We start from the raw sequence: 72089 nt of genomic DNA, 5'->3' as shown, positions 1-72089 counted from the left end.
CCTGGATCAATTTAACAAAATATATTCTGTCTGCTCACCGTTATATCTGAAATTTTTACCATGATATTACACTTTTTTTGGATTTTTTTCAGTTTAGTTGAGATAAAATTGACACACAACACTGTATAAGTTTAAGCTGTATAGTATAATGACTTGACTTACATATATTGTGAAATGATCACCACAATAAGTATAGTTAACATCTTATCACCTCACATAGATACCAAAAATAAAAAAGAAAACATGTTTTATCCTTGTGATGAGAACTTTTAGTATCTACTCTCTTAGCAACTTTCAAATCTACCATAGAGCAGTGTTAATATAGTCATCACGTCATTACACTTTCTGAAAGAATTGTTTTTAGTGGCTGCATAATAGTTTGTTCTTTGGATAGATAATTTACTTATCAATAAATGGTATGAATAGAAAATATGTGCAGTTGTGATTTACAGGTGATATAATATTCCCAGGTGATATAATATTCCCAGATATTTGTTCTAATCTGATCAGGGCCAAGTCTGGTAGTTGTGTTATTAGGAGGTTGGAAGTTTATGCTTTGCTGTAAATATTTATCTGATGGTAAACTTGTAGCTTGGTTTGGAGCTTGTTTCCAAGCTTTTACAATGAATACAGTTTTGTTTTTAATTCAGTATTCTCTTTCCTTGTCTAGTAGTGAGCTGTTCTTTAAGACACAAACAGGGCCTGATGATACTACAAAAAACAGCGCAAAACACTTTTAACTCAGTTCTCTTATATTCATGGTTACTTTCTGGGATAAATGCTGAGAATTATCCACCTCATTCCATAAAGTAGTTCTTGTGATTTAAAAGGATCATAGAATAAAAGAAGAAAATACAAAGATATATGAATATGGAATCATGAAAAGTAAATCCTAAGATAAAGGTTTAAACCAAAGGGGAAGTTCTAGAACACAGAAATATAGCCCAAAGGGCTCCAACAGTTACCAGTGTTGAGCTTGAATTAGGTCCTTAATTGCCAAATCAAAGTGGGAACTGTATTCTCTCACATAATTCACAACAACCTCAGACTGGAAACATATCATGCATTAGGGCGTGAAGCACCTTGTGGGGCACAGAAGTAGTTTTATCTTATTCAGTCTACTTTGTAAATTCTATTAAAGGCGTCCTAGAATATTTCATTATCGTTCTTAAGAAATATCTTTCCATTGAGGCATACTGCATGAAAAACAGAAAAGTATTGAAAAACCACCCCAGTGGTGGCTCCTGTATACATTCAAAACACATGTGGCTTGTTCAGCTGGGTTTGATTTGGGACTCTAAACCTGTTTAAATTTATTCATTTTGACTAGATAATACATTCATATCACATAGTTTGAAATACATAAGGTACAAAAAGACATACAGTCTTCTTTTAGGGTTCTGAGGATTAGGTGAAACTATCAAATGAGATAAAGAAAAAACAAATACAGTTCATCTGACGATTTTAGTACTGGGCTTGGAGAAAGAGGAATGCCAGTAAGTGTACTTTCAAAATATTGATTCAGTTTGGCTTCTGTGATACCTGTGGCTAAGGCTGACTTCATAGGCATGCAGCTTGTAACGTCTCACAGAGTTCCCTACACTTGGTTTAATGCTGTACTCTCACTGTCTTGAAATTCTTAATGATTTTTGAACAAGGGGCTCTGTATTTTCATTTTGCACTGGGTCCCGCAAATTTTGTAGCCAGTCCTGTTGGTGATACTTTCCTGAATAATTTATGACTTGAGTGGTCCAAGACTGACATGGGGCAATCACTTGCTCTGAATAAAATTCAGATTCTCACCAGTACCTGAGGTCCACAATGTTGAAACATTTGGTGAAAATGTGAGAAGCTCCTGGTAGAATAACATTTCTAAAAGAATGGGAAAATACCAAACTGAACAGTAATGAGCTGCTTTTGAATACTAAATTCCAGATAGATTCATTACATTTATGTGATTAAATGTTTACATTTACCTTATTCTTAAAGACCTACAGGTGTGGTTTTGGCAGTTGATGTTTTAACCATACCTAATGACTGAGGTTATAGTCAACAATGGCCATTTGGAATATATTTTTGCACTCACACATTATTTTTGCATATGTTTGTGGTTTTTGTATAAACCACAGATATTGGTATTAAGTTCTCCCCAGTTGTTGCTGGGGAAGGGAGGTAGATATTACCCAAAAAGGATCTACACAAATGGAGTTGTTCTACCCCCAACAGGAATACATTTTCCAAATAAAAGAGATTAATCTACCTCGTCTATTGCCATGGTGCAGACAAATGCTGATTCCTTGGGAAACAGCTTCTCTTTAGAAAACAAACACATAGGCATGGACAACCGAGAAGTAGAAGAACTGCAGGACTCCAGGCGCGAGGCCATCATTTCGTAGAGCATATTGGAATGGATTAATGGTAGAAATCTGTTAATAAATATGCAATACCCCGTGGGTGGGCTTTAAACATGGACATTTACTAAGGCTTCATAATAAGGGCCTTCTGTGGCACCAGAAAGAGGACTTCCAACCTAGTCCAGACCTCATGCGTTGCCAGATGCCCAGCTAAATTTGAATTTTAGATAAACAACAAAACATTTTTTTAGTATAAGCATGTCCCAAATGTTACATAATTTTTAAATGTAAGTATGACCTATGGAACATTTGGGACATACTTATACTAAGAAAAATATCTTTAGTTGTTTGTCTGAAATTAAAATGTAATTGGGTTTCCTATATATTTAGCTGTTAAATCTGGTCATTCTACTTTGGGGCAAGATAAGCATGGGATTCTCAGAAGAGGATGCAGACTGGATTAGAACTATTTCTCTAGCCACTGTTTTGGCTAGATCAATCACCAGATCATTGTGGGGGAAAATCTGGAGGTTAGATGAGAACCCACTGCATATTTCTTACATAGTTCATTGTATTTTAACTATGAATGGTGAGTTGAATCAAGTTCTCATTAATAATTAACATTAATTTGGCACTTGTTAATTTGGTCACTGTGTTAATGTGCATTACTTACATTATTTTATTTAATTGTTACAACAATCCTATGAGAGGGAAACTATTATTAATCTACTTTAACAGATGGGAACAGAGGTTTCCCCTCCAAATTGCAAAATAATTCACACCATAAAATTTACTTGTTTAAAGTATATAATTCAGTGATTTTTGGTATATTCACAAGGCTGTGCACAATCTAATTTCAGAACATTTTTATTACCCCTAAAGCAGTCACTCTCATTTGTCCTCTTTCACTGGCTCCTGGGAACCATTAATCTGCTTTGTATCTCTGTGGATTTACTTATTATGGACTTTTCATATAAATGGAATCATACATATAAATGGAAGTGACTGACTTCTTTCACTTAACATAATATCTTCAAGGCTCATCTACTTTGTAGCATGTATCAATGCTGCATTCCTTTTAATGGATGAATAGTATTCCATTGTATGGATACAGCACATTTTGCTTATCCATTCATCAGTTCATGAACGTTTGCATTCATGAACACTTTTTGGTTGTTATGAATAATGCTTCTATGAAGGTAGAGACTTGATACTTAAATTACTTGAGTAAGTAATTTGCTCAGTGTCATGCAATTAAGAGATGAAAGATCTAATACGTGAAGATTTAAGATGATAAAGATCTAAGATGATTCAGAGGCTGAACTTGTAACAACTTTTTCATGTTACTTTTGACATTCTCACAAATCCAGCCTTCATGAAATATCACATTTTTATGCAACTTCTTGGGTCCAGATTAACTTGTTGGGCTCTTACTGATGAGATCCAGAGTGGGTATAACCAGGTAAATGGCCCTCTGCTTGCAGAATTTTGCCCTAACAACATATATTACTGCCTGGAAATGCAACATGTTACATATTTCCATATTACAGCTCAAAGAAGGAAGATGAGGGGAAATCTCTCTACATTTCCCAGTTCTTTGTCTCAATTACAAATCCTCTATGTATCAGTGCCTGGGTTAAAAAAAATAGTAATCTAAAAGAATATTTTGTGGTTTCTTCTGAAGCTTCACAAAGTTTAATACCTCCTCTCAATCTTTCTCTCTTGTGTTGTCAAGGAACTGAAAATAAAATCAAGAAAATAAGTGCCAGAAAAACAAACGAACAAACAACCATAAAGCAAGAGAGAAATGGTTTGAGGGCCACTGCTATTTTATTGCTTGTGTCAATTTTTCTCTTTTTACCCATCCACCTGTGCAAAGGCCTGCAGCTCATACAAGTAAGAGGCAGTGTGGAGAAGAGCAAACAAACCAAAGAGAGCATCCAGTTTTATTCCTTGGTAGTGACTTGTGGAGTTCCACTGACTGTAAACCATTCCAAAATGCAGAGGGGAAACACTGTACATTTTTTTCTTCTTACAGCTTCAGCTAGTCAATATTTAACAGTTGTGCTAGGAAACATACATGCTTCATGTCAATAACAGCTTCTTTTACAAAATGCTTTGTTAGGGAGAGTGTTAAAAGAGGAGCATGTTTGAGCCCAACTGATTAAAACAAAGCACACAGTACCAGCTGGTTAGAAGGGAGGCAGCCTTCCCTCAGAGCATGATTTCGAGTAGGGGCAAGCAAAGGTAAAATCTTGAGTTCATATTTCCATTAAAAACAGGGATTATTATTTCAATCCCGCTGCTCAGTGTTCTCTCTTTCTCTGTTTTTTTCCAATTGAAAAATCCCCAGTCTGTCAAAAATAAAAAATTTAAAAAAAAATTTATTTTTGGCTGCGTTGGATCTTCGTTGCTGCGCGCAGGCTTTCTCTAGTTGCGGCGAGTGGGGGCTACTCTTCGTTGTGGTGCGTGGGCTTCTTATTGCGGTGGCTTCTCTTGTTGTGGAGCACGGGCTCTAAGTGCATGGGCTTCAGTAATTGTGGCTCACAGGCTCCGTAGTTGTGGCTTGTGGGCTCTAGAGTGCAGGCTCAGTAGCTGTGGCGCATGGGCTTAGTTGCTCCGCGGCATGTGGGATCTTCCCGGACCAGGGATTGAACCCGTGTCCCTTGAATTGGCAGGCAGATTCTTAAGCACTGCGCCACCAGGGAAGTCCCAAAAATAAAATTTTAAAAGAATCTTTCTGGCTCCCTGCAACAGAGGCATGTAACTCAACCACACATTAAAGTCCCTATACAATGATTCTGCTCACAAGGCCCCTGGATCCTTCAGTTTGCTTCCTCACAGCAATGGGTGCGAGGAACCCTTTGCTCGAATTCCAGGGGGTTATATGGTTGGGGCAAACCACTTAACTTCCCAGTGTCTGAATTCTAACTTGTGAAATAAGCAAAACAGACTTATCCACAGGGGTTTAAGGAAACTAATTAAGGTTTATAAAGACTTTCTTGGATGAAACACAATGTAGTTGTTACCATAAATAATATGACTATGAATTTCCATGTCATCTCCTGACCCCAAGGGACCCAGTGTGCTTCATGCATATGAGTCTATTTAAATTGCACAATTCCCTCATGAGGCAGAAAGAAGGCAGATCTCAGCATTCATATTCTACAGTGGGAAACTGGAGACCTCAGTGGTTAAACGGAGCCATTTACATTCTTGTTGCCCAACTAACAGTGGGATACATTTTTTTCCCCACAAATTCTTATTGTACTTTAGGTAGAGTCTTGGATAAAACTTGATTTTACGATTTAGATTTGTCTCCCAAAACAGCTGTGTATATATTTTCACTAACCAGTAATTTATGTAAGAGGAAAGAGTGTGTTGATGTACTTATTCTATGATGTCATAGCATATGGATAATGTGGAGAAAACATGCATTGAAAGAGCAAAAATAAGAAAAAAGAATAATTCAACAGAATAGTTTGGAAATGACTACTAAATTTCTGTTTGTCAGACACCAAAACTTATACACACACACACACACACACACACACACACACACAAACATACACAGCCTTTGGGGAGTGAGAATGAAGAAAAAGTATAGCGTGTATATCTTGTATTTCTATAATGAAAATTACTCTCCAAAATGGCAGTTTAACTTACCTTGATGGAGTATTACCAGTATATTAAAAAATTTCTATAAATTACTCAGTTGGCCTTTATAATACTTGCCTGTCCTACTTTAAATATCTAGAAGTTATATTCTGCTTCTAATTGGACCTGATACAACTGGTTAGAAAATAATAAATCTCTCACTTTGGGGAAATATCATAACTCTTCTGGGCAATTTGAGTGTCATTTAGTACATTGGATGAGGTAATTTTCTAAATAGTATCCTAAAATTAATACACATTTGAAAGAGAATCATTTACCCTTTCCTTAGTGGAAGGTTCAGGCCTTACAATGAAATGCAATGGCTAAATCTAATTAAAACACCAGCCATACCAGTCATTTGATTTTTTTTTTTTTTTTTTTTTTTTAATGCTTGATCAGTCCCTGTCTTGGAAGATACCCTCAGTAAGCCTTCCTCTTCAGGGGGTGCAACACCCTGATAGCTCTGATCTATGCCATTTACAAAGTTTGGATTCAGTATTCCATTTAATCCTACTTCTTTCCTGAACAAGCCATGGAATTCTAGAGTGAATGGAGTTGTGTCTTTTGGGGATATTTATTTGTCTCCTTTACCTTTTCTTTTTTCCTCCTCCATGGGATCTGGTGACTAAAATGTCTTAAAGCGATATGTGTGTGTGTGTGTGTGTGTGTGTATATGTGTACATGCACACATATCCCTTGGGGTTGAGCAATGACATGGAAATTTGTAGTCATATTCATATATATATATATATATATATATATATATATATATATATATTTATACTGCGTCTCTAAGTTTGAATGAGGAGAGATTGGTTGAGAAGGTAGGTTGCCTTTCTGTGGGTGGTATTGACATGAGGAAGAGGTAAGGTTATAGACCAGAATATGGTCTGTCTTGGTATATGTTCTTTGAACGCAATGTGTACTCTGTTGTTAGGTGGAGTGGTCTGTCAATGTTGATTAGATCTTGTTGGCTGATGTTGTGTTTGCACAACATCAATATCCTTCTATATTCTTACTGAATTTCTGTATAGTTGTTCTATCAATTTTTGGGAGATGGGTGTGGAATTCTCCAACTGTAAATGTGAAATTGTCGGTTTCTCCACTCACTCTATCAGTTTTGCTGCAAATATTTTGCAGCTCTGTAGTTTGGTACATACATATTTAAGATTGCTATGTTTTCTTGGAGTATTGAACCATTTATCATCACATAATAATGTTCCTCTCTGTCTTTGGTAATTTTCTTTTTTCTGAAGTCTGCATTATCTGATATTAATATAGCCACTTCTGCTTTCTTTTGATTAATGTTTGCATATTATATTTTTCCATACTTTTATTTTCAGTCTGCCTAGATCATTATATTTGATGTGAACTTCTTATAGACAGCATATAAGTGGGTCATGGTTTTAAATCCACTTTGCCAATCTCTGTCTTTTAGTTGGCATATTTAGATAATTTACATTAAATGTAATTATTCATATGTTAAGACCTAAACCTGCTGTGTTACTTTTAATTTTTTGTTTGTTCTGTTTTCTTTTTCCTTCATTCCTGTGGGTTACTTGAACATTTTTAGAATTACATCTTGATTTATCTATAGTGTTTTGAGTGTATCTCTTTGTATAGCTTTTTAAGTAGTTGCTATAGGTGTTACATATATATATGTAATTTATCACAGATTACTGGTGTCAACATTTTTTCAGCTTGGGTGAACGGTAAACACCTTAGTTCTCTTTATGTCCCTATACTCTCCCCCATTTATGATATAATTGTCTGAAATATTTCTTCTATATGCATTTAGAACCACATCAGTGCTATAATTTTTGCCTCACTCATCACACATAATTTAGAACACTCAGGAGTAGGGGAGTTGTTTTAACCATATTTTTGCTTAGCATGTTCTCTCTTCTTTCCTGATGTTTTGGGTTTCCTTCTTCAACTGTTTCCTTTCTATTTAGAGAACTTTAACCATTCATTCTTTTATGGTAGACCTGCTTCCAACAAATTCTCTTAGTTTTTCTTCATCTGAGAATACCTTGATTTCCTCATCATTTCTAAAATACATTTTAGCTGGATATAAGATTATAAGATTCTGGGTTGGCAATTCTTTTTTTTTTTCCATCACTTGAAAAGTGTCTTTCCTTCCAGTTTCCATGATGAGATATCTGCTGTCCTTTGAATTGTTTTTCCCTGATAGGTGAGGTGTTATTTCTCTCTTGCTGTTTCCAAAACTTTTTCTTTTTTTAATTTTCAGAAGCTTGACTATGATGTGTCTTGATGTGGATTTCTTTGGATGTATCCTGTTTGTGGGTCACTGAGCTCTTCTTGAATATGTAGATTTATATACTTTGTCAAATTTGGGAAGTTTTCATCCATTCTGCCTTTGAATACTTTTCAGTTCCTTCTTCTATCTCCTTTCCTTCTGTTGACACAAATATTGGATTTTATTTTAGTCCCAGAGGTCCCTGAGCCTCTGTTCGTTTACTTTGTTTCAGCATGTATTTTCTCTGTTTTTCAGATTGGGTGGTTTCTCTTGTCTGATTTTAAGTTCACTGATTCTTTTCTCTGTCTTCTCTGTTCTGCTGTTGAGCCTATTCATCGAATTTTTTATTTTGTGTATTGATTGTTTTAGTTGAAAGTTTTTCATTTGTTTCTTTTTTATATCTCCTATTCCTTTGTTGAGACTTTCTTTTTTTTCTTTCACTTTTTCAAGTGTGTTTTGTAGTTGCTTGTTGAGGCATTTTTAAGATGGCTGCTTTAAAATCTTTGTCAGATAATTTAAACTCCTCTGTCATCTTGGGGTTGGCATCTGTTGATTGTGCTTTTAAATTAAGTTTGACATCTTTCTGGTTCTTGGTATGTATGATTTTTTATTGGAACCTAGATATTTTGGGTAACATAAGGCTCTGGATCCTATTTAAACCTTTGTTTGTTTGTTCATTTTTTAAAAAACCTTTTATTTTAGCTGGCTTCTCTGACACTGCTCTGGCCAGAGAACTGGGGGGACACCATCTTATTACTGCCAGGTGTGGGTAGAATTCCAGCTTCCTCTCTCAACCCCTGTTGACAACTGAGATGGGAGGACTCCTCATTACTGCTGGGTGGGGATGGGAGTTCCAGCTCCCTCCTAGGCCTCTACTGTTTTCTCACTGGCTGGGAGGAGGAGGGGCACTTTGCTACTGATCTTCACATGGCCTCCACTGACTTCATGGGGCTTGGGGATGAGACCTCATTACAACTGGGCAATGGTAAAAGTCCTGACTTGCCACTAGTACCAATCTGACACTGTCCCACTGGGGAAGGAGAGGGATGCCTTTTGCTGCCAGGTGGTGATGGAGGTCCAGTCTCCCCAGACACCAAGGGAGAGGACAGGTTACCACCTGGTGGAAATTGAAGTCCTACTTCCCTACCTGGCCTTCTTTGACACCATCTGCCAGGAGTATTGGGTATTGGCTTTGTTACAGTCATTGACATTTCTGGGTTTCTGGCTTCTTAGTACCTAGCCTGGGATATATGTGGCAAAAAGAAAACTCAAGATGCTCACCACTGAATTGTTTCTCAGATCACAAGAGCTGCCTGCTTCTCTCCATCTTTCAGAGTCTTCTTATGTTTGTTTAAAGATGTCCGAAGTTTTTAGTTGTACTTAGTGGGAGGAATAGGAAATGTATGTCTACATCATTTTTCTGTGGGTCATAGACTTTGTAAACTGTAAGGAACCTGAAAGACATTTAACATTGTACCTATAGTCAACAATGCTGTATTATACACTTAAAATTTTGTTAAAAGAGGGTAGATCTCATGTTTAGTATTCTTACCACATACTTACCACACACTTAGATATCTTAAAGATATCTAAGTCCAATCTCATATGTTCCAGATGGAGTTCTGAACATTAATTTTGTTCTTAAGACTACCTAGTTAGTTCTTGGCAGAAAACTAGACTAAAATGGAGGTGTCCTAATTCTTAGCCTGTTGTTATTTATGTTGCACTATATAGCGTCATGACTAGCTACTGAAAAATTATTTTTGAAACATGAAAGAGAACCACATCAAGCAAATTTTACCTGTGGCCTCCCCCCCACAAAAAAAAGCCAGCAAAAATTGTTTCACGTAGCAACCAAGAAACAAAGGAGAACAAGCTAATATCAGTATAAAAAATGGTGGCTAAAGAAAGATTATGAATACTCTGGAGCAACAGGGTATAGCTCATAAACTAGATACTATGCTGCTTAGGTTAAACCAGCTAAAACAAAACAAAACAAAACAAACAAACAAAAAACCAAACCCTGAGAATTTTTCCTAGCACAATGTTCTCTGTTACGACATATTTTTTAAATGTAGTTTTGTTAATATAGAATGACGGAAATTTTTTTGGTTCATGTGTGATTTCCCCTCAACATATTAATATTTTGAAGTGATCAGGGCCAGACTTTCTCACAATTAAAGAGAAAACTTAGGGAATTCCCTGGCAGAACAGTGGTTAGGACTCTGCGCTTTTACTGCGGGTGGCACGGTTCGATCCGTGGTCGGGGAACTAAGATCCCTCATGCTGCATGGTGCAGCCAAAAAAAAAAAAAAGAGAAAACTTATAGGTACTTAGGTAATACATAAAAGACCCTAAGAAAAAAGTCTTAATCTTATAAATATTTCTTCTTTGAGTGCAAATCGTAGTTAGTTTAGTCTTCAAGAACTACTACGTTTTCTAAAACACAAAGCCCTTTGTTAAATCTGTGAGTGCAGATGAAGAAACTGTAAGGACATCACCTTCTATGTTAAAATTGATTGTTGAAAAGGCTATACACTGGATCAGATTTTTAATTTTGATGAAATTGGTCTCTTAATGACCCAAATCTGAAAGAGAAATTCCTAAGATTTAAGGAATAACTATGATGTTGGGTGAAATGCTATTAAACCAGACTGTGAAGGGTCTAAGCTTTTACTCTACTTGCAATCTAATATGTTAACCTGCCACAGGATATATATACCTTATATGTGTGTGTGTATAGTATATGTGTATATATATATGTGTGTGTATAGAAGAACACAAGACCCTTGGGTCAGAGGTGCAGATGGTTTATTACTCACAGCAGAAATAGCCAGAGCGACATCTTGTATCATTTCCCCATCCCCCAATTCCCCACAGGGAGATGCAAATGAAGGACAGATACTGCCTGCACATACAGTGGGTTTTCATTAAGGAAACAAATCTTGAATTAGGAGACTGAGCTTTTATCAGAGTTGCTGATGACCTGTCCATCCTCTCCACTGGAGAGCTATTACTCATATCCCTGGAACATATTTAAATGTTCTCAGGGAAGAGAAGGGGGACTTTACTATTCTGGAATGTCTCGGGGGAAGGAGATGTTTTCTATCCTGGATTGGCTAACCAGTCATCCCTGAACAGAGCTTGTCAGTGCCCTTTGCTCAGAAAGCCTGGACTATGTAAGAAAGTAAGGAATCCATGGAGAATTATCTTGCAGCAAATGCCAGTGGATATTTAACTGTGGTTAGTATTTGTATTGGATTGATATTGGTTGTGTTATTGCTCTGCTTACGAAGTTGCACAGGTTTAGCGTGAACTCTTCCAAATGTAATTTTTTCCCATAAACTCTCTAATTTTTAGTGCATAATTTTGCAGAAAATAAAGTTTAGCAGGAACACATCATCATAGCAACAATGTCTATTACCTTCAATTCTGGAAAGAAGATGAAGAGTAGATTTATCTTTTCCCTCCTCTGACTGGAAGTATTGGAATGAGGAGAGAAGAGTAAATGGAAGAAATGTGAGGAAGGGAAGGGTCCAGGATTTCATATGAATTGGAGAGACACTCTAAGACCTCAGAATGTCCATTCACTTAGAGGTAGATTTACAGTGAAGGTAATAAAGTTTAAGCTTCAGATACTCCCATTGTTATAGGTCCTTTCCAATGCCACAGGACGTGCCCTAGCACAATCATTTCACATTATCTTGTGTTTTTGTAAAATTTTCAAAAGGAACATATTTTAACTGCAATCAGTTAAGAGAGCTGCTTTTCCCACTCTGGCTTCTCCTTGTGTTGGGTAGCAGTGGAGTGGCCAGTGATTTTTGTGTGTGTGTGTGAATTAGTTAAGGGAAAATTGAACTGAAGATATAACGAGATTAGATTTAGTGGGATATATTTAAGCGGTTTGCAATATCTATAAATATTTATGTTATTGTTAGCTGGACCAGTGTAGAAATTGCCTTCAGGAATACTTCTACCTTCTGCTGTGTAAGCCCTACTGGAGTCATTTTAAGCAATTACAAAGCCAGAGGCCACATGATATGAGAGTGTCCTGTGGTAACTGGCACTGGAAATATGGGGCTGCTGCAGGAGAAACAAGATTTGAAAAATTTGGAACCAAAAGCCAGAAGATAGAAAATGCTTCAAATATGATAGCTTATATATGAAAGAACTTTGATAGAGAATCCCAAATTTGATAATATTCCCCCAAGTTTATATATTACCAAGAATGAGTTTTGAAGATAAAAGAAATTCTCAATGATAAAGCTATCAATAATAAAAGAAAATTTTGATAAATATGCTAGCAGAGACTAAATTATTTTTCTAGTCTCTCCACAGAAAATGATTTAAAAAAATTGTCATCATATTAAGAGGTGAATGAAAGACTGTGGCCAAAAATGTAAGGAAAAAACAGAAGTGTGTAGGCAGTTAATTATTAGCTATTATAATTCTAAATATTATGATTTTGTGGTATTTTCTATTCTTTTAATACCTACAATGTTTTGGTTTCTTTTTTCATTCTAAATAAAAATTCATGTTCATATTTAATTTTGTACCATAACTTTGTATGCTTTTTCTTAAAGACAGTCCCTCAAATTGTATAAATTTTATGTTCCACAAAACCCAGCTCTACCCTTGATCCTGTGCGACGTGCTGTCTCATGTCCTTCAATCTCCTTCTCCAAATAGATGGAGTGAACACTTTCAGAAAAGAGAGTGGAGCTCATGTATTCTTCAAGAGACTGTTCATAGCATCAGCTGAGCTCTTTCTTGTCTTTTACTCACCCCACTACCTGCGTGCTGTGACTCAGTCTATGATTAAACATGAGATATCCAGCTTTGAACTTATATCTGAGGGGACAAAACAAACAGTATCCCACACTATATCAGAGAAAAATTACTGGGACAAAGCAGCTCAGATTGAATATGAATAGTATGAGAAGAAATGAGAATGCAACTATAAAAACAGATTTCAGCAACAGTAAAAGCAAGCATGAACAAAAATACAAAGGAACAAACAATAAATTCAGTCTGGGAGATACCATGACCCAGAACAAAAGAAAATTCCCCACAGTGCCCTGTGTTATTTAGCAACTTAATAGAAATGACAGTCATGTACTATCTCAGGGAAGGGATGATAGATATCATAATGAGGATGCTGTGGAGCACATAAGACAAATTGAGGACCAAACCAACACATCACAGAGCCAATAAAGTGATTAGAAACATCAGGAAACAGACTAGCATAGGTGAAAATAAAAATGCTGATGTATACAAAAGGCTTGAGATAACCATAATGAATGTAGATGAAAAAGAATAAGATATTTAAGGAATTAAATGTAAAGTAATAGACACAGAGCATAGGCAAAGACATTCAGTCCAGTGCAAGCATGATAGATGACCCTGAAATGCATAATTAAACAAATGGAACTGAAAATGTATTCAGAGACTGATACAATAGAAGAAAAGTTCCATGAAATAAAGAACTGAATGAATAAATTGGAGAAAGATACTGTATTCTAGGAAAAAATAATAAAAAGCAATTGACATCTAGACATAGCCTGGTTAGGTTGAACTTCAGGGATAAAGAGAGAATTCTTAAGGTATCAAATCAAAGTAGAAAAACAATATCACATACAAAGAGAAAAATTACATGCTGTCTTCAAGGTTTTTTAGTATAGCAATAAGTGCCATATTGAAAAAATAGTGGTCTAATATTACAATATTCAGACAGGTTGTTTTCAAGTGGAAAGGAAACATACATTCTCACTAGTGTATCAAATACTTCAGACAATAAAACACTCATGAACCCTTTCTAGAAACAACTGGATGAGATTAAAGAAATAGAACAAAACCAAACCACCTGTGGTAGGCAGAATACTATCCCCCTCCCCACCAAGATGCCCACGTCCTTACCCTCAGAACCTGTGAATATATTACCTTATATGGCAAAAGGGACTTTGTAGATGCAATTAAGTTAAGGATCTTGAGAGGAGGAGACTACCTTGGATTATCCTGGTGGTCCCAATGTAATCAGAAGTTTCCTCTTACATGAAAGAGGAAGATAGGAGTGTCAGAATCAGAGAGATACTTGAAGATACTATTCTATTGACTTTGAGGTTGGAGGAATGGGCCATGAGCCAAGGAATGAAGATAGCTTCTAGAAGGTGGAAAAGGCAAGGAGATGGATTCTCTCCTAGAGCCTTCAAAAGGAATGCAGGCCTGCAGACACCTTGACTTTAGCCTAGTGAAATCCATTTTGCACCTCTGATGTACAGAACTGTAAGAAAAACAAATTTGTGTTGTTTTAAGCTTTGTTTGGTAATTTGTTACAGTAGCAACAGAAAAATAATATACCACCAAGCCAACCAACCAACCAAATAAAGACAAAGAAAGAAAGAAATCTCCCAGAATTTAGGATGGAGCCACCATGGTAAAAGGATATGGCAGTGAACATTGACTGCCTTTGAATATGGAACTAAGACACATTAACTCTAGGAATTATGGTTTCAGGATAGACAATAATTGTATGGTCTGTTGATGGATTAGTTGACATATTAGCTAGAATGTAGTTAGGATACTATAATGAGGAACCTAAAAATGATTTGGCTTAAATAAAATAGAAATGTTATTTCATTCTCACAAAATTCTGGGTAGACAATTCAGGGCTGGTTTGGTGGCTGAGGGTATTGGGGTCCCAGGCTTCTGCTTTGTTATTCTGCCATCATCAGCTTGTGGCTTTCATCTCATATTCCCACATGGATGCTTCAGCAGCCACCGTCAGGTCTGCGTTCCAGCCTGTGGAAAGGTGGAAAAGGGATCTAGGCAAGGCCAGTTTCCTTCTCTGTCAAGGCTTGGCCCAGAAATTGCGTACATCACTTCTCCATCATTTTGTTACCCAGAATTTGGTTGGTTGGCCACACCTACCTGCAAAGGGGACAGGGAAATGTAGTCTTTAGCAGGGATGTTTTATACTCAGCTCAAACTTATATTACAATTGAAAAAAGGGAAAATGGAGATTGGAGAAGAAGAAGCAGTTTTTGCCACACTTGATAATGTAAAAATAATGATATAATCTGAGCCAAAGAGTGAGGAGGGAAACAGAAGGTGTTATGATCTGCTTACCACACTCACATTTTTATAGTAGGAAGTCAGTCTATTGGAAGCATCTAAAGTTGAAACACGTATTGAAATTATTTCAACTTAGAGCTTTTCGTAATCACTTTTTGACCGGAGAGATTTTGTTTTGAAATACTTCTTATAGTGGAGAAATATTTAATATTCAGGAATACTTCAATTTTACTTCATTTATATATTTATTTTTTTGTTAAATAAAATTTAAAATATTTTTTAAAGTTAAAAGAGCATGCATATTATGATCTCATTTTAATAAAAGTCAATCAATCTTTCTGCATATAAGAATAGACAACTGGAATAATATTCACATAGTGTTAATTACGGCTATTTATAGGTGGTGGGATTTTAGGCAATTTTTTCTTTCTGTTAGACTTTTCTGTACCACTTTAATTTTCATCATGAGCACACATCATTTTAAACAAAATAAAGTCTTTGTTCTTAATGAAGATACAGTCATTACTAATGTGACGAGGAAGGTATTTTTAAAAATTTTATAAGAAGTATCATGAAATGTCTTTAATTAGTGCAGTAACACAAGCTTGAATTTCTGAAAATCTCTTTAACAACTCTTCTTAACGTATTAATTATATTTGATGTTTTACATATCTCCTTTCTGTTTTCCTGTCATGATTAGCAGTAAACCCCTCAAACTCAAAAGTGAACATTTTTAGATAGCAGTAAAGTGGAGATGTTTTTATTCTAGAAGTTCTTGCGGGACTTCCCTGGTGGTCCAGTGGTTAAGACTCCACTTCCACTGCAGGGGGCGAGGGTTCAATCCCTGGTCTGGGAACTAGGATCCCACATGCTGTGCGGTACAGCGGGGGGGTTGGGGGGGGAAAGGGTAGAAATTCTTGCATAGGGAAGGATCTCCAAGAAGCAGAGGGTGTGGTGATAGCTGTGAAAAGAAAAGGACTCAGACTGAATTCTATGGATTGTAGAAAGAAAGGGACAAATCCATGGATCTACCCTGGAAATGGTAAGGGAAAGTCAACCCTGTCGCCCTCTAAGAGCCACACCCTTACCTCAAAGCTCCTGCTACTCTGAAAATGGTGTTTCCTACATATAACCTTATCTTGGGGTTATTGGGTCATAGCTTATTGGATCAGGAGTGGGCACTTAATCTAGGGAAGGCAGTACTTCAGCTGGCTGTTGACAACCTAGATGGTTTGGCTTGAAGATACGATGTGTGCAATTTATGAGTTATGCTCACTTCACTGATTGGTTTCACATGAAGCAGACTCAGAGATGATCAAAGGACAGGGAGGTCCGCCAGGAGTGATCTGGAGATGTACATCTGGGAAAGAGGAGGGAAAAGGAAGGGAGGAGAGGAAGGGAAAGGGAAGGAAGAGAAGGAAGGAAGCAGGAGTGGGCATAGGGAGCAGTTGAATGGTGATGCAGTCTCAGTGCAGGGCTCAGCAGATACTGTAGGGAGTTCTGGACCTGGAGTGACCCTTCAGAGATGTCCTGAATCAGGACAAGAGGACTAGGCCTTTATCCTCTCTAAGTGCCAGCTGCTCAGGAAGGGGACAGTGCCTTGGATGAGGCAACTCTCTTTAGCTGAGGCAATCTGTGTATCTCTGAGGGGGGCTGACGGCTGGGGGTTGTCTGCCAGCAGCACTAGCTATGGCTAGGGGAAAAATCCCTTTATTTTGGAAGGGGATATGGGTGACACATCCCAGTATTTGTCCACTACAGTGCTTTTCACCTTCTTGCTGGCAACCAGAATCTCTGTTTTGGGATTTAAAGTAGGTAATGTGTGCATTATCATTGTCCATGGAAGAGAGTGAAAGTCATTGTGAAGAAGGGGCCAGCAAGGCCATCAAGAGGTGTAGGGAAGTTAATGTCATATAACAGAAGCTGTGAGGGACTTCCCTGACAGTCCAGTGGTTAAGAGTCCACGCTTCCAATGCAGGGGGTGTGGGTTCGATCCCTGGTCGGGGAACTAAGATCCCACCTGCCATGCGGTGCGGCCAAAAGAAAAACAACAAAAAAAACACCCAGAAGCTGTGAGCACACAAGGAAGAGCTTGAAGCAGGCCGGAGAGCACAGAATGGTGTCACCAGCTGGAGTTAGGATGTTTGAACTCCTGTGGCTGAGCCCTTAGAGACACCTCAGCTCCAGTGTAGTTCCTGATTTTCTATAGATGAAATTTTCCTTTAGATATATAGCCCAAAATCTGAAATTCCATGGTGACCTAAGTATACATAATTCCTTGTAGCTTGATCTACATAAATGCAAGGAACTCAGATAGAACCAAGATATATAGGCCATCCTGTCTTAGGGTTCATTTATCTTTTTCACCATTTCTTAATAATAGGGCCCCAAGTTGTGCAGGATGATGAAAGGTACAGGTCTACATTTAATGGTCTTTTATCACATTGATCTTGTGCCACTTCTGTGTTCCTGCGCCATGTCATTTATTCCTACATTACATTGTGTGCTGGAACAAAATATTATCACATTAGGTATTTAGTTAATAAGTACCCTGGAAGTATTTAGTTAAAGAAATGAGATTGAGCATTATTTGTTATTGACCTTCATAATAATATCAATAATATAAACATTTATTGTGCACCTATTACATGTCAGCGACTATGCAAAGGGCTTTACATACATTATTTCAATTAACACTCGAATATCATATGATAGGTAAGTTCCCCGCCACCCCCCATCCCCCACCCGTTTTGCAGATGAGGAGACTAATGGTTAGGGGATTAAGCATCTTGTCAGAGGTCACAAGGCTAGTAAGTGGTACAGCCAGGACTTAAATCAGGCAGCTTGCCTCTAGACTATGTACGTAATTATACACTGCTCTGTACTATAGATCTAAAGGATTGTAATCCTTTTACCCCCAGTACTGGGCTTTTGATGGAGTAATGGGTGGTGGCCTGCCGAGCTCTGTTCTCCTCACCCAGGGGCTGCTCTTTCTGAAATTCAACCCTTTGAGATTCCTTCTTCAGGCTTCTCTCACAGCTGGCCTCTTTTAAGGGGCAGAAATATCACAAGACATCAGACACTTGAACTAATTCTCACCAAGATATTGGATTGTTGAAACAGTTTAATTCTGTAAAACCAACCTCAGATACTGGATGTCTGGGAGTCAAGGGTACTCTGAAGACAGGAGACCAAGTTGAAGCCACCACAGGCAAATTTCTCTTAGAGGTATTTTCCCTCCCACTGACCCTGTTTAAAGAAAAGCTTGTGGATAGTATAAACTTTAGAGTGCACAGAAAATAACACCCAGAGTCATGCAGCAAATGGCAGCTGAATTTTAAAAGCTGAAATACAATCCAAACAAGGTCTATTGTACTTATTTTACTTATTTTGTAAATCAACATATTAAACTCAATAAAACATGCTCAAATACAGTTTTGGGAGAATGGCAGTGTTTCTGAGCTCTGTTTCAACTTCTCACTGTCAGTTTTCTTTCATTGCTTTAAGCAAGAACCTTTAGGTGGTAGCAGCACAGTAGTCTCTTTGTTACCTTGAATGCTAAAGCTTGTGCTGCGTGGTTGCCTAGCAACCCTTGTCTCTTTTAGGAAAAGATATTTTTGTACTGTACAATGCCAAACTTTGCATTTGTATTTACTGGCGACTTAAAATGAGATTCTTATTTCTGTGTTAGAATACAACAAATTCCATGTGGGTCCATCAAATCTCTGAGTAGTAATTATGAGACAGTGAAGCCGTATTTGGTGAAACGACAAGCAATAACAGCCCCACAATCATAAAGACATTTCAAAATCCTGCTGGAAAGCATAAAGGACTCAAAGAATGTGCAGTTCTAATGGAACTGCATGTTTCTTATGAAATGTTGCTTTTTTAATATATAAATTATTAGTGCTCTCATGGGCTAAAGGTACTTTTATTGAAGATATTATTCTAAAGTTGCTTATCACTTATAGCAATAAGATGCAAAACAATATAAAACATGTATAGAATATTTTTCATTGTTTTTTTCCAGAATTTATGAACATGATGATTTGCCTTTTTTTTTTTTTTTTCCTCTCACTGAGGAAACTCTTAGGCTTTCATGTGATTTACATTCTAATTTTCATCTTTGAACTTGTCTTTCCTTGGTCTCTCAAGGGTTCTGAAGGTTGATAACCAGAAGGCTTGAGAACTGAACCTCTATAAAGTATTCATGGAAGAAGCCATGGTCTTCTTAAAGTCAGGAGAAATTAGATTTTGATCTGCAGAGATAATCTTATGGCAAATATTTAGCTGCTACAAACATAGAAGTTAAGTTTGTGTAAATAGTGAAACCCAAATATAGAGTTGAAGTGGAGCTTAAGGTCTTCATCCATGCAAAAGGTTCCTAATTAAGTAATGCCAGGATCAAATAGAAGAATATTTTTAGAAATTACTGTGATCCTTTTAGTAATATGGAGTTAGTATTGAACAGTGCTCAGAAGATTTTAAATACTCTTACGTTTGACAAGACTTTGGTATACGATGGGTTATATAAATAATCAAGTTAAGCAGGTTCCCTAAATGGCCTACCCAAATGTTCTGTGGTGGAGGGGAGAAGCAATGGACAATTCATTTGCTCGTAGCCCCTTTGGAACGATTTCTCATCTGCAATGTGAGAATTTTATTTACTGTACCTTCTAAAAGTAACACAGGATTTGAATAAAGATGTAGAGGGAAATTCTGTTCCTGCAGTCCTGACCCAAAGTTTACAATGAGCTGGGCTTGCCCTTTAGAGGCTGTCTTACTGGGGGCCAGCCGCAGAAAAGATTCAAGAGGGTCCCAGGTGGCAAGAAGGAGGCTAAATTAACTGATATATTAAAAAGACCTGAAGTTGTTGCTTATTTCATCATCTTCTAATCTGGTGATCAACATACCCATGATTTAGGCAAACTGTGAGTGCATGTGTGTGCGTGTGTGTGTATATGTGACCTCTTGCTTTTCCTTCATTCCCTATTTTCAGGTTTTGAAATTAAAAATTTTTTCTCCCTTAATCCTGCTCTAGATGTTCATTTTGACTAACTCTTACAGGCATGGAAGTGTGTGTGTGTGTGTGTGAGTGTGTAGGGGCATGGCTAGAGTGAGGCAAGGATGTGAGCTTACTGTGTAATTCGAAGCAGGGTCCATCCCTTCTTCCCTTTGAATTGACTTATGGACACAGTATGTCTTTGCAAAATTATATTCGTAGGAAGTGTGGGTGAGGAAGGATCTTTTAAAATATATATTTATTTACTTATTTGGCTGTGCCAGGTCTTAGTTGCAGCATGTGGGATCGTTTTTCTTTTTTTCTTTCTTTTTTTTTTTAGTTGCGGCATGCAGGATCTTTTGTTGTTGCATGCGAACTCTTAGTTGCGGCATGTGGGATCTAATTCCCTGACCAGAGATCAAACCCAGGCCCCCTGCATTGGGAGCATGGAGTCTTAGCCATGGTACCACCAGGGAAGTCCCAAGGAAGGATTTTGAATTTGAGAATTGCCTGATTTTTCTTCCTTCACACTTAAGTAGGGAGAGCCCTGTATGTGGCAAGTCCTATTCATGGAGTCAGTTGTTCTTTTGTATCTGAATCTGTCAGGGAGGAGGAACTGCTCCCTACTTGTTACTAGCAGCTGTGCCTCCTTTTCAGAGCCATGCATGAATAAGCATGGCATTGGAATCCAGTTCCTTTTCCTTTCTGTTCTTGGAGAACAGAAAAGAACTAAGAGTCAGTTGAAATTTCCTAGTCAAATGTGCCTCAATATTAGTTCCTGAATTGCACGAACTCATTGGCTCTTCCATAACTGACAGGTGGACCTCAGACTTTCAAGTCTTTCCACTTTTTATGTACTTCTTAGAGTTCTCAGGGGAGGTCTTCCGTGTTCTCCCAAATTGACCCTTTTGTTCCCTTCTGCTACTAGACTAGTCTGTGTCATGCTGTTGCTGTCAAGATACCTGCAATGTGATGAGATGTTACTGCCCTGCCCTGGGACCCTGCCTGTCCAAACTGGTGGTCTCCTGCAGCCACCATGCTGCTTAATAATCCCTTCTGTTGGTGTTGATTCCCCCCCCAAGAGTCCAGCTACAAAGTGTCTTGGTCCTAATACTGTTGCACCATCCTGGCAGCTTGCTCAGACCAAAGGAATTGTAGTAGACTGCGGTTTATGTTTATCCAGTTTCTTATACTCTTCATCCTACCGTTTCTTTGTGGACCTACCCCCCCCCCCTCTTCCATGTGGTCTAGTGGGATTGTTTATCACAGTGCTTTGCACACACATGGCCTACAGGTGTCTCCATGATGGAAGCTAGGATGGGCTGACTCAGTCTCCAGGAAATTTGCACCTTGCGTAGAGGGACACATTGTTGGAAGGAGGTTGTTATTCCAGTGGTATTGCCTCCAAGAGACTATCTATGAGATTCTGACAGTGGTCCTGGAGCTACTCTGCTTTCTGTCCTTTCTGGCTTTAGGTGGATCAACTTTCCTTCTATGGCTAAGATATCCAGAGTCTGTTTTCATTGCTTAAAACCAATTAACTGTTCCTGATACCACAGGAGAATGTTACCTCTCTGATCACTTAGGGTTAGTTGCAACAGGTTAGTTGGCCCTTAAGGAGTTAGAAGATTTAATGAGATGCCTATTTAAGTTATGACTACAACTTCTGTCTTTCCAGAGGATATGCTGATTTCTTAGGTGAGTGGGGTGGGAGGCTCAGGTGACATCCAAGTGCTATTATCAAGACAACTGCTTCCTTCTAACCCCAGGTCCTACTACTGAGACTCTCTTGAACAGTGGTTCTCCACTGAAGGCACAATGTCCAGTGGGTAGTCACCTGAAGATACGTGACTTGAGAAAGTATATTCAATTCTATGTAATTATAAGAGTTACAAACTTGACATATCCCACCCCAGGGTGGGATTTTTTTTCTAGACCTGATGGTTCCTCTTTTCACAATTTGTCTTCTGCTACTTCCTCTCTCCCCTTCCTCCACCAGTTTTCTCCAGTTAAATTGTTATGGGGACCACAGGAGTTCTTTCCCTAGAAGTAACCTCATCCCATGTGAACTAATGGATATAAATACAACAGAGGTGGTAGGAGGAAAATGTTAGCCTAACGCCACACAACTGATTGTTTCTAGAATCACAGCCTGTATGCAGCAAAGACACTGTTATGTTGTGTTTATTGTGTGACTACCAGGCTTGTGTTGTGCTTAGTACTTTATGTGCTATTTTATTTAACCATCTTAACAACCTGGAGATTGTCTTCCCCCTCCAGTATTTTAGTGTTTTATAGATGAGAAAATTGAGGTTCAGTGTTGTTGAGTATGGTCATTGATGTTACTTGTATTTGGGTTCTTATCTATCTAGATCCAAAACCCATACTTCCTTTGCCACTGCTCTTCATTTACTCAACTCCATTTTACAAATTCAAGGCATCATAGGATCTGAAGATGTAAATGGATTAGATATAGTCACTGTTATCAAAGAATTCACCATTTAGCAGAAGAAAGAACCAGTTTAAACACCAGCTGTAATAAGAGTGTCTTATTAGAGGCATGGGCAAAATATTCTGGAAGCTCAGAAGAGGGAAAATTAAATCCACTTGTGTTTGGATCATGAAGGAAAGGAAAGGAAAGCTTGCTGGAGGAGGTGACTTCTGGATTGGAATTTGGAGATAAATAGGAATCTACTGGGCTGAAACCCTCCTCACCCTGCTTGGCTCTGACACTACTCCTGGCAGCTGTGGACTCCTATCACCTGTAAGAAGTGTGGATGGGTTCCTTGCTTGGTGTCCCCTAAAGATTTCTAGATTGAATTGTCCAAAAAGGGAATGGAAGGGACGTGATCTGGAAGAAGAAAAGGGAAGGGAAGGGAGGAGAAAAGAAGGGAGAAGAAGAGAAGAGAAGAGAGGAATGGGGAGGGAAATAAAAGAGAAGGGGATGAAAGATGAAGAGAAAAAGTGAGAAGAAGGGAAGAAGAAAAGAATGGGAAGAGGGATTTGAGCTTTTCGTTCTTCCATTTTTTAGCTAGTGCATATTATTCCATTGCATGAAAGACCCACAGTTTATCCAGTATTCTACTGAGGGAGAGTTAGGTTGTTCCTACTTTTTGTTCTTAAATATTTGGATCAAATCTTTAATATGCATGCAGTTATGAGAACACCAGAAAATAAGTGGCATTAGACTTCATTTTTGGAACCTGTGGTCTCTCTTGCATATTTTCCATTTGGGAATCCACCCCACTTTTGTCTCCTTTCAGAATAGCCTTGAGTTTTAGGACAAATTCATTAAGTTTTCTAATCTTATAAATCTATATTTGAATATTCCTGGGCCATCTCCTCATATTAGACTGGATGGCTTAGATAAACCTTGAAGTTTTAAAAATGATTTGGATGCAAACTTTAGCAACTAAAATAAAAAAAACTTCGAAGTTCAGAGTTTACTTGCAGTTCTAATTTTCATTGGAACTTGCGTGTTTCATTTAAAACTATACAAGACTCTTGGGAGAAGTATTTTTAAGGAAGGGCTCAGTGGGTTAGATGAGGACTGAGAGTGGAATAACTAAAATTAAACATTCCCGGAGAGGTTTTGTATGTCATCTGTAAGTTTCTTCACTTTTAGTGAACAATTTTTTTCAAAAATAGGATAGTTTGATGGATGCTAAACTTTCACATAAAAGCATGTCATATGATTCTGGAATTAGTGATATCTTCCTCAGTTTTAGCACAGCTTTTAGAGCTTCATATATTTCTTCAGTCATTCTTGCCCTTACTCATCTCTCTCTCTCTCTCAGCATATATTTGTTTATCACCTACTCTGTGCTAAGCATTGTTCTAGTTGCTGGAGATATAGCAACCAACAAAAGAGGCAAAATCATTGCCCTCGTGGAGCTTATGGGTTACCAGGGGAGTTAAGGGAGTAAGCCAGAAAACTAAGTAAGATACATGTTAGATTGTGATAAGTGCAATGGAGTAAAATAAGCAGGGAAGGGGGATAGGAAATGTTGGGGTGTGGTGGGGAAATTTTAGATGAAGTGGTGACATGGGATGGGCATTTTGGGCAGAGGTAGCGAGTGTAAAGGAACATGAGAAGTGAACGTCCCTAGCAAGTTTAAGGACAAGCAACAGGGTGGGTGTGGTTTGTAGAGTGATGGAAGGAGGAGTAGTAGGAGACAAGATCAGAGTGTTAGGGGAAGTGGGTGCAGAATTTAAGGCCTTGTAGATCACCGTAAGGACATTGCAGTTTGCACTGAGTGAGATGGGAAGTCATCCTGGCCTCCTTGTGCCTCATCTTCCTCACTTCTAATGATCTTTTTCTCTACTCCTTTACTATTACCTTCAAAATCTCCATTTTAAGTATCCCACTCTCTGACCATCTACCTCCTGTCTTTCCTGTTTTATTCTAATATCCCATCTCTGACCGTTTGTAACCACATTAGGACCTTTTATCTATTTAATGCAGAATTTTTCACTATTTGTTGCCTTCACCTTGTCTCCTCTCCCCTCTTACTCAGCTTAGATTTCCATATGTCACCTCAATCACTTTTTGCTTGTACCTTTAACTTCTGGGCCTCTTTCTTCATTTTACTCACCTAGAAAAGGCCCAACCCTGCTTGAACCCACTCTACCCATTCTGCATCTGCCCCCTGGGCTGAATACACCTGAGACAAAGCATCTAACCATTGACTGGCCTTACTTTGAATTTACGACCATAAATCCCATGTTGGTCCTGAACCCAGTCCAGCGATCCTAATTATTTCCCTCTTCCTTTTGTCACTCTTCCATGATCCCAAAAGACTATTTTTCATCTTAACTACCCGCTTCAAACCTTTAACATCCTTCACGATTTCTTACTGTCGCTGATGATTTTGATTTTTGCTTCAATGGGAAAATAACGACCATAGAACTACCTCCTCGTTGCATCATCAAATCTTCCATCCTATCAGCATGATATACCTTTATGCTCTGCCCTTACTCCTTTTTACAAAGCAAGAACTGTTCTTGCTCTTTCCTAAGGCCAGCTACTCTGTTGCTACTCACAGATACTCCTCCTGGAACTGTTCCCTCTCTCTCTGGCAATAGGAGTTTTTTCTCCTTTCTACAGAATCACCATACGTGTTAGAATATACCCCAAGCAACCAAAGAACCCCCTTGACCCCACACCGTCTTTTAGCAATGACCCTATTTTTCTCTTTCTCTCTGTAGTAAAACTCTTCCAAAGATTGTTCATGCTTGTTGTCTCATGCTTGTTTCTCCTCTTTCATTCTTGTTTTTTAAAATTTATTTTTGGTTGCGTCAGGTCTTTGTTGCTGTGTGCGGGCTTTCTCTAGTTGTGGCGAGCGGGAGCTACTCTGTTGTGGTGCGTGGGCTTCTCCTTGCAGTGGCTTCTCTTGTTGTGGAGCATGGGCTCTAGGAGGACGGGCTTCAGTAGTTGCAGCTCGTGGGCTCAGTAGTTGTGGCCCACAGGCTGTAGAGCACAGACTCAATAGTTGTGACGCACGGGCTTAGTTGCTCTGTGGAATGTAGGATCTTCCTGGACCAGGGCTTGAACCCGTGTCCCCTGCATTGGCAGGTGGATTCTTATCCACTGTGCCACCAGCGAAGTCCCTCTCTTTCATTCTTCTTTAAAGATTTGTTTTGATGTGGACAATTTTTATAGTCTTTATTGAACTTGTTACAATATTGCTTCTGTTTTTTTTAAAAGATGTTTGTTCCTAAGGGTCTGTTTCTCTACCATCGTGGTGTTTTTTTTTTTAAGTTTAATTTTTATTTATTTATTTATTTATGGCTGTGTTGGGTCCTCGTTTCTGTGCGAGGGCTTTCTCTAGTTGTGGCAAGCGGGGGCCACTCTTCATCACGGTGCACGGGCCTCTCACTATCGCGGCCTCTCTTGTTGCGGAGCACAGGCTCCAGATGTGCAGGCTCAGTAGTTGTGGCTCACGGGCCCAGCTGCTCCGCGGCATGTGGGATCTTCCCAGACCAGGGCCCGAACCCGTGTCCCCTGCATTGGCAGGCAGATTCTCAACCACTGCGCCACCAGGAAAGCCCTTGCTTCTGTTTTATGTTTTGGTTTTTTGGCTGCGAGGCTTGTGGGATCTTAGTTCCCTGACCAGGGATCGAACCTGCATCGCCTGCATTGGAAGGCGAAGTCTTAACCACTGGGCCTCCAGGGAAGTCCCTCCTCTTTCATTCTTGCTTGAACACTTCAATAAAAATTTTATCCTCACCATGACAAGAAACAGCTTTTATCAGGATCACCAATGATTTCCACGCCATCACTCCAATGATCCTTTTTCATTTTTTATTTTACATGAATCTCAGCAACATTCAACAGGGTGGGTCACTGCTTTCCTGGAATAATGTCTTCACTTGAATTTTGGAACATCTTACTTTCCTGATTTTCCTCCAGTTTTATTAGTTTGAAAAATTATATATTTTTTACTGGCTTATTATTCATTAATATTTGTAGTGAATTATACATTTTATAAAATGTCTTTTAGTATCTAACAAGATTTTATGATTTATCTCCTTTAAACTTACTGATAAGTATATTAATACGTATTGACTATTTTGTCATTCTTACCATGTATTATTCTTTCATTGAACTATCTAACTATATGTTTCTATTTTAATTGGGATTTTTGCTTAAATATTCATAAGTGAAATTTGCATGCTGTTGCCCTTTGGTGCATTTTTTGTCAGGTTTTGATATGTGTTATGTTGACTTTTTAAAATTAAATGTCATTTCCCCCTTTCTCCATGTTCTATGATAATTTGTTATTTTTTTTCTCCTTTTTTATAATTTGTTATTTTTATAAAAATGATTCCTATTCCTTATAAATAATTGAAGTTTGAAAGAAAAAACAAAGCAAAATGAAGACTCACTCCAAATTCTATAATTTAAAAATAGCTATTATCATTAATATTAGATGGAAGACATGGTGCCAGATATCTTGTGATGTGTTTGTGTGTATGTGTTTGTGTGTGTACAAAGAACAGTGTGCCTGGAACATAGTAGGTGCTCAGTTAATGATACCATTTATTGAATGAATAGAATATTAGATGAAATTAATTTTGCAAACATGAGATCATACTGAATTCTATTTTTATTTATTAAAATTTATTAATATTTATTTTAAATAAAAATTAACAAAATTAATTTTACTTGATTTTAACAGATTAAAAACAAATAATTGAAAATAACTGAAACTGGCAGTATTTCAGAAATTTAGATTCATTTTTATCATAAAATATTAATTTCAAAAAGGCGCCCCTATGATTTAAGAAAAACAATTCCATAAAAAAGGATAGTTAGATTATTATATTCATTACTTGCTTTTTACTTACCTTTACTCAACTTTTAGGTAATATTGATTAAATAGCATTTTAATAATTCCTGTCCTTCATGTCATTATTTTTATTAGTTTTAGGTTATTTTAAGTTATATTTTTTTTGCTTACTTTCTGTTCTTTACTCATGATTTCTCATTTTAACAAGCTGTCTTTATTCACCTCAGTTGCCTTGTTTCCATTGTTCAGTCGAATTTGCAAGAAAGTCTTGTGGGTGCTGTTACTTCCTAAATTCTTTTATGTTGAGAACATTATAATTAATCAAGCTCTTGGATAGGTTCTTGAATTTTCACATTCCCTCAGAAATTTGCATATATTGTTAATGTCAGCTTCTGTCAGTGAATGCTTCTATAGAAAAGTCTAAGACCAGCCTATTTAATTTTACTTCATTTCATTTTATCATTACTTTCTAATGATACCATGGCATTTCTGTCAGAGAGGAGAAGCTCCTGGATTCATTTCATCTTCACTCACCCATCTTTTCCCCAAAGCTGTTCCCACTCTAACTGCTGACAAAAGGGAAATAATAAGGGGACCTCCCTGATTCTGGTCCTATTAGAGCAGACAGATATAATCCATGACTCCCAGTTAAATTTGTATTTCAGATAAACAATGAATACTTTTTTAGTATAACTGTGTCCAGGTATAACTGGGTGTCCTATAATTTTATTTGCTAAATGCAACCTTATTTACTGTTGATTTTTTCCCCTTTGGTGTGGTATGGGGTGGGTGATAAGAACTTGACTGAGGCCTCTCTTTTTCCTCTGTCTACTGACTTATTCTCAGAGGATCTCATGCCATTAATTTTCTTCTTTGTTTTCAATCCGGCTAAGTCCTTGTTTGGGGGAATAATTAGGTCTGAGGAGACCTGATTGATCCACCTCCCCTCTCCACTTTCCTCCTGGTCTGTAGAGAGAGTAACGGCCATTCCTCCCACCTCACTGGTAGCCTACAGAAAGTTGGCAAGGGCTTTTGCCCCCTTCAGAATTTGTTTGTCCAAGTCTTTCAGGGACATAGTCTTGGTCATTCAGTTTGCTTCTCTTTGAATTGGGGTATTAGTGAGAATTCTCAGTGTATTTTACTTCAGCTTTCCCGTGTACTTCTTGTTTTTCTCTTTCTGACTTACTTCACTCTGTATGAGTCTCTAGGTCAATCCATGTGTCTACAAATGACCCAATTTCGTTCCTTTTTATGGCTGAGTAATATTCCATTGTATATATGTACCACATCTTCTTTATCCATTCATCTATCGATGGGCATTTAGGTTGCTTCCAAGTCCTGGCTATTGTAAATAGTGCTGCAGTGAACATTGGGGTGTATGTGTCTTTTTGAATTATGGTTTTCTCTGGGTAATGCCCAGTAGTGGGATTGCTGGGTGATATGGTACTTCCATTTTTAGTTTTTTAAGGAATCTCCATACTGTTCTCCATAGTGGCTATATCAATTTACATTCCCACCAACAGTGCAGGAGGGTTCCCTTTTCTCTACATCGTCTCCAGCATTTACTGTTTGTAGATTTTTTTTTTAACATCTTTATTGAAGTATAATTGCTTCACAATGGTGTGTTAGTTTCTGCTTTATAACAAAGTGAATCAGCTACAGATATACACACGTTCCCATATCTCCTCCCTCCCGCATCTCCCTCCCTCCCACCCTCCCCATCCCACCCCCCAAGGTGGTCACAAAGCACCGAGATGATCTCCCTGTACTATGCGGCTGCTTCCCACTAGCTATCTATTTTACATTTGGTAGTGTATATATGTCCATGACACTCTCTCATCCTGTCACATCTCACCCCTCCCCCTCCCCATATCCTCAAGTCCATTCTTTAGTAGGTCTGTGTCTTTATTCCCATCTTGCCACTAGGTTCTTCATGGCCTTTTTTTTTTTTTTTCCTTAGATTCCATATATATGTGTTAGCATACTGTATTTTTCTCTTTCTGACTTACTTCACTCTGTATGACAGACTCTAACTCCATCCACCTCATTACAAATACCTCCATTTCATTTCTTTTTATGGCTGAGTAATATTCCATTGTATATATGTGCCACATCTTCTTTATCCGTTCATCCAATGATGGACACTTAGGTTGCTTCCATGTCCTGGCTATTGTAAATAGAGCTGCAATGAACATTTTGGTACATGACTCTTTTTGAATTATGGTTTTCTCAGGGTATATGCCCAGTATTGGGATTGCTGGGTCATATGGTAGTTTTTTAGTTTTTTAAGGAACCTCCATACTGTTCTCCATAGTAGCTGTATCAATTTACATTCCCACCAACAGTGCAAGAGTGTTCCCTTTTCTCCACACCCTCTCCAGCATTTATTGTTTGTAGATTTTTTGATGATGGCCATTCTGACTGGTGTGAGGTGATACCTCATTGTGGTTTTGATTTGCATTTCTCTAATGATTAATGATGTTGAGCATTCTTTCATGTGCTTGTTGGCAATCTGTATATGTTCTTTGCAGAAATGTCAATTTAGTTCTTCTGCCCATTTTTGGATTGGGTTGTTTGTTTTTTTGATATTGAGCTGCATGAGCTGCTTGTATATTTTGGAGATTAATCCTTTGTCCATTGATTCATTTGCAAATATTTTCTCGCATTCTGAGGGTTGTCTTTTTGTCTTGTTTATGGTTTCCTTTGCTGTGCAAAAGCTTTTAAGTTTCATTAGGTCCCATTTATTTATTTTTGTTTTTATTTCCATTACTCTAGGAGGCGGGTCAAAAAAGATCTTGCTGTGATTTATGTCATAGAGCGTTCTGCCTATGTTTTCCTCTAAAAGCTTTATAGTGTCTGGTCTTACATTTAGGTCTTTAATCCATTTTGAGTTTATTTTTGTGTATGGTATTAGGGATTGTTCTAATTTCATTCTTTTACATGTAGCTGTCCAGTTTTCCCAGCACCGCTTATTGAAGAGGCTGTCTTTTCTCCATTGTATATTCTTGCCTGCTTTGCAAGTTGCAGGATACAAAATTAATGCACAGAAATCTCTTGCATTCCCATACACTAACAACAAAAGATCAGAAAGAGAAATTAAGGAAACAGTCCCATTCACCAATGCAAGATAAAGAATAAAATACATCGGAATAAACCTACCTAAGGAGGTAAAAGACCCGTACTCAGAAAACTATAAGGCACTGATGAAAGAAATCAAAGATGACACAAACAGATACAGAGATATACCGTGTTCTTGGATTGGAAGAATCAATACTGTGAAAATGACTATACTACCCAGAACAATCTACAGATTCAATGCAATCCCTATCAAATTACCAATGACATTTTTCACATAACTAGAACAAAAAATCTTAAAGTTTGTATGCAGACTCAAAAAACCCCAAATAGCCAAAGCAATCTTGAGAAAGAAAAACGAAGCTGGAGGAATCAGGCTCCCTGACTTCAGAGTATACTACAAAGCTACATTAATCAAGACAGTATGGTACTGGCACAAAAACAGAAATATAGGTCAATGGAACAGGATAGAAAGCCCAGAGATAAACCCACACACCTATTGTCAACTAATCTATGACAGAGGAGGCGAGAATATCCCCTTAGGTTTTGATAAGTGTCTGATTGCTCTGTCGCTGCACTTTTGATTCACTCATTGACCCAAGAAATGTATGGAAGAATTTATCCTAAAAAGCTTTAGGTATCTGGGTTTTTAATTTCTACCTGTTTTATGGATTTCTAATTTTATTGCATTCTGGTCAGAAAATTTGTTTTATTAAAAGTTGTATTGAGGTTTCCTTTAGTACATAACTATATTCTCATTAAAAAAATATTCCCTGGGTCCCCTGAGGGATTACTTTTGTTTTCTTAAGGACTCGTGAAGAATTTATAAAGTTTGATTATAGTATAGACCAGAAAAGCTGAATGATACAATAAACAAAGATAATGACATATTTTTTCCCTCAATCTGTACATATTACGCTATTGCCTTCTGGCATTTAATGTTGCTGAAAAGTATGAATTTAGCCTGATTTTTTTTCTTTTGCAGATTCTCTATTTCTGCCTAATTACTTATAGACTTTTTTCTTTAAAGTGCAATAGCTTCACTATGTTCCTAATAATGTTACTCATAATTTTTACTTATATGTGTAAATCCTTTCAATCTGCAGATTCCTATCTTCTTTTATTTTAGAAAATGGTTTTCTATTACACTCAATATTTTTCCATTCTGCCTACTCTGCATTTTTCTTTAGGACTACAGTTCAGATGCTAGATGTCTGTTATCTTTATTTCATACCTATCATTTTATCTCTATTCACTTTTACGTGTTTTCCCTTTGCATTCTATCTTCTTGCTCAAGCCAGTCCTCCACATCACTGACTGTTTTTACTAATACTGATCTTACTTCCTACTGCCACTAAAGTGGGTTTCATTATGTGATGCTTTTTAAAATTAATCTTATTTTTCCTCTTTATTTTATTTTATTTTATTTTATTGTTTATCTCTTTATTGATCTCATGAGTCTCTTCCTTGATGTTCATTTTTGTAAAGTCCATGTCCTCTTTGATTTTCCAAGACATTGAGAAAATCTTACCTAGAAAAGTTTTCTGTTCTATAAAGAAGTGTTACTTGGAATAACTGTTCTCCCAGTGTCTGTTCTTCATCTTCCTTTTGCTTATTGGAGCTTTTTCTTCTTTCTCTTCCTCTTTTTTTTCCTCCTGTTTTTGTTTTGGTGTAAACTCTGCACAGGTGCAATTGTTTGAAACTTCACATTATTCATCCCCTCTGAATGGGGCAGCTTTCTTTGACCTGTTATTTACTCTAAATCATTCTTCTCCTACTTTATTTGGGAACTTAAAAATTATGCCACTGAACTCTGAGGTGGAGAGTTCAACTCTGTTTAATTCTTCACCTTCTTGAGGGACAGAGGGACAAATAAGGAGTCTTAATTCTGGTGTGTTGTCTTCACATTCTTTGCCATTACATATGATGAATCCTCTGTCCTGGGGCCCAGCTACCCTTGGCTTCTGTTCATTTTACACTTCAGGGTCAGTGGTTCACTCTGTAGGAGGCTGGGTGAGTAGGAATCCGTGGGACTCATTGTTAAGACCTTTTGTTTGCTGGTGTAGAGTGACATTTAATTAAGCCAAGCAGAACTTTTGGCTTCTGTTTATTGTTCCTCCTCATCTGCAGATTTTTTCCTTCTTTTTTTATATTATTTTTTAATTTAATTTTTATTTTATATTGGGGTATAGTTGATTTACAATGTTGTGTTTGTTTCAGGTGTACAGCAAAGTGATTCAGTTATACATATACCTATATCCATTCTTTTTCAGATTCATTTCCCATATAAGTTATTACAGAATATTGAGTAGAGTTCCCTGTGCTATACAGTAGGTCCTTGTTGATTATCTATTGATATTTTATATATAGTAGTGTGTATATGTTAATCCCAAACTCCTAATTTACCCCTCCCCCCCACCTTCCCCCTTTGGTAACCATAAGTTTGTTTTCAATGTCTGTGAGTCTGTTTCTGTTTTGTAAATAAGTTCATTTGTATCATCTTTTTAGATTCCACATATAAGTCATGTCATATGATATTTGTCTTTGTGTGTCTGGCTTACTTCACTTAGTATGATAATCTCTAGGTCCATCCATGTTGCTGCAAATGGCATTATTTCATTCTTTTTTTATGGCTAAGTAATATTCCATTGTATATATGTACCACATCTTCTTTATCCACTCCTCTGTCAATGGACATTTAGGTTGCTTCTATGTCTTGGCTATTGTAAATAGTGCTGCAATGAAAATTGGGGTGCATGTATCTTTTTGAATTATGGTTTTCTCTGGATATATGCCCAGGAGTGGGATTGCAGGATCATATGGTAATTCTATTTTTAGTTTTTTAAGGAACTTCCATACAGTTCTCCATAGTGGTTGTATCAATTAACATTCCCACCAACAGTGTAGGAGACTTCCCTTTTCTCCACATCATCTCCAGCATTTATTTTTTGTAGACTTTTGGATGATGGCTATTCTGACTGGTGTGAGGTTATACCTCATTGTAGTTTTGATTTGCATTTCTCTAATAATTAGTGATGTTAAGAATCTTTTTATGTGTTTTTTTGGCCATCTGTATGTCTTTCTTTGGAGAAACATCTATTTAGATCTCTGCCCATTTTTTGATTGGGTCTTTGTTTTGTTTTTTGTTTTTTGGTATTGAGCTGTATGAGATGTGTATATATTTTGGAGATTAATCCCTTGTCCATTGATTCATTTGCAAATATTTTCAATATCTAAATTGGCATGCGTGTGGTCTTGAGCCCAGGGGAATTCTAGGGTACGTCTTCCTATCCATCGTGGTGGAAGCCAGGGTCGCAAATTGGTGCTGTAAAGCCATTGAATTCCATTAGATACAACCCAGTATATTTCTGTTTGCCTGACCCAGGCTGTTCCATAGCAATCGTTACCTTTAAAAGAAATGATATTTTGGCATTTTTCATAAGGGACCCAGCCTTATTTTCTAGTGTTTTTAGGCTGATTACCTCTAGTATGATTTAATTGTTCCCAACATGGGGGGGAGGGGATTTAAAATTAAATGACCATAGCCTGGTGTTAGCCATCTAAATCCATCCTAATACCAAGGGAGAGTCTCTCTTAATAATTGAGAAGTTATATTCTTTGACTGAAATTTAGCTCATTGCACTGATTGAGCTTGAGTACCTTTAAAAGAAAATTCATATTTATGGTCAGTGTCAGAGTGAGTATGATTGATTGGCCAAGTGAGGGGATCCCATGTAGTAACATCAGTAGTGGCCCAAACAGAACTACTTCTTCTGAAATAAATTTTCTAAGGGCCATCCAATCAGAGCCTTGGAGAGGAGAAATCCACCAATGTGTACCAGGGATACTGGACATAGGTAATTGACCACAGACTCAACAATTGGATTGATGTCTAAAATTTGCAAAGGGTTGTGCGCATAATAGAAAAACATTTGATTCATATGCAAAAGTCCAAGAAATAAAGAAAACACTATAAATAGTCATTCAGGTAAGGTCTGGCATCTTGAGATACCTGTCTACTTCTGATGTTGTCTTCTTCTTGTCCTGTTGTGTGTGTCATTTCTACTCTGTTTGACTATTGTTTTAAGGTGAGTTTGAGATCAACAGTTCTCTCTATAGATCATTCTGGTGCAGTGGCCCTTTTTTAAATGGGAAATATAAATCCAAGAATTAATTCCCTTTAGTTTCTCTGCCCATGAGCTAGTTAAGAGTACCTGATAAAGGTCCTTCCATCTAGGATGGAGAGAGTCCTTTAGATGATGCCTTCCAGTATACATAATCTGTTGGTTGCAGGTCATGGAGCATTTTATCTTCATCCAAAAATAGATTACTAGGATAAGCTTCAGAAACAAATTTAGAATGTCCTTTTAGTAATTCAATTAAACCATACAGTAATGCAACATAGTAACAAGGAGCCATCTAGGAAGTGAGTCTTAGGCAGCAAATTCAAAACCTCAAAGACAGTTAACAACATTAAAATTCAATACCCACTGAAATGTAATTTTTTTTCTCTCTAAAATTACCCTCATTTCTATCAAACACAGCCAAATTAAGACTAGTTTATTTACAAAATAAGTCTGGTGTCAATAAAATTGGCCTGGTTATTTATATGTGTAATTGATCATGTAGGTTCTTTTAATATTAGCTTTGTTGGAATGTTTCATGAGGAATCTCTGATTGAACTTTAAAAGGCCAGAAAATCCATGCCAAAGACTTTCCATCAGATTCCACTTGCAAAATCTACAGATTTGGATGGGTTCCTCTCTTCTAGAGCTACCCCAAATATCTTACAATTCCCGCATCTGCCAGGAAGTGGCTTTCCTTATTCACCTGTTAAGGCTGCTGGGAACCCTGTAAGCAAAGTACTAGGTTGTTTCTCCAAGGGGCTTTATGGCTCCATAAAGTCTGCCTTAGTTCTTTAAATCTGCCCGGTCACATCTAATTTTTGCGTATTCTCCAGCCAAAGCCATGGTAATATAACCAATTTCTCCAATTATGCCCTGTTTTAAGGAGAACAGATTCAATTGAACTTATGCAAATAACTACTGCCATGAAAATAAGAATACTAAGTGTTTCAAAATTCTGGAGGGATAAAGTAGAGAGAAAAGATAAACGTTTCATTTGTGCTTATGAAGGTCTGTAAGTCATATTTAGCTTAAGGGGAAAGGTTTCCTTATATCTAGAAAACAAAGATTAAAGCCAGTAATATTTCAGACAAAGTCATAAAAATTATCAGTCGGCTCTATGTAACTAATTCTTGTTATTTTTATCTTCTTTTAACAGTTTTATGAAGCCATCAGGTTTTCCATTAGAATGCTTTAATTTTCTTACCCAGTTCAGTGGTATGATCTGAAAGTTATCAGAAACCTGTATTTTTCTTCTTTCTATGAATCTTCTTGAAGATGAAGCATTTTTGTAAAAACATCAGAGTAAAACAGTAACTGTATATAAATGACAGGAGACAAAAAAAATGCACGATTAAAGACCTGATTACAATGCAGTTGTCAAATTGGTTATTTTTGTGACGTACAATATTACTATAACTAGAATTATGACTAATAACATTATACCAGGACATATTCAAATTTTAGAAATTTCGTGTATTTTCTAGAACATTTATATTCATGGCATTTACTCATACAATATAACCTAAGAAGGTTTATTGCCACTCATTTGACAATGTCTCCATGTAATTTAACATACCAAATAAGCCTAATTAGTTTAATATCTCTCAATGAGATGTATTGGGTGCCCTCTGAAGCATCCCAAGTTTAGCTAGAGGTCAAAAGAACTTCATTTAGAATTTGATTTGAGGAAGTTTGTCAAAGATATCAGTAAGTTTTAAAAACACTTGGTTAAATAGGATCAGAGGTCACTGTGAAACAAAACTGTGACTGCAGTGGCTAATGATTTGATCCTTCTCGATCTGGATGGTGGGCAGCATTCCGTGTTTTACAAAGACTTCAGTGGAGGAAGTAACTGCAGATGTGGTAGAAATAGCAAGAAAACTAGAATTGGAGGCGGAGCCTGAAGATGTGACAATTATTGCAATCTCATGGTAATACTTTAACAGATGAGGAGCTTCTTCTTCTGTTTTTTTTTGTTTAAATTTATTTATTTATTTATGGCTGTGTTGGGTCTTCGTTTCTGTGTGAGGGCTTTCTCTAGTTGCGGGAAGTGGGGGCCTCTCATTATCGCGGCCTCTCTTGTTGCAGAGCACAGGCTCCAGACGCGCAGGCTCAGTAATTGTGGCTCACGGGCCTAGTTGCTCCGCGGCATGTGGGATCTTCCCAGACCAGGTCTCGAACCCGTGTCCCCTGCATTGGCAGGCAGATTCTCAACCACTGCGCCATCAGGGAAGCCCAAGGAGTTTCTTCTTCTGAATGAGCAAAGAAAGTGGTTTTGTAAGATGGCATCTACTCCTGGTGAAGATGCTGTGAAGATTGTTGAAAGGATAACAAAGAATTTAGAATATTACATAAACTAAGTTGTTCAAACAGCAGTAGGGTTTGAGAGAATCACCTCCAGTTTCCAAAGAACTTCTACTGTGAGTAAAATGCTATCAAACAGCATTGCATGCTACAGAGAAATTGTTTGTGAAAGCAAGAGTCCATTGATGCAGCAAATGGCATTGTTGTCTTATTTTAAGAAGTTGCCATAGCCACTCCAGCCTTCAGCGACCATGAGTGTTGTTAGATAATGGTTAGAATTTTTTAGCAATAAAGTATTTTTTAATTAAGGTACGTTTTTTAGACAGTGCTATTGCACTTAATAGACTACATTATAATGTAAACCTTCCTTTTTATATGCACTGGGACGCCAGAAAATTCATGTGACTTGCTTATTGCGATATTTACTTCATTGCAGTGGTCTGGAACCCTCTTGAGGTATGCTTGTATTTTCTTTCTCTTTGTTGTAATTCTCACTTGTTTCATGCATTGTTCTCCTGACCTTGGTGAGCCTGTTTATGACCATTATTTTGAACTATCAGGTAAATCACTTATCTTCATTTCATAAGATCTATTTCTGGAGTTCTGTCTTGTTCTTTTGTTTGGAATACATATTTTTATTTCTTCATCTTCTTTGAGTCTCTGTGTTGTTTTTTGTGCATTAGCCCCCTCTCCCAGTCTTGACAGAGTGGTTTTATGTAGAATATGAACCTCATCAATCAGCTGAGCCTGAGTTTTTACTGTCTCTCAAACCTTTGTGATTGTTCAAGCTGTCTTCTTTGTTCTTGGAGCCTTGCAGTAGTGGACAGTGTGCCATGACCTGATAGTGTCCAAAAGGGGAGGATTGCAGTCAGCACCTAGTTTCAGGTTGATTGGAAGCCAGACCTTCAGATAGCAGCTGGGAAAATATGTAGTTAGACCCCTTCTAGGGAAACACTGGGAGATGGGTGTTTTTACACTTGCCTGGCTATATAGCCAGTCATGGGGGAATGTCCTGTGCTCATTAAGAAGTGCCTCTTTGTTTGCTACAGTCCTGTGGGACTTCTGAGTGCAAACCCTGTTGACTATCAGAGCCAGGAATTCTAGGGGCCTGTCTCTTGGGCAGCAGCCAGAAAAACTGGAACATCAGATGCATTTACAAGCTCCTTCTAGTGAGATACAGATGACTTGCAGCAGGGTATAGGGAAAAGGCAAGGGAGGTGTCCACGTGCTTTCCCAGTCTCCAGGGAGAGTGGCAGTCAGCCCCTAGATGTGTGCTAAATTAGAAGCCTGACCCTCAGGCAGCTGCTTTTAATATATACAAATAGTCCCTTTTCAGGGAAACACTGGGAGGTGGATATGTTTTATCTGCTCCCTCTGTGCTGAGCCTGAGGGTATAGGCACACTGAATCCTTGGAGCCAGTTAAGAACTGTTTCTTTGTTTTCTGTAAACTTGTGGGTCTTGTGGATAAAAGTTGCATTGGATTTCAGAGCTAGGTGTTTTGGGACCCCATCCCTTAGGTGAGAATCTTAAAAGTTGGATGCTAGATGTTGAGTCCAAACCTTTTGCTCCTCAGGGAGAAGCTGGGAGTTGGGAGTTCCCTCCCAATTTTACGGTGTTGTGCTGGGGGTTGGGGTTGATGACGAGTTTTTCTCAGTCTTTCCTACCTGTTCTGATGTGGGTATTTTCTTGTTTGCTCCATGTGTAGGAGTTGCTCAGCTAGCTTTTGGGTTTCTTTCAGAGGGAATTGCTCCGTGTGTAGCTGTACATTCAGTGTGTCTGTGGGAAGAAGGGAGTTGAGGAGCCTCCTGTGTTGCCATCTTGGACTGGAACTAGTCATGGGCTTTTCTGGCAGTGTCCCAGACAGCTGGGGAATGTGGGTGCTCACTCACATGCCCTTACTTTCCCCTGGGGGAGAAGTCGTGGTCTGAGAAGGTGTCACTTGGCACTGAGTGGTACCACGTTGGGGGAGGTGTAACATGGGTAGTCAAACTGTTCCTCTTACCCCCTCCAGTGTGTCCAAACTTGTATTTTTTTGTTTCAACAGTAAGCTGAAACTTTTCCACTGGAAATCTGGACTTCCACAAAGATTCTTTCATTCGTGGATGATTATCTAAGTCAGTGTCTTCCTAGGGCTCCCAGACCACAGCCTAGAGGATCAGGAGCCAGTTCACAGGCCACTGCAGGGTCTGCAGCTGGGGTCCAGGTCTCTGTGTGCGTATTATCCCATATATGGGTGGGTGAGACTCCTCCCAGTTTCCTTGGAGTTCAGTGCTGGATTCCACAGCTCCTACAAAGGCATTTTTGTTCAAGAATGGATGCCAAATTGTTGAGCAAGGAAACACTGAGGGACGTCTTATTCAGCCTTGTTGCTGAATTTACTCCCCTGCATTTACTTAAGTTCCCTTGAAGTTGACCCAATCCTGTTTTTTTATAGCTACAGGAAAATGACTTTTGTAGAAGGAAGTTGTGAAGGACAGATGTAACTGAGATACAGAGACCTTGTGGAATTTTGTTTAAACTGATTTTCTTACCAAAATTCCTTGAATGTGAAAAGCACAACACAGACCTCATTCTTTATAATCCTCATTATCCAATTAAAATAAAGTCTTATTTATATTGAAAGGAGGAGTACATTGGGATTTCCTTAATTGAATCTCATTTGTATTTAGAGTATGTAGGAATGTAGAGTGATATATAGAGTTGTGACCTAGTGCCTAGGTTTTCTTGAATAATTTGTCAATGCTTTTATCAGTGATTTTAAGTCAACCATTTTACTTGTCTATTCAGTGCCTCTGATTGCATGTTTATGGAATTGGAAACTTTAAATACCATGATTTTTGTAACCTAATAGAGGTTGTGATGATTGATGAGATACTATAAATTCACCAGATGTCCTCATCCATGAAGAAAGCCCAGCATTCTGCATACTTGGCTAGAATTTCTGATTTTTTCAGTTTAGTAATGAACCAGAATTTCTGTATCCTGTTGGTAGTCAGTCCAAGAGGAAGTTACAGATTTTCCAGAAAAATTGAAGACTAACAAAATGGTGGGAAATTGAACATTTAAAAATCTAAGTTATGGTATCCTTTTCAAGATAACATATTTTGGCCAGATTAAGTTACTTAGCCAAGTAACCTAAAAGATTCTTTATACTTTTTTTTTGTTTGTTTTAAAACTCTTGTTTCAGATTTCTTTTTTCCAGTTTAAGTTTTCAGATTTTTTTTTTTCCAGTTTAAATGTTCCAGTTTAAGTTGTCACTCAATGATGAGAGTATTATTCTGGACTTCCAATTAAAGTCTGAATTCATAGTAATCAGAAATTGAAGAAACTTTTATGCATTTCTGTATGTGTGTTTTGTTTTTCAATTATGTTTTTTGTTTTCATTTTATAGGAATTACAATGTTGTACTAGATATTCTCTCTGCCTGGAATGCTTTTATTCCATTATCATACCTGGCTGGCTCCCTATTATCATTTAGACTTTAGAGAAACCCTCCTTGACAATCCATTTAAAATAGTTATCAATCACTGATCACTCTCACTTTTTCTATTTCAGATCTCTGCATAACACTACGGCCATTGGGTATTTCCCTTCCCTTCCCTCTTCTTCCTTTCCTTTCTTACATCCTCCCTTTCTTGAACTCTCTAGTTTTAGATGTCTTTCCTTGTTTAGATGTCTCCCAGCATCATTTAATGTTTGAATGAGTATCTGAATGAATGAACTACTACATCTTTAGGAAAGATGTTTTTCTTTGTATAATCCCTTTTGAAAGTTTTTAATAAATTCCTTCTCATTGAGATTGTTTGCTTTTTCCAAATTCATGGCTTTTCTCTTGATTCCATTCTTGAGTCCATCCTGAGCTCAATTTCTATCCTCCTTTTTCTTATTTTAACTGGGCACATCTAAAATATTATTATTTCAAAAGAGTGGATGTGATTCTTCTCACATAACAGAAGGGAGTAACTCAAAACAATGACTAATTAGTGAATTATTTTTTGAGTTTTGGATTGCATTATATTCTTTTAGCAGTTCACATATTCAGGTGATAAAGTCATGCTTAGTATATGCTGGGCACCGAGGATATAAAGATGAGAAATGCAAAGTACTTACCCTTGAAGAGCTCACGTATTGTTGGGGAAGGTAGACTTATAAACACATAATTTCATGAGTTCTAAAAGGTGTCATAGGACATATGCATTATTCTTAATAATTGCATGGGTGTTTTCCAGGAAAGTAAGAACAAGGAGAACATTCTCAAGCACATGCCCAGTGGTTTCTTAGGCACCAGATTCTGCCCAACTCCAGATCATTCTCCACAGTGATCCTTATCCTGTGCAGGTACTTTTAAGCAATGAGGATGCTGCTTAGCAGTGTCTGGCATATGGTACACACTCAAAAAATATTCAGTGAATAGATGAATAACTCCCCTTTGGTAACAAGGAGCCATCAGAATTTTCCTAGTGGGGGGTATATACATGAGTAATGTCTTTTTTTGAAAGAATCTCACATTGACATGTGAGTGGGAAAAAAAAAAAAAAAAAGCTCTGGGAGAGCTTGGTGCCAGTGGGACCTGCTGTGATAATCCAGGAAGGAGTCAATGATTCTGGCTCTCCTTGGAACATCTGAGCAAAGTGCATTGGCAGCACATATGCAAAGTAGGGATGGGGTATTGGATTCAGGAAAAAAAAGTGTAGAGATGTTTAGAGGAAGGGCAAGAACTCTTCTATTCATGGACAATTGGACACTGCAGATAAGTTTTCTAAGTTACTCAGAAGTGTTCAGAAGCAAATACCCTTTGAATTCGAATCATTGGATTGTTAGTGTTATTCTCTGAAGTTACAACTTCCAAAATAAAATCTTTTGCTGTTTCCCCTAAGACCTGACATTTGTCAACCTTGGCTCCTGCTTTAGGGCAATTTGGCTTAAAAAAATTTTTTTTTCCTAAGAAAGAAAAGCACTGCCATTCAATAAGAACTCGTCTGTGATGGAAAACTCTTTTCCCTAGAATTTCTCCCACATTGACAGAGATTGAACTCAGGGCAGAATCCATTTGTCAGGGCAAGTTTAGAGAAAGGACTCCTGCTCTTGGGGCTGCCATGAAAGTCCCTCTCAGTCTAAGATTCTGTGGCGATGCTTAGTACCTGATATAGTGGTGCTTCCTGAATCTCAGTCAGATAAGATCTCTCACATACATGTACCATCTGTATGATTATTGTTGTTTTCATTAAATAAACTTCAAATTAAGCCAAGTATATTAAAAAAAATTAGGCTAACTCTGCTTCACCTTCATGGAATCAGATTTTGTGTGCTGCTTTTCTTTTTTTCTAATGCACGTTAAGGTAAACTCATAACCAATAAACCACGATTATTCTTGTATTAAATAAAATGATATTTCATTTCCCTAATGATACAGGACTTCCATATTGGGAAACTCTTGGATAGTGTTTTGAGCTTGCTGTGACACAAACCTTTGAGAGCAAAAGTTCTGGCTAAAATCTGGAGGTGGGAAAAGAATAGTGAATGGATCCAGAACATTTACCCACTGACTGCTGTCTCAGTCTTCTGGTCTACTGAGGGGGAAGTATGAGGGTCTCAGTGAATGAGGAGCCAAGAGTACACATCATCTTTCTTCCTGGAAAGAGGAAGTTAAGCCTCAGCTTTGGTGTGGCCAATGAAGAAATGATACTAGAGGCTGAGAGATCTGATGTATCTCTTTCACACGGACAAAGAATGGCACAGAGGCAGGGTGACAGCACTGCAGGTGGTGCAAGAATCTGGGAGGAACCCCCAGTGGATGTGAGACTTGTGTTTTCTTTGGGAACTTGGCCTCCAATCTGATCTTGGCTGTTGGGAGTGACCAGATCTCCAGATAAGTGGGGTTTACTTGCTCACCTTGGCCAAAAGGCAGAGACATGTAGGTTTATAGCTAATTCAGATGAAGAATCAGGATTCACACTGACCAACACATCACTCTGTTACATATGTTTGGTAGTTGAGGAGCTAAGTAAAGAAAGACTACTTCTTTTAGCAGCAACCACAGGGAGAAGGCAGAATAACAGAAATGCAGTTACAGTGGCACTTCGATTAATAAAACCCATGGGAAATATGCCCTTTTACAAGGAAATCATCATGTTTGAGAAAATACAAAACAAAAAGGACTATAAATCACCAAGTTGCTGTACATGCTTTTACTTGACTGACAAAAACAAACAAAAAAAAACACACCAACAAATAAAAAATTTAAGAAATCAACCAAAAACCTCTGTTTCACAGTTTGTGTTGACTATGCACAGTTTGAAGTGAATAAAGAATTCTTTGAGAAAAATTCTTTTGAGCCTCCAGTCTCATCTTTCTGTATCTTCCCCAGCATACTGCCTACATACTCCAGCAAAACCCCACTCCTGAATTCAGTGGTCACTCCATCCTTTCCCCTCAAGGTTCAAGACCTTCTTTCATGTCTTCTTCTTCCCCATCAAAATTGAGAGGCATCCAAAAACCCAGACCATTTATGCTTACTGATTATTAATTGATTATATTTTAACTCAACATATCTGTGAGTATGCTCCATGGACCACAGTTTTTCTGATGTCAGTGGGCTCCATGTAACCAAAAGGAAAACGTTATAGGTCAAATAAGTTTGGAAAATTCAACGTTGAACAACTTGAATAGGTTTCATTACTGCAGGACTTCTCAGAAACTGAAATGTGTATATGGAAATGATGAATCATAAGAGAGGTATATAGTATTCAGTGTTTCCCAAACTTATTTTGCCATAGTAAAAATTTATTTTGAGCATCTCCAGGAATTTATGTCATCTGACACACTCTGGAGAATGCTATTTTAGCTGAAACTCATCTAAGTGTGCCTAAGCAAAGTATATCTAAGCAATCTGTTTATATTTCATAGCTGTAATAGATTGAATAGTGGCCCCCAAAAGATGTGGACAAGTCCTAACCCCCAGTACTTGTGAGTGTGATATTATTTGGAAATAGAGTCTTTGCAAATGTAATTAAGTTAAGGATTTCAAAATGAGATCATTCTGGTTTTAGGGTAGGCCCTACATCTAAGGACAGCATCCTTATAGGAGATAGAAAAGGAAATGACACAGAGATACACAGGGAGAAGAAGGCCATATGAAGAAGGAAGCAGAGATTGAAGCTTTGTTGTCAAAGCCAAGGAACCAGTAGAAGCTGGAAGAGGCAAGCAAAGATTCTTCCCCAGAGCCTTTGCAGGAGGCATGGTTTTGCTGATAATTTTGGACTTCTAGCTCCAGAGCTGTGAAAGAAGAAATTTCTCTTGCTTTGAACCAGTTGGTTTCTGGTAATTTGTTGTGGGGTCCTAGGAAACCAGTATAATGCCCTTTACTTCTAACTGTGAAGTGTGGTGACTTAGGCTTTGATTTTTTATTTTTTATAAAAGATTAGGTATCAGTGAGTAGTGGGCATATATTTTTGAGGGCAGAGCCTGACTCTGCTTTTTGATCACTTAAAGTTGATTTAATCTTTTGAGGTGGTTGGTTGAGGGAGTTGGGTATATTAGTTGGGAGTAGGTGTCCGTCTAAAAGACAGTTCCTTTCCTCTCGGGTCCCTTTTCAGCGTTTTCCTGTCTTGGCAAGGGGCTCCTTCATCCTTCCTGTTTTCTTCACCTTGCATACCTGATCAATCACAAATCCTGATAAATGTTAACTTCCAAATATTTCTCCAATCCATCATCTTACTTATCTGTTTACTGCAGTACCTGAATGTAGGCTACACCATCTCTTGCCTGGGCTACTGGAACCTCCTCCTCTCCAAAATATTTTGCACCCAGAGCAAATTATATATGCCCCTCTCTCTCCTCACTTGAAATACTGTCATGGCTCCCACTTCTCTTAGATAAGGACCATCCTTGTGCTACAAGGCCTGCTATGATCTATCTCTACTAACTCCCCAAACTCATTTCACACCCTGTTTGACTCTGCTCTCTTTCCCTATCCTAGAGGATAGAGAAAGTTCATATTGTTGAACCCAAGCATAACTTCTATTCTTGTCTCCATAGTCACCTTATTCATGAACCCAGTGAGCAAGCATGGGTTGGTGGGGAAAGGAAGCTAACAAATAACTGTTTATAGAAAGCCTCCTCCGTGGTAGAGGCCCTTTGATCATCATTCATACGGAACAAAGATATTCTTGCACTGTGGATCCATTCTGATAGGTCCATGTACAGGAGATAGGAGATTTCTCAAATCTCCTTTTCTTGAATCTCCGGAGAAACTTGATCCTTCCAAGTTCCTGGCAATCTGCAGAAACCGTTAACCACTATCCATGACTTGATATAAACTCTTACCTTAGATCTTCTTTGCTCCTAGGCAAAGTTGCCCATGGAAAGAACTGCTCAAAGGCCTACTCACTGCAGCAGTCCATTTCTGCTGCCGACAGATTGGATAGAAATAATTGTAAGCCAAGCTTAAAATGCCCTTTTAGTCAAGTGGACCTAGAGAACTTCTCTCCAGACTTTAAAAGTAGGTTGATAGAGAGGTGGTTACACAGTCTTTAGGAATGAGACTTTAGGAGCAGCCACACCAGGAGGGGGAGCCACCTGCTTATGCTTTCAGGATCTGCTCAAGCCAGATCTTATAAATACCTCGTCCGTTTGATAATTGGGTGCCGCAGGGCATACTTACATTTGTGGGTTGTTAAAATCAAATAGCACCTAGTTTCGTGTCTCCTGGTTTTCCATTATAAGACATTCAGTTTCTACCAGTAGAAGGCCAAGAGTGGTTTCTAAAAATGGGAATAGTTATCTAACAGAGAGTGCATGATTTTATTATAAAATCTTTGAGGCCACTTTCCCTGTTGGGGATAGCTATAGGCTCCTTACAATGTGCTCTTCTGCTGTAGACAATTTATGCATCACTAGATAATTTGGGTCAGAGCTCTAGAGGGGCCCTGAATCCCACTCACTGCAGTCTATGGGAGCTCCCAGCTAATGGCACAGAGAGAATCCTAGTGTGGATCTTTTTTTTCCCTCCTTCCTGCCTTTCCCTTTGCCTTTCTACTTTCCTTTACATATTTATGAGCTCTCTCTACCCCAGTCTGTCCTGCCTGACTGTGGAAAGACCCTGTCTCCTCCTTATTTCTCAAACTTCTTAATGCAATCCCTGCCCTTTTCACCCTACGTCCCAGGACTCCCGGATATAACTTTTATAATTCTGTCACTTTTGACATTATAATAGTTAGCACTTAATTCATTTTTTTACTACTGTAACTCTTCCTTATTCTGGAGTTCTGGAACACATCAGTAATTCTCCTACATCATTTGACCTTTGTCTGAAACTTTCTCAGTAGAAGAAATGTGTTGAAGCCACATGTCCCCTTTGCTAATGAAAGTGTCACATATTAAGTTGAATTTGCCTTGGGATTTGGGTCACTGCTGAAACAGGGTCTTGGAACATGTAATAACTGTAGGGAGCCAGGATTTCTGCTTCATTATTATTTGAGAGATGTTCCCTCAGAGAACAGGACATATGTTTCTTCCTATATAAACCTTTCCCCAGGAAGGGACCTATAGGCCGTTTGGCCCATTGCGCCAACAAGGCTGTGTCGCAGGAGGAAGGACACTCTCTAGCACCTGATCCCAGCTGGTTTAAAGGCCTGGAGACATGGGCTTGCCCTTGCTCCCTAGGCAGAGTTGGATTCATGACTTCACTATTCATGGTTTTACCAGGTTATTACACTCCATTTCTCTTTCTGAAATCCCTCCTCTTTCTTAATTTCTTTTCAGACAAAAATGCCATCCCCCATTACACATCATTTTACCATATTTATGGACTAAATTCACGTGCCGCCTATTTTTTATGAACTACTCAGCTGTGCTTGTTTCTCTCCCTGGGAATTATCATTTCTTTTATTATACTTTTATTCCTTGTCTCTCATTCCCCTCACTTTAGATATAACTGTGACCTTCCGAATCCCCAAACTTGGTATGTCATCTTCAGAGAAATCTCAGTAGATTTTTGCTAAATATGTATTTTTTTTTTCCACAGTGGAATAATAGAATTTTATACATATACTCAAACAATGGTGTTCCTTCTTCTCCCTGGCAAAGCTCATAATATAAACTTCTCTCTAATTTGCTATTCTTGTTTGCCCCTTGGTGTCTTTTTTCATTATTAGTTCCATATTTCCCCCAGTACTTTAGGCACAGCAAACTTCTCAGTTGAATGAGTTAGCATTTTTCACATTGAGTTTTACACAGCTGTATCTCACCTGTGTTTCCAAGCTCATTTTATTTTATTTTTTGTACTGTTTTATCTTTTCTCACTGATACTTGCAACATCTCTTAGGTTAGTAACATCAGGAAAATCTCACTAACTTGATGATCACTCTTTCTCTTGGATCTTTATTAAGATATAAAGATTTAACACCAATTCCTCAGTACTGTACTAGTCATCTCGGTTTCACACAAGCCTTTGAGGCAGAATAAGAAAGGATGCTGTAGGTGTGTCGGTCTGTTCTATTAATACCTTACCTTGCATGTCATCTGGATCTGCTAATTTATACATCCTCAGATTTTCTAGCTCTTCATTCACTTCTACTTTTCCATAAGAAATTCTTTTGATAAGATTATCATCACTTATTAACTGTTCATATTTAGAGTCTTTCAGAGTTGAAGATGGACTCCTCCTGCCTCCATAAATTGTTGTAGAGGGTGGGAGATTAATCAACATTAATTGAGTCTTACTGTGTTTAACCATGTTAATATTCCATTCAATGGGCAGCACCCCCATATTAGGAGATTTTCTAACCTCCTTTTTGTAGATTTTTGAAGGTGAGGTGCAGAGAGGTTAAGCAACTTTATTATTGGCACATGGTGAAAAGGTGGCTGGGCTGGGATTTGAACACAGGCCTTTCTGACTTCACAGTCCAGGCAGCATCTAGTGCACCAACCAACTATGGAGGGTCCATCAGACAGGCAGCAACACTGCTCTGTGGCCTGTTGGCTCTTGGCCAAGAGTTTTGGTGAACCTGGTGAAAATGAAGAGAAAGCATCCGGTGAGGAAGGTAGTCAGGGCACCACTGAGGATGAAACAACCACAGTGTGCTCCGGGAAGGATTTCAGGAATTTCACAGGGGAAGGTGGCGTCTAAAAGGCGTATCTAAAAAGTACCTGTGTGCCACCTCCTCCCTTTGTGATCTCCCTCTTACCATTCCCCCACAACTTAACACACACCTTCTGACTATGCTTGGCTCCCTGGGTCTGCTGCAGGAAACTTTTAGCCTGTTTAATGCAGTACCACCTTGGGAATATGATCTTATTCTTTTAAGGATCACGGATCTGTTTTCCTACCACTGTCTCTGGTGAGACATGAATTTGGAAAGACACAGCTGTATCACTTTCTCAGGAGAAAGGTAACAGCAGTATAAGGAAAAGCACAGAGAGAAGTTATGGTAAGTGTATCCAAGCTCAGTGAACTTGAGGGAGGGATTTTGTCCAAATGGGCTCAGTGCCTTGGACACCTGCTCCCTGTTGTTGGTTTGGCTGCAGCTACTCTGTGAGATTCTGTCGGTCACCCTCCTGCCACAGAGCTTTATCTTCTCATCTACATTTGACCCTTGGGTGGCCCCGATGGAGCCTACCTTGTCTGGGGCTTGGGACTTGTTCCCCTGGGTCTCAGCATTGGACCAGTCCTTCCAGCTTCTATCCTCACAACAACTGCTTGGAACTAACCCAGCCTAGGTCAGATTCTTGGTCAGCTCAGCCAGAGGAGAGGTCAGGTTGGATAAAGGGTTGGTCTCTTGGAACAGGGAGGAACCAAGGGCCAAGTGCTAGAGATGGTGTGTTCTGTAATAGTCATTCTCAGGTTCATCTAGATTAAATTACAGTAGCTAAACTAATCAGCATAGGCTGTCGAGCACTTGCTACCCTGGAGTCCTATGCTAGGCATTTAAAGTGATATAGATGTCCCAAATAAGGTTGCTGGATTTAGTAAATAAAAATACATGACACGTAGTTAATTTGAATTTCAGATAAACAATATCTTTTTAGTGTAAGTTCCAAATATTGCATGGAAAGTTTTTTCTAGATTGCATAGAAACTGTCTGGGTGTTAAGTAGCACAATTGCAGCTGACATCCTCTACATTGAATGAATTTGGAACATTGCATGGGACATATTTATACTAAAAAACTGTTTGTTGTTTATCTGAAATTCAAATTTAGCTAGGCATCCCGTATTTTACTTGGCAAACCTAGTCCCAAAGGAAGATGCCTTAACTCTTGTAGTGAATACCTTGTTGGGAAGATGGAGTCACTTGTGAAGACCTGCAGCAGTCCTTGGCAGCTCATAATAAAGGCCAGATGAATGCTGTGAACAAGAGGAGAGTCAGGCTTAGTTTAAACTGCTAAATTGTTGTCATGGCCAGTGTAGACCCTCCTCTGGCCCGTCTGTCTATCTTTTATAAAAAGGGATGTGTAGTGCAGTAAGAATGTGGTCTATTGTCTCAGTGCTGCCAACTTTAGAACTTTTGGCAATCTGTGAATTTTATAGTGCATAAGTATCAGGGCAATATTTTCAAGGAAGCCCATCCTGTGTGGATAGTCTAGTGCTTTGATGCTGTCCTCTTATTTAGGCCAACTCCAAATTCATGTGTCAAACTAACACCAGGAAAACATGAGCAAAACTCCAGCCTTGTAATTTTCTGGGTAACTGAGATGGCTTTCACATAAGTATTTATAATTTTGTTTTTCGTCCGCAGGTTTGTATTTTCTTCTTTTGGCATTAACTAATAAGTTCCCGTTTTCTGGTTGTCCCAGGCTAGAAAATCACCTGTCAGCAGTGCTGTAGTAAAGATTTAGGCATTACAGGGGATGTTGTACTAAATGACTTTTAAGGTCGTTTCTGGTTTTTTTTTTTTTTTTTTTTCGATTGGACAATTTTAATGTTTTTCATTTATCATTGTAAAACAAAGGACAATTTTATAACTTTTTTGTACGTAGCTGTTACATGTAGGCAATCTGTCTTTTTTTTTGAATTTTATTTATTTTTTTATACAGCAGGTTCTTATTAGTCATCAATTTTATACACATCAGTGTATACATGTCAATTCCAATAGCCCAATTCATCACACCACCATCCCAACGCCCCCCGCCCCCCCCATGGCTTTCCCCTGTTGGTGTCCATACGTTTGTTCTCTACATCTGTGTCTCAACTTTGGCCCTGCAAACAGGTTCATCTGTACCATTTTTCTAGGTTCCACATACATGTGTTAATATACGATACTTGTTTTTCTCTTTCTGACTTACTTCACTCTGTATGATAGTCTCTAGATCCATCCACGTCTCAACAAATGAGCCAATTTTGTTCCTTTTTATGGCTGAGTAATATTCCATTGTATATATGTACCACATCTTCTTTATCCATTCGTCTGTCGATGGGCATTTAGGTTGTTTCCATGACCTGCCTATTGTAAATACTGCTGCAATGAACATTGGGGTGCATGTGTCTTTTTGAATTATGGTTTTCTCTGGGTATATGCCCAGTAGTGGGATAGCTGGATCATATGGTAATTCTATTTATAGTTTTTTCAGGAACCTCCATACTGTTCTCCATAGTGGCTGTATCAATTTATATTCCTACCAACAGTGCAAGAGGGTTCCCTTTTCTCCACACCCTCTCCAGCATTTGTTGTTTGTAGATTTTCTGATGATGCCCATTCTAACTGGTGTGAAGTGATACCTCATTGTAGTTTTGATTTGCATTTCTCTAATAATTAGTGATGTTGAGCAACTATTCATGTGCTTCTTGGCCATCTGTATGTCTTCTTTGGAGAAATGTCTATTTAGGTCTTCTGCCCATTTTTGGATTGGGTTGTTTGTTTTTTTGATATTGAGCTACATGAGCTGTTTATATATTTTGGAGATTAATCCTTTGTCCATTGATTCGTTTGCAAATATTTTCTCCCATTCTGAGGGTTGTCTTTTCGTCTTGTTTATGGTCTCCTTTGCTGTGCAAAAGCTTTGAAGTTTCACTAGGTCCCATTTTTTTATTTTTGTTTTTATTTCCATTACTCTAGGAGGTGGATCAAAAAAGATCTTGCTGTGATTTATGTCAAAGAGTGTTCTTCCTATATTTTCCTCTAAGAGTTTTATAGTGTCCAGTCTTACATTTAGGTCTCTAATCCATTTTGAGTTTATTATTGTGTATGGTGTTAGGGAGTATTCTAATTTCATTTTTTTACATGTAGCTGTCCAGTTTTCCCAGCACCACTTATTGAAGAGGCTGTCTTCTCTCCATTGTATATCCTTGCCTCCTTTGTCATAGATTAGTTGACCATAGGTGCGTGGGTTTATCTCTGGGCTTTCTATCTTGTTCCATTGATCTATGTTTCTGTTTTTGTGCCAGTACCATATTGTCTTGATTACTGTAGCTTTGTAGTATAGTTTGAAGTCAGGGAGTCTGATTCCTCCCGCTCCATTTTTTTCCCTCAAGACTGCTTTGGCTATTCGGAGCTTTTTGTGTCTCCATACAAATTTTAAAATTTTTTGTTCTAGTTCCGTTAAAAAATGCCATTGGTAATTTGATAGGGATTGCATTGAATCTGTAGATTGCTTTGGGAAGTATAGTCATTTTTACAATATTGATTCTTCCAATCCAAGAACATGGTATATCTCTCCATCTGTTGGTATCATCTTTAATTTCTTTCATCAGTGTCTTATATTTTTCTGGATACAGGTCTTTTGTCTCCCTAGGTAGGTTTATTCCTAGGTATTTTATTCTTTTTGTTGCAATGGCAAATGGGAGTGTTTCCTTAATTTCTCTTTCAGATTTTTCATCATTAGTGTATAGGAATGCAAGAGATTTCTGTGCATTAATTTTGTATCCTGTAACTTTACCAAATTCATTGGTTAGCTCTAGTAGTTTTCTGGTGGCATTTTAAAGATTCTCTGTGTATAGTATCATGTCATCTGCAAACAGTGACAGTTGTACTACTTCTTTTCCAATTTGTATTCATTTCTTTTTCTTCTCTGATTGCCGTGGCTAGGACTTCCAAAACTATGTTGAATAATAGTGGTGAGAGTGGACATCCTTGTCCTGTTCCTGATCTTAGAGGAAATACTTTCAGTTTTTCACCATTGAGAATGATGTTTCCTGTGGGTTTGTCATATATGGCCTTTATTATGGTGAGGTAGTTTCCCTCTATGCCCACTTTCTGGAGAGTTTTTATTGTAACTGGGTGTTGAATTTTGTCAAAAGCTTTTTCTGCATCTATTGAGATGATCATATGGTTTTTATTCTTCAATTTGTTAATATGGTGTATCACATTGATTGATTTGTGTATATTGAAGAATCCTTGCATCCCTGGGATAAATCCCACTTGCTCATGCTGTATGATCCTTTTAATGTGTTGTTGGATTCTGTTTGCTAGTATTTTGTTGAGGATTTTTGCATCTATATTCATCAGTGATACTGGTCTGTAATTTTCTTTTTTTGTAGTATTTTTGTCTGGTTTTGGTATCAGGGTGATGGTGGCCTCATAGAATGAGTTTGGGAGTGCTTCTTCCTCTGCAATTTTAGGAAGAGTTTGAGAAGGATAGGTGTTAGCTCTTCTCTAAATGTTTGATAGAATTCACCTGTGAGCCATCCGGTCCTGGACTTTAGTTTGTTGGAAGATTTTTAATCACAGTTTCAATTTCATTACTTGTGATTGGTCTGTTCATATTTTCTATTTCTTCCTGGTTCAGTCTTGGAAGGTTATACGTTTCTAAGAATTTGTCCATTTCTTCCAGGTTGTCCATTTTATTGGCATAGAGTTGCTTGTAGTAGTCTCTTAGGATGCTTGGATTTCTGCGGTGTCTGTTGTAACGTCTCCTTTTTCATTTCTAATTTTATTGATTTGAGTCGTTTCCCTCTTTTCTTGATGAGTCTGGCTAATGGTTTATCAATTTTGTTTATCTTCTCAAAGAACCAGCTTTTAGTTGTATTGATCTTTGCTATTGTTTTCTTTGTTTCTATTTCATTTATTTGTGCTCTGATCTTTATGATTTCTTTCCTCCTGCTAACTTTGGGTTTTGTTTGTTCTTCTTTCTCTAGTTCCTTTAGGTGTAAGGTTAGATTGTTTATTTGAGATTTTTCTTGTTTCTTGAGGTAGGCTTGTATAGCTATAAACTTCCCTTTTAGAACTGCTTTTGCTGCATCCCATAGGTTTTGGATCGTTCTGTTTTCATTGTCATTTGTCTCTAGGTATTTTTTGATTTCCTCTTTGATTTCTTCAGTGATCTCTTGGTTGTTAAGTAACGTATTGTTTAGCCTCCATGTGTTTGTGTTTTTTACGCTTTTTTCCTTGTAATTGATTTCTAATCTCATAGCGCTGTGGTCAGAAAAGATGCTTGATATGATTTCAATTTTCTTAAATTTACTGAGGCTTGATTTGTGACCCAAGATGTAATGTATCCTGGAGAATGTTCTGTGCATACTTGAGAAGAAAGTGTAATCTGCTGTTTTTGGATGGAATGTCCTATAAATATCAATTAAATCTATCTCGTCTATTGTGTCATTTAAAGCTTGTGTTTCCTTATTAATTTTCTGTTTGGATGATCTGTCCATTGGTGTAAGTGAGGTGTTAAAGTCCCCCACTATTATTGTGTTACTGTCGATTTCCTCTTTTATAGCTGTTAGCTGCCTTATGTATCGAGGTGCTCCTATGTTGGGTGCATATATATTTATAATTGTTATATCTTCTTCTTGGATTGATCCCTTGATCATTATGTAGTGTCCTTCCTTGTCTCTTGTAACATTTTTTATTTTAAAGTTTATTTTATTGGATATGAGTATTGCTACTCCAGCTTTCTTTTAAAGGTAAACCAGCCAGAGATCCCTGGTTTCTTTTTTTTAATTATTAGCACCTTTAATTATTATTTATTTATTTATGTATTTTTTGGGCTGTGTTGGGGCTTCGTTTCTGTGCGAGGGCTTCCTCTAGCTGCGGCAAGCGGGGGCCACTCTTCATCGCAGTGCGTGGGCCTCTCACTATTGTGGCCTCTCTTGTTGTGGAGCACAGGCTCCAGACGCACAGGCTCAGCTGTTGTGGCTCATGGGCCTAGTTGCTCCGTGACATGTGGTATCTCCCAGACCAGGGCTCGAACCCGTGTCCCCTGCATTAGCAGGCAGATTCTCAACCACTGCGCCACCAGGGAAGCCCCCAGCTTTCTTTTGATTTCCATTTGCATGGAATATCTTTTTCCATCCCCTCTCTTTCAGTCTGTATATGTCCCTAGGTCTGAAGTGGGTTTCTTGTAGACAGCATATATATGGGTCTTGTTTTTCTATCCATTCAGCAAGCCTGTGTCTTTTGGTTGGAGCATTTAATCCATTCATGTTTAAGGTCATTATCAATATGTATGTTCCTATGACCATTTTCTTAATTGTTTTGGGTTTGTTTTTGTAGGTCCTTTTCTTCTCTTGTGTTTCCGACTTAGAGAAGTTCCTTTAGCATTTGTTGTAGAGCTGGTTTGGTGGTGCTCAATTCTCTTCGCTTTTGCTTGTCTGTAAGGCTTTTGATTTCTCCATCAAATCTGAATTAGATCCTTGCTGGGTAGAGTAATCTTGGTTGTAGGTTCTTCCCTTTCATCACTTTAAGTATATCATGCCACTCCCTTCTGGCTTGTAGAGTTTCTGCTGAGAAATCAGCTGTTAACCTTATGGGAGTTCCCTGGTATGTTATTTGTCGTTTTTCCCTTGCTGCTTCCAATAATTTTTCTTTGTCTTTAATTTTTGCCGATTTGATTACTATGTGTCTTGGCGTGTTTCTCCTTAGATTTATCCTGTATGGGACTTGCTGTGTTTCCTGGACTTGGGTGGCTATTTACTTTTCCACGTTAGGGAAGTTTTTGACTATAATCTCTTCAAATATTTTCTCTGGTCCTTTCTCTCTCTCTTCTCCTTCTGGGACCCCTATAATGCAAATGTTGTTGCGTTTAATGTTGTCCCAGAGGTCTCTTAGGCTGTCTTCATTTCTTTTCATTCTTTTATCTTTATTCTGTTCCACAGCAGTGAATTCCACCATTCTGTCTTCCAGGTCACTTATCCGTTCTTCTGCCTCAGTTATTCTGCTATTGATTTCTTCTAGTGTAGTTTTCAGTTATTGTATTGTTCATCTCTGTTTGTTCTTTAATTCTTAAAGGTCTTCGTTAAACATTTCGTGCATCTTCTCGATCTTTGCCTCCATTCTTTTTCCGAGGTCCTGGATCATCTTCACTCTCGTTATTCTGAATTCTTTTTCTGCAAGGTTGCCTATCTCCATTTCATTTAGTTGTGTTTCTGGGATTTTATCTTGTTCCTTCATCTGGTGCATAGCTCTCTGCCTTTTCATCTTGTCTGTCTTTCTGTGAATGTGGTTTTTGATCCACAGGCTGCAGGATTGTAGTTCTTCTTGCTTCTGCTGTCTGCCCTCTGGTGGATGAGGCTATCTAAGAGGCTTGTGTAAGTTTCCTGATGGGAGGGACTGGTGGTGGGTAGACCTGACTGTTGCTCTGGTGGGCAGAGCTCAGTAAAACTTTAATCCAGTTGACTGTAGATGGGTGGGGCTGGGTTCCCTCCCTGTTGGTTGTTTGGCCTGAGGCAACCCAACACTGTAGCCTACCTGGGCTCTTTGTTGGGGCTAATGACAGACTCTGGGAGGGCTCATGCCAAGGAGTACTTCCCAGAACTTCTGCTGCCAGTGTCCTTGTCCCCTCAGTGAGCCACAGCCACCTCCGCCTCTGCAGGAGACCCTCCAACACTAACAGGTAGGTCTGGTTCAGTCTCCCCTGGGGTCACGGCTCCTACCCCTGCGTCCCGATTCGCACACCACTTTGTGTGTGCCCTCCAAGAGTGGAGTCTCTGTTTCCCCTAGTCCCGTCGAAGTCCTGCAATCAAATCCCACTAGGCTTCAAGTCTGATTCTCTAGGAATTCCTCCTCCTGTTGCTGGACCCCCAGGTTCGGAAGCCCGATGTGGGGCTCAGAACCTTCACTTCAATGGGTGGACTTCTGTGGTATAAGTGTTCTCCAGTCTGTGAGTCACCCACCCAGCAGTTATGGGATTTGATTTTACTGTGATTGCGCCCCCCGTACCGTCTCATTGTGGCTTCTCCTTTGTCTTTGGATGTCGGGTGTCTTCTTTGGTGAGTTCCAGTGTCTTCCTGTTGATGACTGTCCAGCAGCTAGTTGTGATTCTGGTGTTCTCACAAGAGGGAGTGAGAGCACGTCCTTCTACTCTGCCATCTTTGTTCCTCCCTAAGATCTTTTCTGTTTATGAGATTCAGTTATTCTGTTTCCTTGGTGACTCAAAATAGAATTATATTCTGATTTTCCTGTAGTACTCAAAACTTGTAGTTGACAGCGAAAGGGATTAGAAATACTGATTGATCACACATCCTGTCTTTTGTGTAGTTTTAATCTAGTGGTATATTACTGAAATTTGTTTTTTGGTAATAATGATTTAATTGCTTAGCAACTGTTTATATAATGTTGGCCAATGAAAAATTCAGAATTTAGCCTGTCAAAGCAATGAACTGGTCTGAAAGATAACAGCATTATGACTGGAAAAGAATGAGATGTATAATATAGGAGTCATTCAAAGTAAGATGTGATAGAAAAGTCATTCTCAAACAGTGGATGATGGTCCTCATGACTCAGAGTCATCTAGGAAGTTTAAAAAAACACAGGTTTCGAGACCTCACCTTGGAAATTCTGATTAGTAGATCTGGTTTATGACAATGGAATCATCTCATCCTAACAGAAGCTGGGCTCTAGGCTTCTACCTGCTTAACAAAAGCTGAGCATTCCCACACTTGCCAGTATCTGTGAGCATGCACGTGGGATGGGGTTATCTTGGGAAGCAACTCTTTCTCAGAGTCCCAAACATGATTTTGGGCAGCCCATCCCTCACCACTGCCCTCCAATTCCCTTTAGTTTCTCTAGCACCTGTTGCTTACTGTGCCAGACTCTATGCATCTCATACCCTGCTTCTCCTGATGCCTGCTCTCTTCTCCCCATGCATCAGTAAAATCTAGAAAACCAGTCATTAGAGGAAAAAAAGTTTCTCCATGCCATACATTCCTTCTTGAACTTACCGTCATAAGTAAGCCTTAAGGTGGCAGATGGATCCTGAAGAGAAAGATTAACTTTTTGTTTGCAGTCTTTTGGGGCTACTATAACAGAATACCACAGACTGGGTGGCTTATAAACAGCAGGAATTTATTGTTTACAGTTCTGGAGGCTGGAAGTCTAAGATCAGGGTGCCAGCATGGTCAGGTGAGGGCTCTCTTGTGGGTCACAGACTTCTGTAGTATCTCATGTGGTGGTAGGTGATAGGGAGCTCTGTGAGATCTCTTTTATAAACATTAATCCTATTAATGAGGGCTCTACCCACATCACCTAATCACCTCCCCAAAACCCTACCTGTTAGTGCCCTCACCTTTGGAGGTTTCAACATATGCGTTTTGGGGGAAAAAAATATTCAGACCATAGTACTTACCAATGGATGATGCAAAATTGGAAGGTGCTTCTGTACTATTATATGTATTTCAGTAGATTTATAAATCTGCAGAATAGTGTCTCTTTCCATTTTATAGTTTGGCCAATAGGTGGTTCACATTGCTGCAGGTTGAAATTAGTGAGTAAAGATTTTTTGCTTTTAGTGTGGACCTTCCCCAAACCACCAAATATACTGCTCGCATCATGCATTCTGTTTCCACAGAAAGAGACAGTTACTTGCTCAGTCTAACTTACTTAACTTACAAAGGTGTTTGAAGGCTTATGTTAACTTGTTTGTTTTTCTTTTGGTTCACGTTTCACTTCTTCCTTAGTAATTGCTTTTGGAAAAGGCATTTAACAGAAAAGCTAACTGTACATCTAAAGATTGATTATACCCTTTCTTCCATTTCTCTGTCCTTATCAATTTTATGTGACATATGTGAAAGTTAGTATAACGTTCATTTTTCATGACTGCATGAAAAAATGCTCAGCTATAAGAATCTTTAAAAAAACAGACTTTCCTCCTATCCGTTAAATCAATATTGGACATAATGTTTACCATTAATATTTTCTAATATGTCCATGCATATTTTGAAAGTCTTTTTTCTTTTTCTTTGAATATTATGTGTAGTAATTTTAGAAAATGTGGGAAAAGAAATTTATTAAGAAAATAAAAACCATTTGCAATTTCACCCTCCAGAGAAACTCATTATTAATACATATACATTTTCTGCAATCAGTGATAAATTATATGTTGATATGTGCATAGAATATATATTCTCTTTTTTTTCAGATACAAGTGAGAGCATATTCACACAATTCTACATTTATTTTAATTTACCAGTATATATTGCAGTCACTGTATATCAGTATATGCAGAGCTACTTCATTCTTTTTTGAGGCTGCATATTATTGCATTGTAATGAAGTCCCTTCATTTATTTAACTAGTTCCCCAATGATGCCTATTTAAATTGTCCCACATGTTTAGTTATTAAAAATGTGACATTGAATATCCCCGTACCTGTCTGATTTTATCCAAATGTGACTGATTCTGCAGGATACAGTGCTAGCAGGGTCAGAAGTTTGATGGTTATAGCCAAATTGCTCTCCAGAGAGGTTATAGCAATGAATATTTCCATCAGCAGTGTTTGGTAGTGTCTGCTTTCCCACACACTCACATTATTAAACGCTTTGGACCTTGTCATTCTGATGGGTGACAGTTGTTATCTCATTGAATTTGCATTTCACATTATGAAAGAGTATGAGCATCTTTTCCTATGTTTAAGAGCTATTTTAATTTCCTTTTTATCTATATTCACTCTTTATATCACTTAGACATTTTTCTATACCTTTTATTGTCTTTTTAAAATTTATTTTTAGGAGCCTTTTGAATAGTAAAGAAAGTTAGCCCTTTAATTCTAAATTGCTTTCTTGCAATTTTTTTTTCCACTTTGCTATGGTCAAGGGTGTTTTTAATTTTGTTAGTTTTTTTTCCTCACGTGTTGGTATTTTTTAAGGGTTTTGTGTCATCAAATTTATCAATATTTTCTTGTGTGCATTCTAGAGTTTGCATTTTCTGTGGAAATAATTTCCTTCTAAAATTATATATGATTTTTTCATGTTTCACTTTTTTTGTTTCATTTTAACTTTACTTTGGTTAAGATTGGAGGCATTAATTAAAGTGCTTTTTCCCCCCAGATGACTACTTGTTTAATTACATATTAAGTAAGCTGCCTTTTCTTCCTTGTTTTGAATATCACTTTAAACACATTAAATTTCTGTATCTATTTGTGTCTATATCTGGAGTGTCTGTTCTGATCCATTTGTCCATGTGCCAATACCTTTCTGTTTGAGTTATTGTAACTTTAAAATATGTCTTAATATAGGATAGGACTAGTGCTCCCTCATTACTTTCATTTTTTCCAGAATTGTCTCTTTTACAAAAGTCTTGGTATTTTTATGTATTTCCATATTTGGGGGCATTTGGTTTATTTAAAAATTTTAACCATTGTAAGTGATAGTTGTAAGATTTACTATCAAAAATAATGTTTACATTTTCTTGTAAATAGTCTTTTACCACACTTCAATTTATTTCTTTATAAAGAATACTAGATGTGAGATTATTGGATAAAAATGAATAAGCTTTCTACAAGGCTGTTAATGCATATTGTCACACTAACTTTCCAGAATCTAAAAGTATGTGAGAGGATGTATTAGTTGTCATTGTTATATAAAAAAATTACCTCCAAAGTTAGCAACTGTTAAGTGTTTATTATCTCCCAGTTTCTGAGGGTCAGATAGCCCAGCATGATTCTACTCAGTTAGGGTTTCTCACAGGGCTGCAGTCAAGGTATTGGCTAGTGCTACAGTCAAGGCTCAAATGAGGGAGCGTTTGCCTTCAAGTTCACTCATGTGGCTGTAGGCAGACCTCAAGTCCTTGTTGGTTCCTTCCCGGCCAGAGGTATGAGTTCCTTGCCACATTGGCTTCTCTATAGGGCAGCTCACAATATGGCAGCTGGCTTCTCTGAGTGAGCAGGGAAGAGACTGAAAGAGAACAAGCAATATGGAAGGCACAATTTTTCTGTAAGTTAACCTTGGAAATGACATTTCACACTTTTTCTGTATTCTGTTAAAAGCAAGTTACTAAGTCAAGCCCACACTTGAGGTAAGGGGACTACACAGGGCATTAATACCAGGAAGCAGGAATCATGGCAGCCATCTTCAAGGCTACCTACCACAGAGCACTAGTTTCATTGCATCATCACCAGCACTGTTTGTTTTTATATATATATATATATATTTTTTTTTTTTTTAAATAAATGATCTAGTCTCACCCCTCAGATATGTGGGCCCAAGTTATGGGCTTTTTAGCATTTTTTATTATTTTTATTTATTTATTTTTTGGCTGTGTTGGGTCTTCGTTTCTGTGCGAGGGCTTGCTCTAGTTGTGGCGAGCGGGGGCCACCCTTCATCGCGGTGCGCAGGCCTCTCACTGTCGTGGCCTCTCTTGTTGCGGAGCACAGGCTCCAGACGCGCAGGCTCAGTAGTTGTGGCTCACGGGCCCAGTTGCCCCGTGGTATGTGGGGTCTTCCCAGACCAGGGCTCGAACCCGTGTCCCCTGCATTGGCAGGCAGACTCTCAACCACTGTGCCACCAGGGAAGCCCTGTTTTTATATTTTAAAACCTTTTCAGTTTGATAAGTAAAGATAATCATATTTCACTGTAATTTTATTTTTTAGTTCTTTTATTACTAATGAAGAAGAAGTTTCATTTATTGTTTATTGGTTGTTTTTAATTTTATTCTTTAAATTGTCTATTTATCCCCCCCCCCAATTTTTTCCCTTTGTGGATCTTAGTTACCCCCACCCTCCAACAGGTTTGTAATTCTAATTTAATTTGAAATTGTGACCCTTCTATGGAAGAAAGAGTTTTCTGTAAATGTTAGGGATTTGAGAGAAATTTATCTCATTTTGCTTTGTGGTTCAATGCAAGTGCTTATTCCTTAGCAAAAAGATTGGACTATTAACTGTGGCTAACATTGGAAGTTGCTTTTTAAACTCTGAAGAAAAATAATGAAAAATTTGACATTTATTCCCCCAACTGCCATGGGATTTATAATGACATGTTGACATTTAATGGTTTTAACACTTGTTACAGATGATCTAGCAGTTTGTAGGCTAATCATTAGCATCTGACTTTTTTTTGATTCAAAACAGTTATTAAAATTAAAGTGCCATGCTTAAGACTTTGCAGAACTATGAAAGCCTTATCTATTAAAAGATTCCAAGAGGGCCAACTCTTAGGTATAAAATTCCAAGTTTTGCTTAGGAGATCAAAAATTAAATAGCAATAAGTAACATCATGTATAATTGCAGGAAGCTTATTATTTTCTAAGACAATAAACAAATATTACATAAGAAAGAGAACAGCAGACTTGTATCAGTCAATATGTGACCTTGGGCAAATCATTTGTCTGTTGATTTCTTCATCTACAAAAGGGAGACTGATGGCCTTGTTACAGATTTCAAAATGCCATGAACATTAATGAACTAATATCTGTAAGACATAAAATTTATGGGACTATTTATTTTTATGACTCTTGCTAAAGTCTCTCTGCTTTGTAATTCAGCCCCCTCCATTACTGGACAGCTTTAATTGCAGGACAATTTTTCCTTATTTTAAGCTAAAATCTGTCTTCTGCTAATTTCTGCACATTTATTGTAGTTTTATTCTCTGAAAACATGTTAACTTTAATTCCTCTACTACATGTTAGCACTTTAAATATTTGAAATAAGCTCCTTAGTTCCCTTCTAAGATTTAAAAAAATCCATACTAAGCAATATTCAGTCTAAAATAAAATTTGCTTTTTTATTTATGAAAAATTTAAAGAACCTGAAGGAATTGTCATTTTCTTATGTCAAATTATGATCACTAAAACTATTCAATAAAAACTCAGTTATGTAGAGTGCTTTACAACAAAATGGCACACACAGATATTTGGTCATTATTCTATGGTTGTTTATAATATAGAGGAGGCGAATAATGGGGCTGACAGAAAGCAAAAGCATTCTGGCAGCTGAGCACACGCTGCATTTTAAAGATGAATTCAGCTCACAGAGAATGCCTTGTTCTGGCATAGAGGCAACTCTATGGGGTAGAGAGTAATGAAGAAATTGGAGGAAGGTCTGCTTTGCATTTGGGGATGGTTAGTGGTTGGATGAGAATGTAGAGAAATTTCTTTTCCAGTGCTATGGCCATAATAAATGCTCAATATATTTATTTGACCTTCTAGTATGATGGTGTTTTTTGTTTTAGTCTTTTATTTGGGGTTGATGAAAGTACAGAACCTATAGTACTATTTTGTTGCTGGTCATCTATAATCTTTTTTCATGCAATTTAATTTTATCAATTCATATTTTTGAAGTATGCATTGTGGATCAGACATTGTGCTGGGATGTTAAAGTGAATTAGACAAGTTCCCTTTACTAAAGGAGCTTGTATCATAGATGAGTGACAAATATGAAAACAAGGAAAAGCCATCCAGATGTCCAGGCCTTCACATGGGGGTGGATCACAAGGTAGAGTGGGGGCCTTTCAAAGCTTCTCAGAGGGAGACTGAGGCTGGGTCTTGAAGGCTGAGTGAAAGAAGAGAAAGGGCATCTAGGCATAGGGATGCAAAGGCATATATGCAAAGGCACAGAGGGAAGAATCCACAAGGCCTATACAGGTCACCAACTAGAGATTGGAAATGGCTTGAAGTATGGAGCTAGAGAGGAGCAGTGGTGGGAAATAAACCTGGAGGAGCCAAGGGCATTATTGCACCAGCCATGTGCCAAGTCCTTCTTTAAAAAGAATTGTGTTATGTTCTCTTCTTGCTTCCCATTGTCTCTGCCTTAGACTAATGTTTTCATCTTCTGCCACAAGACTCATTCTGCTGACACCCTGGTTTGTTTTCCTCCAGACACTGCTTTTAAGCTCTTCTTCCTATATATCTCCATCCCTGTCCTCATTTTTAACCCCTGGTTATAGGCTCAGTGAGCTCAGGCTACTTAATTATACAGTCTCTTGTCAGGGGCTTTATGGAGCTCCTAATTAGAAGTTTATATAAATCAGTGTAAGTTATATTTCAAAACCCTTTAAAATGTTTTTATTTCCTCATGTAAGGCTAAGCCACTAGTTATAAGCTTATCAGTGTCAATCAGTATACTTTTATTACAAGGGTCAGTAACACAACTCAAACTAGCTTAAAAAAAAGAATATATTAGCTCATATTACTGAGAAGTTGCAATGTAGATCAGCAGCACTCATTGCTAGATCTAGGGCTCAACGAATGGCAGCAGAACTTTGGCTGTGATTCTCCTTCTATTTTGATGCTTCTTTATTTTGTGTTGGTTGTATTCTCAGGAAGACTTTGTCAATTTGGTGCCTCTGGTAGCTCCAGATTGATAGTATCCATAGAGTTAGCATTCTCAGTGTAAAGAGTGCTTCTCCTTCCCAACAGTTCCATCTATCCTGGATTTGAGTCCCATTGGCCTGGACTGTGTCTTGTGACCATCCCTGAATAAGTTACTATGGCCAGAGCTAAGAGACCAGGCCATTTCATATGCCTATATCAGAAGCTGGGAGCTTTGAGATAGCTGAAGCCCAAACCACAGGCACAAAAGTGTGCGAGAGGTGGTTTCCCATGATGCTAGAATGCCATTACCAGCAGGAGAAATGAGTACGTGGCAGCAAAAACAGAAGGTATCTAACATAAAGGTTTTACAATTGAGTATCTATTCATTCTTCCATCCTACAAAATTTATTGAGTGTCTGGGATTTTAAGGTACCATGATAAATAAACATGGTTACTGTCTTGAGTGGTCATAGCCTTTAGGTGGAAAAAGATATGTAAGGTACCATAGTAATCAACAAATAACAGCTAGGCTTTCATCCCCTTTGTTCAGTCTGTCTTCAGCCTTATCATGGGAAACTTCTGTCAAGGCTTTGCTGAAATCATTATGTATTGCACATACTATGAATGTCAGGGTTGAAATGAAAATATAAATTAAATTTTTTATTGCATTAAAAACATTCATAGTAATGTTTGGAATACTGTGCCAGAGGTAATGAATGAAGACTATGATATGTTCACTAAAGGGAACCAATGGGTGAATACCAGCTATTTTCCCATTACTTGGGTGGAAGGTTGGAAAATCTGGGACTTTAGAACCTTTTGAAAGAATAAAAGAATATGAGTTTGGCAATCTTAGGTGAAGAAATTGTCCATAGAGAAGATGGTTGAGGGTGATCGTAATCTTAAGGAGGAGCAATGATCCTAAGTGAAAATCACATAGATAAAATACAGAGTAAGAAAGAACACAAGTGTTCTAGGAGAGAAGACCTCTAAAAAATCCAGCACTCAGTTGAAATTCTTATTGGAGTGCCAAGACACTCATTCACATGAAATATACTACACATTTGAAGATGTAATATATATCTTTATAATGAATAATCTACAACAACATGGCATCTTGCATTTACGTAGGCCTATTTATCCCCAAATCCAATCAGACCTTCTAGATGAGTACCAAATGTAAGTGGTTTCCTCAAGGTGATGCATCTTACTTTCTTGTTCTCCTCATAGTTTTAAATACAATTCTAACCTTGTTTAAAATTTTTATTTTTTATTATTTTCTTTTGGCCACACAGCATGTGGGATCTTAGTTCCCTGACCAGGGATTGAACCCGTGCCCCCTGCATTGGGAGCATGGAGTCTTAACCAATGGACCGTCAGGGAAGTCCCTCTAACCTTATTTTATATGAGTATGTGTTTCAGCTTGCATTTAAACTTTTTGTTGTTGTTGTTGCTGGCTTTGAGGGTCTGCTAGAGAAAGATTACAAAGAAAAATGCATAACACTCTGGAAGAGCATAGGTGTCCTGGTCAAGAATCTCAATAGAAGAAGTATAACCTGCTTTTTCTGACTAAGATTGTTCATAAGAAATACAAGTGCTTTTTTCTCTTTCTATTTTAAGTAGATAGAAGAGTATTTAAAAATACGTTTTTAGCATAACAGATACACAGAAAACGGTGTTCCCACCACCTAATTTGACAAATGGAAAATTACCAGTAATTTTGAAGGCTCCTTTCTTCTCTTCCTCAATTCTATACCGTTCTCTTCTTTCTTCTTACATAATAAATTATTTAGTTTTTGAACTTTACGTAAGAGGAATCAAACTGAGCTTTTGCTTCTCTTCTATGTGCTTTTAATTTTTTCTTAACATTATATTCTTGAGGTTTATCCATGTTAAAACTTTTACTGTAGTTTGTTCATTTCAAGTTGCAGTTATTCCATTGTATATATGGGTAGTATTCTATTCACAATTTATTATTCTACTGTTGATGGGTATTTTATGTTTCTAGTTTTTATTGTTTTAAACAGTGGTAGGACTATTCTTGTCCATGTTCCTTAGACTGAGTATAATTGGCGAGTCATATATATGCACCTCACCAGATAAATGCCAAATGACATTAACAACTAATAGCAACTGTGTATTAGAGTTTCAGTTGCTCCACATCCTTGTAACTCTTTGTTAGCCTGGTAAGTTTATTATATTTTTCTTTTTTTGTGTTCCTTGATTACTAATCAACTTGAGTATATTTATAACTTATTAGTCCTTCAAGATTCCTCTTTGGAGAATTGTCCATTTAATTCTTGGGACCATTTTCTGTTGAATTTTTGTCTTTCTGTCATTGATTGTTGGTATTTCTTTATATCTTGAATTAATCTTCACTTTTTCATGACTCGCTTATTCATTTTCTTCTGTCAGAATGTTTTGATGAATAGAAGATCATAACTGTAATGTACTTAAATGTATCCATCCTTTATAGTTTGAACTTTTTGCCTTGTGTAAGAAATCCTTCCTAACTCCAAATAGGCAAATAGGCATTCTTTTATTCTTTTTATAAAAGCTTATAGTTTTGCTTCCCTCCCCCTGCTCCACCACAGTTAAGTATTTAATCCCCTGGAATTGACTTTTCATAATGTGAGGGTCCAATTTCCTCCCCTTCATATGGATACCAATTATTCCAGAGCCATTTAAGGAAAAGGTATCCTTTCCACACTCACTGACAATGTCATCTTTGTCAGACATCTATATTTCATATATGTGAGAGTCTTTTATTGGGGCCCTTTATTCTATACCATTGGTCTATTTTTCTATTCTGCCACTAGCATGGTGTATTAACTGCTATAAATTCAAAATAATTATTATATACTATGGCATTCCTCACTTTATTTTCTTCTTCAACCTATGTATTCTGTTTTGGGTCATTTGAGAGTAAGTTGCGATATTATGACAGTTTACCTTTAAATATTTCAGTGTATATAATTATCACAGTCATGAAATTTTATATTGATATATTACTATTATTTATGATACAGTCCATATTCACATTTCAACCATTGTTCCAATAATTCCTTTTATAGCAGCATTCTTCCCCTGAATCCAGATCCAGTTTGTTAGTTGTTAGTTGTTGTATCCCTCTTGTTTCCTTTAATCTGGAACATTGCCTCAGTTTTCTTTTGTCTTTAACGATAATGACATTTTTTGAAAAATATAGGTCAGTTCTTTTCTGAAATATCCCTCAACGTGGGTTCAGTTGCACTTTTAACAGGAATGCTGTATAAGTTATATTTTACCCTTTTCAGTGCCTGATATCAGAATGTCAATTTTTCTCATTATTGAGACTATTAATTTTGATCACCTGGTCAAGGTGGTGTCAACCAGGTTATTCCACTGTGAAGTTTTAATTTTTCCCTTATGCAATTAATAAGCAATCAGTGGAGAGAAACTTTTAGATTAGGTAAATATGTGCCTTATCAAACTTTTATCTAATCTAGCATCCACTGATAATTCTTACCTGAATCAATTATTCTTACTATGGTTTCTAATCAATTATGTTTTAATCATGTCACTCCTTCTACAATTACCATTACCATTTGTAGAAATAAATACAAGTTCTGTTTTGTTCTTTTTGAAATCTTCTTGGCCATTTAAAAAAATATTTGCTTTTTACTTTATTTTCATCTCTTTTATTTCTTGATACATAATAAAGTTAGCTTATATTTTATACGTGTTGGATAATTCCAAAGTGTGATCTCTTTTGGTCTGATTTTTCTATTTGCTGTTTCTTGTATGTTTTGTAGTTTTTGACTATGAATTCAATTTTCTTGCTACTTTGTCTGAGGCAATTCTTTGCATTTTTCCAGGCACTTTTGGGAACAGTCAATACTCTAACTTCCAACTTCCAGCTTCCGAGCACTTTACATTAAATCCTCTGCTGAGGTTTTTCAGATCATTCAGGTCTGACAGTATGAATTTGGGCTGTAAAACTCATGGAGACTGACTTGTAGTTAAAACTTTGAGGGAAATATTTCTCTCCTGCCACCTCAGCACTGAAATTCAATAGGTAATGTTTTCTTGCTGTCTTTGGGATGAGGAGGATGTGGGTCTGTTCCAACTTCACCCTTTTTCTGAGGTCATAGCTGTTGGACAGCCAGTTTCATGGATGGAGTCCTCTGTGGGATTCCCTGACTTGGAAGGGCCCTGGTTTTATTTTCTGTTCCCAGTGCCCCAGGAGGTCATGACGAAAGAAGGTCAAGTTCACCAGTTTTGATTTCAGGAATAAATCTGACTTCAGTGATTTGCTCATTATTCTGAATTCCTGTTTCTACTTAATTTTTGGCCTCTGAATATTTCTTATCATTTTTGTTGTCCATCTGAAACATCTTAAAAGAAGCTTTAGTAATTTCTCTAGTCTTTTTAGTTGTTTTTTGAGTCAGAGTTGATGGGGTTCTTAACCACCATACTGCTAGAAATGGATTTCTCCACCGTCTCTTTATCTTCATATTGAGACTCATAACCACTTTACCTTTAACAGAGTACACAAACATGAACATATTCAAATATACCAGTGGGGTAGATTTCAATATGCCTGTTTGTTCTTCTTATAGAATAATGCATATAAATCCTTTAGGTGCTTAATGAGGTTATTTCATGCAATTGTAGCCTAAAATCCAGTTTCATAGATTGTATATTTGTTTCAACATTTTGGCCGTGTTGATGAAACAGTAAGGAAAATTTTTTGGTAGGGAATTAAATTAGGTCTTGTAGTCCCAACAAATTTCAAGGATTCTTTTACCCTTCCTTCTAAATATTTGTTTGAAGTGACTCTCATAATAATAAACAGGCATTTCATAAATATTAATTGGGTAGGCAAGCAATGAATGACTGAATGAACAAATAAGTATTGTTCAATAGCTTAGTCTCAGTTTACATAGGATAGCCTTCAATTGGCTATCAATGAATGAGTCAGGTTTATGTCTGGCCTCATCCATCTTTAGTACCTTCTACAAACCTGAAAACAGGGGAGGTTTGGGTAAAGAGGGTTTCAGTGAAACATTGTAAATACTTGCCTCAGTTCAGCCACTAAATTGAATTTTCAGCATAAATCCTATGCTAGGCATCAACAGTTCAGTATTATTTGGAAAGGTACAATTGATATAAACGTAAGTGCTGGCTATTTATCAAGTTCTACCATTCTTTTTCCACCAAGAGATAAACTGGTTGTAGCATTTGCTGTCATTGAAATACATTGAATTTTCAAGGATTACTTCCTAAAGTCTGCTTATTTTATTTGGAAACATTTTTGCCTGAAGTTCTGGCTGCTGCTGCTCTGAATAGGGTGGACTATGTAGTCAGGAACTATAACAGAAATACAAGGACCTTAAAAATCTCAGAAGAGAACCTCAACTTGCTTTGGATAATAGCCCAAAGTTTCCTGATACAGCAAGAGAGAGTCTCAGTGTCCATGGTCAGAAAAGGGTCATCTTAGTACCTGGCCTTTAGGTAGGGACCTATCATAGAAACAGAGCAAAACTGAGTGTCTGGCACATAGGCAAGGCTTAAACATGGCTGAATGTAGAATCTGAATATTAATTGAGAAAAACATTAGACTGTAGATCAGCTCCCTCTAAGCTACTTCCTAAAGGGGTTATTCCTTCTACCTCATCTCCCACTCCTGTTTGAACAGGATAGAACAATTTTTAATTCTTGAATTTCTGAATCTTTGTATATCTTTAATGGTAATAAAAGCCTTACTATTCAAATATATTAGCACAGTGGCCTTTTCTAAGGAATGCTCCCGTATGATATGCTAGAGAGGTACCCAGAGTCCTGCAAGACTAGGCATCCTACATTCTAGAAACCAAATTTTAAAGGTTATGAAAATCTTGACTACTAAATATTCATTCCTTAATTTCAGTTATAAATAAAAATATTATTACTGCTTTCTTCCTATATGTTAGAGCCAGTGGCTCAGTGGAAAGGTACCTATTTGTAGCTTGCCTAATTTATATCACCTCTAAGTAAGTTATTCACTTAGGTAGTTCATATTGAGTTTGGTCAAATAATTGATGAAGACTATATTATTCCAAAGCTATTTAATTTATTCTTTATCTTTGCCAATGACTGAGCTTTGGAGGAGTAAATATGTAAATTAAAATAGGTATTTCTGTTCAAATATTTTTGGTTCATAACCAAGTCTGTAATCTGTTTGGTACAGAAAACTCTACCAGATGTTACTTTTTGATATCTGGCTGCTAAACATGATGGTGGTGTGTTCTGACAGCTGAAATAGATATAATGGTGTAAAGATCCTCATGTTTTGTAATGATCCGTGTCTCTATAACCATCCACGGATCTGGGAAATAAGCAACTGTATGTGATTTATCAAATTTAGAGAAGAGTTCTGAACATGAGAACATTTAAATCACTTGAAAAAGCACCCTGATAAAGTCTTGGCACAATTTAAATTCAAGAGACAGGGACTTCCCTGGTGGTCCAGTGGTAAAGAATTTGCCTTACAAGGCAGGAGATGCGGGTTCGATCCCTGGTCCAGGAACCAAGATCTCACATGCCGTGGGGCAACTAAGCCGGTGTGCCACAACCATTGAGCTGGTGCGCCTCAACGAGAAAGCCTGCATACAGCAAACTACAGAGCCCACGTGCCCTGGAGCCTGCGTGCCACAACTTGAGAAGAGAAAACCCGCACACCACAGCTAGAGAGAAACCTGTGCACCACAATGAAGAGCCCACATGCCGCAATGAAAGATCCTGCATGCTACAACTAAGACCCAACGCAGCCAAAAATAAATAAATAAATAAATCTTTAAAAAAATAAATAAATTTAAGAGAAAATTTAACATGGTTTGGGGTTTCCTAAAAGGGTGTTGAATTGTTCTGAAAAACATGTAGCTGCAATATTAGAGTGGCCAGGTTACATCATTTTCACTTACTCTATTTTATTTTCTTAATATGGACAGATATTTAATGTAGGGCAAGACTATCTTCAGCATTTGCAGTGTCTAGTTTAATTTGGTTTGGTTGCTTAACTATAATCTAAAACCCCAGATTTTATGTGTTTCCTGGGAGGGTAGAGGTACAACTCCAAAATTTAGAAGATAGATGATACATATATTTGGTAGAACTGCTAATCTGAAAAAGCTTAAACTAAATCCTGAGACAGAGAAGACATCCTAAAGTAAGATCATACCCATGGAAAACAACATCTGTAATGTGAAGAGAGGCAGCTTAGTCAAGGATTAACCCAATAATTCTCAGGTATATGGAGCAAAACTTATATACTGGGAACAGGGCTTAGGTTGATTGTGGGCAAGAAGCTAAGTGAACCAAGATTTTAACAACAAAAACATGTTAATATGATTTTTCAGTATTTCCAATGTTATAATTTGTGAGAGTTGGTTTTTCTGGAGAGGGAATTGAGTAGTGGTAATAATAACCATAATATTAATAGTTACAGCTAACTTTTATTCAAACTTATTAAGTTCCTACTATTTTTTTAAATTCCTTGCAATAACCCCACAATGTAGGTACTATTATTATTATTCCTATTTTATATATGAAGAAATTGAAGTTCAGAGATGCTATATAATTTGTTCAGCTAGGACTAAGGAGCCAGGATTTGAAAATTGGTGCTTTAAACATTACTAGATTATGGAACCAGTGGACTTAGAGAAGCATATTCCAGGACTAGAGCATAGAGTAAAACTGGGAGTAATGGTCATTTGCTTAGATGTCACATTGAGAAGGATGAAGCGGAGTCTGGAAAATAATTATATAGATACTATTTTTATGTATTAGATACACGGGTGAGCAGGAACAGAATATCCAAGGCTGTCTGTGGGCAGTGAACTTGCAGCAACCTGCTCTTTACTGCTGGGCCTCATTTCTTTTGTGTTCGGATGGACCAGCTTTAAAGTAACATATTCTGGTTACCCCAGACCACAGGGGTAACCACTTCCACAGTGGAAGAATGCAAGATATGCTTTTATGAGCTGTCAAACCTTATCTCCCAGGGGTTCCTTCCCCCCCGCCCCCCCACCCCTTGCCTCCACTTGTACTTCCAATAAAATCTCTGACCGACTTGCTTTCAGACCCGCTGCTTCTTTCAATTGGAGACAGATCATCTACCTTTCTAACCCTTCCTTTATTTTAAGTCAGTTGAAATGTGACTTCAACTGCAAAGCTTTTCCTGACTTTCTATTAGGGAAGGCTTCGTTGCTCAAGCTGAAGTTTACACAGTCCTCCATTAAAGTAATCATGTAAGAATATTGTGATTGTTCGCTTGTTTCTTTGGCTTCCCACCAGATTGTATACTATAAGGCAAGAAATTTTTGTTTGTTTGTTTTTTGTTTCTTGTGTATCTTTGTGCCTTGCACATAATACCCCCTAATAAAAAAGTATTAAAGTTCAATAAGAGTAAATGAGTGAATTGATATAGTTGGGAGGAGAATAGTAAAGTGGCATAGTAAGGAGGAAGTAAGAAGGTATTTATCTACAAATAATAAATGCTGGAGAGGGTGTGGAGAAAAAGGAACCCTCCTACACT

The sequence above is a fragment of the Balaenoptera ricei genome, chromosome 13 (assembly GCF_028023285.1).
Source record: "Balaenoptera ricei isolate mBalRic1 chromosome 13, mBalRic1.hap2, whole genome shotgun sequence".
Classification (NCBI taxonomy): Eukaryota; Metazoa; Chordata; class Mammalia; order Artiodactyla; family Balaenopteridae; genus Balaenoptera; species Balaenoptera ricei.
The sequence above is the reverse complement of the archived record's forward strand: the minus strand, read 5'-3'. Positions refer to the sequence as shown.